We start from the raw sequence: 72,089 nt of genomic DNA, 5'->3' as shown, positions 1-72,089 counted from the left end.
GTGTAGCGCCAATTTCTCCATTGAGTTAATATTAGCCGATTATCTCTTGAACTTTTATAAATAGTCAATTTTCCTTTGGTGTTAGATCTTGAAATTTTCATCTAATTTTTCAAGGGAAAACTTGATATAAGTCCAATTTTTTTAGCCAATAGTAAGAATAGCCAAATTTTTTAAAATAAGTTAAATTTAATTATTTAATTATCAATAATTATCTATTCAATGATAAGATTTATTATAAAAATCAAATTTCTTCTTAATTATCTCTTTGATTATTTCTTTTTATTTTTATTTTTTGTTATTTCTTGTTCTTCCTCCTACTTTAAACCCCATTTATAGATTTTATTTTTAATTTTTATAATCAACCTATATCACAGGTTAATTATTTTTATGTATCTATATGACAAATTCTTTTTTATAATCAACGTGTCACAGATTCATGTGTCTTGCTTGTAGGTATGTTATGTTTTTTTCCTACCTTTTAGTTAGATTTCCTATCTCACTTATAGGTATAATATATATATATATATTCATGTATTTGTTACTTGAGTTAAGGTACAATGTTTTGTAGATAATTTATGTTAGTATATTAGTTTTTTTTTTTTTGTAAGATATTAATTAGATTTTTTGGAGTTGAAAAATGCATAATATTAGAAGATTTTAATTGATTTTTAATATTTAAAAAAAATATAAAATGAGTATAAAAGAAATAAAAACATGTAATTAGATAATTGGACTCACTCCTAAAAATCATCTATGTTTTTGGATCTAGATCTAAAAGCCCCATTTTTCAATTAGTCACACGGATAACCTATGCCAACTATATAAGAGCAAAAACGTATTCTTGTTTTGTTAAATTGGGTGCAAAGCCAATACTTTGTAACTCCTAATTAAACTTCCATGAATAATTCAAACATAAAGTGTACGGAGTCAACTAGTGGAAGAAGAAGAAGAAGAAGAAGAAGAAGAAGAAGAAAATAATAATATGTTGTCCACATGAAGGATAAAATTACTTTATTACCCTCAAGCATTTGCCATATGACCAAAATAGATAGAAAATTACATGAAAATTCCAATAATTAACATCCTAGGGTAGGGAAAAATTGGCTAGAATTAAAGTTGGGGTTTTTTGAAATAGGTCCAAAATAACTAAAAATTTGACATATTTCAAAAGTCAAAAGTCACTAAAAATTGGACCTATTTCAAAAGGTAGTCTATAAAATTGGACCTATTTCAAATTGGACCTATAAAAGTGGGAGATTTTTGTTTTTGGTTTTTTATTTTTTTATTTTAAATATTGAAGGTATTTTAACATCATCTGACCTGAAGGTGAGGTTTCAATAAAAAAAAGTAAAATTTGAACATGTGAAAGTATATTATTGTCCATCATTTTTTTTTTGTGTGATAGAAGATTAAGTAGTATTTTCACCTTCTTTTGATTGACAAAGAGGCTTTTATTAATTAATAGAGATTAATAGAGATAAGTATTGTAGTCAATCTTAGAAAATTATTATTATTCATTATTATGCTACGTTATGGACGGATACTTGTTTTAGCGAAGAATTCTGAAATACATCTAATAGCTGCTATTAGAATCGGATTTATATCTCATTTTATCTTGTTTAATTTATTAGCTCGAGGGCCTCATTATTAGGATTTAGAGTGAATGCATATGAATTTCATTCATTGTTTGTTGCGTGTTTCCCAGGATAACAAAAATAAAGAAGATTTTTGATGTGCGTCAGGATCAGGGGACTCACCTTAGAATGTGGAACAGTATATTTGTGATCTCCTGTGCATTTGCTGTCTCTCTGGATCCTTTGTTCTTTTATGTTGTGAATTTCAAAGAGGATGAAAAGTGCCTTCATACGGACGAAACGTTGGAAATTGTTGCTCTTGTTTTGCGATCACTCACGGATGTCATTTTCCTCGTGCATTTGATATGTGAAATTTCAGCCCTCAAAATGAATATCTCGAAAAATGAACAGTCCGAGGCAGTGAAACAAACTGGGGGAAATTCCGGTAAGAAATGGAAAGCCAGAGGGTTGATTCAATATGCCAGAGAGTTGATTCAATATGCCATTGCCAGGAAAATAATTCAGAATATGTTATCCATCATAATTGACGTTTTAGTTCTTATTCCCCTCCCACAAGTAAGAGAAATTAACTAAACTCTAATTTTTTTTTTTTTTGGTAGCTAGCTGAAATTGATGGTTCTATGTCCTAACCCTTGTTTATCTTTTAATTTTCTTCAGCTGATAATACTAATGTTTTACCCAAGGGAAGGCTCAGGATTTGTGGAACACAAAACGTTTGTGAATGTGTTTCTTCTGGGTCAATATGTTCCGAGGGTTCTTCGAATTCACCTGTCGGCCAAGGCATTCAAAAGGATGAATGGGAGATGGGCTAAGGGTCTTTTCAACTTGTTTCTCTATATTCTTGCCGGACACGTAAGTTTCAACTCAATTGTCATTATATTTTATTACTTTGTTAATTACTAATGTTGGATTATGGACCAATGCCGTTGTTTTCGAAAATGATAGTGTAGAAACATGACTCTTTAACTTAATCATGTAGAACGTTTATAATATACAGGGTTTGAGAAGACTCATATGTGGTAGGATTTCTAAATTAATTACAATTGATATTACGTTGCCTTAATTAAGGAGAAGATTCTAGACTAATTAATTCTATCCTAACACCACCTCCATGCCATTTAGTAATACGGTTTAGTGGTATTCCTTCTTACTTGTAAGTGAGAGGTCATAGGTTCGATTCTTTCCAAAGACGAATTTGAACCACATTGTGAGGCTTAGCCCACTCTCCCACTTCTCTTTGTGTAAATATTATCGTTTGTTCAAAGAAAAAACACAACCACCACCACCACCACCACCACTCACCACCCCCTGCAATTGGACAATCCTGATTGGACGAGTATGAAACAAAGTACACCATGATGCGGTTGATGAAGAGCTTTAGTAAGAAGATCAGCAGAAGAGGTGTAACAAACGGGATGACCATAAAGAGCCACATTTCTACGACCAAAATGATAAAAAGGTCAATGCAGCTAGTACGAGCATGGTGAATTGAATTAGTAACAAGATAGGTGGCACTGAGGTTGTCACAATGAAGTAGAATTGGAAAGGATAGCCAAACACCAAACTCGCGAAGAAGAAAATAAAGCCACGTAGTATAATTAGCACATTGATGAGCAAGGGACCTATATTTAAGTTTAAAGATAGATTGAGACATTGTCGGTTGCTTTTTATAGCACCAAAAGATGAGATTGGTGCCAAGATAAATGCGGTAGCCCGTGGTGGAGTGGCGAGTTTCTAGACAACTCGCTCAATTTATGTTAGAACAAGCAAATCAGAAGCAAGTTAAGGAGTCAAAGTGATGTCAAATCCATATTACCTTTGATATAGCAGAGAATCAGTTTGTCTGCAATCATATGAGAAATGCGAGGGGAACTCGTGAATTGAGCAACATGATTGACAACAAAAGATATATCAAGACAAGTTCAAGTAAGATACTCTAAGGAGGCAACTAATTCGCGATTAAGGTCGTTTGTGAAAATTTGAAGGTCTTGTGCGAAAATTTAAATGGGCCCTCCTTAATCTTTTAAGAAAATACTAAACTATGTTTGAAAAAAATACTAATTTTTTGTTTTAGACATTAATCTTTTTTAACCTTTCAAACATACCTATGTTTAATCTTGTCTGTGTTTTCGTTTGATTTATTCAATTCGATAGCTAAAAATAAAACTGGTGTGTAAGAAGCTAAAAATGACTTATTGAATAAGAAACCATGTTTTATTGCGAAGTTAAGCATTATTTCTTCATTCATGGCCTAACGCCATTCAGGATGCTTAGAAGCTTGAGAAAATCAAATGGGTTTACTAGAATCAATAGACGCTAAAAGAGCATGAGAAAGAGGATACCGAACAGTGATATCAATTCGAGTTTTTTGTGTTTGGAGATGCCGTCACGTAGCCGAGTGACCATGGGACGAGTGGACTGAACAACGGAGGTAGTCAGCGCAAAGCAGGCGACGGAAGGGGGCAGCAAGAGACGCTGAGACATTGTTGGTGCTGGTGGCAGACACGGCAGCATAAGAGAAAACACGCGTCTGTGTCGTGGGGCCTTAATGTTATGGACGTGGGTTGCTGAGGCGGATGAAATGTGGATTGAGCGCTGGGCTTGGCATTGAAGTGAGCGCATCGGAAACCGGCCCGGGGCGAGCTGGTGCGAAAGCTAGAGTATTGATGATGACGGCTAGCGCGCTGGGCTGTTTGGGAAAGTTGGGGGCTGAACAGTGGCGGTGGGACTGGGAATTAGGAGAGGGGTCAGACACTGGTAGGTCAGTAGGTAGAAATGGGCCAGGCGTGACACATGGACTGGACCGCACAAGAGAAGTAGTGGGAGGTTGCAAGACTGGATCTGGCAGAAGTTGTGAAGAGAGGTAGGAAGAAGATTAATGAGGTGGACGGTTGTGAAGGCATACTTAGCCCATAATTCACAAGGGAGCCCTGCAGTGTAGAGTAAGGCTCGTATTAAGGTGGCTATATGGCAATGCTTTCATTTGGCAAGCCATTTTTTTGTGAGTGGGGGCAAAAGTAGCGTTATCCAATACCCAACTCATGACAAAAAGTAGAAAAACATTGATTAACATACTTCGTACCTTTATCACTTTGGAGAACTTGAATAGTAGCTTGAAAGATATTACGAACCATAGCCACAAAGATTTTAAAGATATGAAAATTTTCCAATTTTCGTTTCAGATAGATCCAGGAGTAGCAAAAAAATCATCGTTGAATAAAATATAATGAAAAAAACTATAACATAAGCAACAAGAGACATCACACATTAGAATGAACGATATAAAATAAAGAGAAAGCACGATTATTAGTATTAGAATAAATAGAAAATTGCCTTGATTTGCTAAGAGCGCATCCCATACAAAAAATTTATTGATTTGATATCAAAACCTAAGCGAGACATGACAGGCGACGAAGGACGACCAAGTCATAGATTTGAAATAGTGTTGGAAGAATTCAGGCAAGAAGGAAGTTCAGACATGACAGGTTGAAGACGCCATTAAGGAAAGGAGAAGAATCAAGACAAAAACCCTAGAAACTATGGGAGTGAGACTGCAATAAGGGAGTAAAGGCTGCTGTGATTTGTTTTTTATTTTTATTTTTTATTGTTGGTGTGAGAAAGTCCTACAAGAAGAGAACGACCGTAAGTTTTTTTTTTATTGCCTGCAAAAAAGATGATATGGTTAGATCGCTAGACTCTGGTGGAGGAATGATACTAGGTAGAAATATAACTTCTTGATTAATTATGTATAATGTTTACAATAAATATAGGCTTTGAGAAAACCCATATGTGGTAGAAGTTCTAAATCAATTAATTACAATTGATATTACATTCGTTAATTACGAGAAAATCTAGATTAATTAATTATATGCTAACAGGTAGACTAATATCTAGAGTTTTTGTGTTTGCACGTTATGGGTTTAGGTACTCGGAGCTTTTTGGTACTTTTTTTCTATTCAACGAGCGGTATCATGTTGGTATGAGGCTTGTAAACAATGTATTGGTAATTGCGAGGACACTTTGTACTGCGATAGTGCCCAAACTACCAGACCTCTAAACCAGACTTGCTTGGTTACTGTGAATTCTACTGCAATAAATATGACCGAATATCTAAAGTATCGTTGCCCGTTGGATACTCCAGATGGTGCTTCACCTCCATTTAACTTTGGAATATTTCTCGATTCCCTTAAAAATGAAAACCCAGATCAAGAGTTCGGAAAGCAGTTTGTATACTCTTTCTGGTGGGGCTTGCGAAATCTAAGGTACATTATATATCCATTGGCAACCAACAATTTTCAGAAAAATATGTAACGAATAAAATTTTTGGGATTATCTAATTCGGCAACATTGTCTAATATTTTGCAGTAATTTTGGGACAAATCTGGTCACAAGTACGTATGTGTTGGAAAACTTGTTTGCGATTCTCATTTCAGTCACTGGCTTGCTACTGTTTGTATATCTCATTGGAAACGTGGAGGTTGGTATATTAAGTCTCTCTGTACATTAACTTTCGACAATTTTTCTGTGTTTGGGAGTTGGGACTGCGGAGATCATTCTTCGAGTATATTAAGTAATTGTTTGATTTGTGGCGAGACAGGCTTTTATACTGATGGGAGCTACAAAAACAGTGGACATGAGACGACAAAGTAAAAAAAAACAGGAAGCTGAAAAAGCACTTAAGAAAGTATGTTCCTCAACCTCTATCTCTCATCATTAATTTATGGAATACATTGTTTTAAAACAAAATGATGTTAACATTCGATGTTTGAATTACAATAATGATAAGATTGCACTATAATCTTAAAGTTTATAGTCCATAGTTATACAATAATGCTAAGTTAGTTAACAACACAGAATCACATTGTTATTACTAAAACTAGGTTAATGTTACATTCATTACAAAATTATTGTTCAAATTAAAGAGTACAGTAGATTAACCTGTGTATGTATACTACAGATACCAATGCTTAAAGACATGGATGAAAAAGTGTGGAAGAAGATGTGCGAATATCTAAAGCCAGCGACGTACATTGAGAACAGCTTCGTTTTTCGAACGGGAGATCCACTCGATTGCATGCTGTTCGTTATCAAAGGGACATTGTGGACCTACGCGTCGAGTGATAGTCATGCTGGGCAAGGAATCTCATCAATGGCCATCAAGCTCCTCAGGGAAGGTGACTTTTACGGGGAAGAGCTTCTCGATTGGGCATCAGACTGTTTGACCGAAGTTCCAGTCTCCAGCAAACATGTCAAAAGTCGGACAAAAGTAGAAGCATTTGTGCTCATGGCCGAGGACTTGGCAACTGTAGTCTCTCTACTCAGACCACATAATCGTAACAATCCTGAAGAGGTGGAGAAGGTGACACTTTCTGCTGTTCTTCGTTTCCATACCAAGGCGCAACGACGTCCGCCTCCGTCCCTGGCTTAAATAGGGGATGACAATAGTAAGACCTTGCCATCTGCAGCAAGTAATTAGTATCTTCAGAAACGTCGAAGTATAGACGCTTTATGGCCAAGAGTTCCATACACAACCTGGCTGCATAGATTTTGTATAAGCTCTGGCCTCAAAATAATATTATTACTGTTTGATAATTAGCCGTACGTTTCAATAATTAAGCAGTGGTAGCCACAATACCATTTCTCTCAGAGATATGTTTATGTTGGTCATGGTCTGAAACATTTGCAGTTATGAGGTTTAAGTTATTAGGCATGGAAAGCTCTAAACCTTATATATCGTGCTTGATGTTATATATGGTAATTCACTATTTCAAGGCAGTTTTTGAGTTTTTAATGGCCTAGGGCGATAAACAAATGGGGTTATTTCCTACACATTATTTTCACAAGAAAATAAAATGTACAAATTTTTATCCCTTCTCTGTGCTGAAAACATATTAATTTGGCCAGAATAAATATATAAGAATCTTCTTCTAGTATTTCTAGTGTCAAAATCATGAGGCACATATTTTTAAAATCAAGCTTTTACAAATACCTTTCCATTTAACATTTCATGTGTCATAGTTGACTTAAAATAATTTTTTAACAACTTTAGTCGAATCACTTATTTTTCTTAGTTTTTTTAGAGGAACTTATTTGAAAGGACATTGAGAAGGAGAGAATGGAAAGAAAAAGGGGAAATGTTGTTTGCACAATACTTTTGGTAAAGAGATATAATGAACTTTTTTTTCATTCTGTCAATATATTGTTCATTTGAGCTCCTCTACCATACTTGAGTTGTATTTTTAACGCTAATATTAAATATATATACCATTTTTTGTTCATATATGTATAACCAATATATATAAAAAATTGGGGCCCCTTTGATGCGGGCCTAACCAGTCGACCTTCCCGCCCTTTACTCAGGAATGGCCCTGTCACTGTTCAAGAGGTGGGTGTTTTTTTTTTTTTTTTGTCAAATTCAAGAGGTGAGGTTTGACTTAGCTCCTAAATATTTGAAATTAATAGATGTAGTTCTTGAGTTTGTTCACTATCAATTATTTTAATAATTCTGTTAAAAATTTTCATTTGGTAATTTCGTTAAAAAATCCATTAAATAAGGATAAATGACAAAAATACCCTCAATTTTTGTCAAAACATTTTTACCCATTATTTATTAAATTGAGGGTATTTTTATCATTTTGGTCATTAATGAACAAAACTTTCACAAATGACATAATGATTGATGGTGGATAAAATCATGGATCACTTATATTGATTTCAAATCTCAAGAACCAAAGTGAGAAACTATGCAAATCTCAATAACCATTTTAATTAAAAAACCTAAAAAGTTTAAGAGGCCTCAAGTGGATCAACTTCTTGCAAATAACCCACTGTGGAACAAAATATCTGTAATTTCATGTGTCACTTGACCCTTTGTTCTTTTACATTCCATTCATCGATCAGGACAAGAAGTGCCTTGGAATGGACAAAAAGGTGAAGACTGTAGCTCTTCTTTTGCGACTCCTCACGGATCACATTTTCGTAGTGCATATTATTCATCAAATTCGCTCGTCAGGCCATTAAATCTATCAACTCAAGAGAAATGGCAGTAGCCGGGAAATTGTCGTGGCTCTCGATCTTTGAAGTTTGATCAATTTTTGGATGTTATTAAAACTCTAGAAAAATGGTTATGCACTCTTTCAAGTTATTTTTCTCTCTTATATTTTAATGTTTAAAGTGCAGAGTAACTTTTTTTAAGCGGTAATAACAACTTCCTAATGTCTTTTGTAAAATATATGAGTAGCTATAGGTTTAACTAGCTCTGTTTGTTTTGCCCAGGTGCTTGTAGTAGGTGTTTTCTTCAAGATGATGGGCCCAGGATATTTGGAAAATAGAAGGGCTCTAAATTTTGTTCTTGTTGCCCAATATCTTCCATGGATTTACCGAGTTCACCTATCCTCTTTGACAACCTTCCACAAACTGGAATATGGGCCAAAGGAGCATTCAATTTTTTCCTTTACATCCTTGCAAGTCATGTAAGTTTCTTTTTCATTGTCAATTTATTTGAGTCTTTTAAATTTCGTTGCTTCGTCTACTCCTAAACCTAACTTACTCCTACCTAGCACCCTACTCACCCTTAGCATTCGACTAACTCGAGTGGTAATTCACTTTAGTCTTTAGTTTGAATTAAACATTTGTAATATACAGTGAAAGAAGACAGTAGCAGTGAAGGAATAAATGGCTTTGTGAATCATGAACTCAACTCAGTTAACCATGAGTGAGTGTACGTGTTGGATAATGTATATATAGCTTTACGTCAATCACTCAGTTACAAGATAGACTTATCTCAAATAACAAATTTACAAAATTAAATACATGTGATAATAGTGAAAATAAGATTAAACCAAAGAGTATCTGTTGAAGAGTTGTAGAAGAATGCAGACTGTTCCTCAGCACATTCGAACTGTTTGGCAGCAGAGTTGGGCGGGATGGTTTTCAAAAGTCTGGCTTATCAAGATTTCCTTTTCTTTTACATTTCATGGCCAAATACACGGTGCCATGTGCCATGGATCTTAAAGTGGGGATACGTAGTCAGTAACGGATCGGATCATATTACATGTTAATTTTAACGGATCAAGTTCGCGTCGGTTCATATTACTCGTTCATTTTAACGAGTTTGACATGACACAACCTATAAAGATATCGTGTATGTCACAAAAATGACACGAACAAAGTAAACACAACACGATCGCAAGGTCTAATGCAGACGCCTAGGCAGTTCTAGCATCCTTTCTTAATTAAAACATAAAAAAATAAAAAATAAAATAAAAATAAGAATAGTGTTATAAAAATAAAAATAAAGTATATAAATAGCACCACCCCAAAATAACTGAATTTCCGATATCTCCTTTGGTTTAATATTGTGGCTGCAAGCGTGAGAAATGCCTTACACTTCGACGCTATGTGTACTGGTTGTCCTAGGGGTTCTATTATTTAAGCTTTTTTTTTTTCTCAGGAAAAAAAAAAAAGCTCTTGGTTTGAAGGAATTTCCATGTCTGCGTTGGATGGTGATTCAACTCTTCAGCTGCCGACAGGATAGTGAGAAGAGGGAGGGAAAAGAACCGGAGGATAACCATGGCACTGAATTCAAAGTGATGCAGACAGTCGTGGGCAGTGGTGAAGGGGTGATAAAATTCAAACTAAATTACGTGGCATAATTGAAAGCCAACAGATGAATTTCAGTGGCTAGGATTAAAAGCCTTGTATAGTGTTACAGGGGAAAAAAACATGCAGAGGATCCAAATTCAGAAAATAATTAGCCTTGTGAGTTCGACACATGCGTGCCACATGTGTCGTTTTTATGGTCGAAAAGGGGAATTTATTAAAAAGGGTAAAATCCAGCCGAGAACAACAAAGAAGGCCAAAAAGCACCAGCCCCAGGAAGGGACTACAAACAAAGCAAGAAAAAAGACCAAACTCTGATCAAAGAGGGTGAGTCCGAAAAGGGATTTTAACAGGACATAATCGAAGGAAGGGGATCCTCTCAGGATTTCTTTCCTCCTAATCTACTAAATCGAAGAATTCGTGCCGTTGAAATTTGATTAAACGGCTACAAACACGGCTCACTTTAAAAGTTATATTAACTTCAGCTGTTTTATTAAATTTCAACAGCACTGATTCGCTGATTTGGTGAATTAGGAAGAAAGGATCCGGAGATGATCCCTTTCCATGATCAAATACATTTGTTTCATTTTCCATGTTGGTGGGTCATCCTGAATCCCTCAATAATTAATCAATAATGCTTTCACAGTGCATCTATACTATTTGGTTCCAGGACGTGATAATACTGAAAGTTGACAGTTGAACAATGTTTCACAACAAATTCCCTGATGATATCAAGAACGACATCAGGAATAGCATAGAGAAAGCATTGAAAAAAAACCCAGATGCTGAAGTCCACAACCGATTCCTTACTCTTTCTTGGCAAAGCAAAAGATCTATAAAACGCTTTCTTTTCATGGATACACTTAGAAAAGTATGTTCTTCAAAACTCGATCTCTCTCCATCTATTAATGCCATCCATTTTCACTGCAATGTTTTTCTGATGATATATGTCTGCGCGCGCGCTCATGCGTTATTGTGTAGGTAAATATGCTTAAGGACAGGGATGAAAAAGTGTTGACGTTGATATGGGACTATCTGAAGCCAGTGACGTGCAGTGAGAATAGCTTCGTTTTTCGAATAGGAGATCCACTCGATTGCATGCTATTCAGTATCAAAGGGACAATGTGGACCTACGCGTCATTGAGAGCAACTCCAGCCCATGCCCAATGGACTGGCACCAAGTGAAGAAAATGGACTGGCACCACATTTTTCTGCTCCAGCCCGTGCAATTGACTGGCACCCAGCCCGTGCCAGTCAACAGCCCAGCCCAAAATGGACAGACCCATTCCCCGGTCTGTTTCTTGGCGCGTGCAACACACGCGGGTTGCGGGGCGAGTAGCCGACAGGCGTTGCAGGCGGCGGGGCCCGCGTGCAGGCCAACTTGCAGTCGTCCGGGAATGTGCTACGTGGCCACCTTAGAGCCGTTGGATTTCCAACGGCTAGTTTTTGTAGGCCGTTGGATTTCCAACGGTAAAAAAAATTTAAATTTAAATTTTAAATTGGACCGTCCGATCACAGATCAACGGTCCACGTTTATTTCACCAAAAATTAAAAAAAAAAAAAAAAAGGCCCAACGGTCAGAAATTTGACCGTTGGCCACGTGGCAGCGTGTTGGCTGTTGGATTTGATTATTTTTCAAATCCAACGGTCCAGATTAATTACAACATTAAAATTTATTAAAAATTTATTAAAAAATGTCAAAATTTTTTTAAAAAATACAGAAAAATTTTAAAAAATTAATTTTTTTTTCTATAAATACCTAACCCTCATCTTCCACCTTACACCACATTTCAATATTTTCTACACTTTCTACACTTTCTACATTTGAATATTTTGTACACTTTGAGAGAAAAAAATGACTTCATGGAAGCTCAGTGAAGATGTTACGTTGTGTGAATGTTGGGTTCGCACTACTCATGACCCGATTACGGGTAATGAGATGGATAAGCGAGAAATGTGGAGTAAAATTACGAAATCGTTCAACGATGTACATGGAAAAGATGCCAGATCTAGTCAAGATCTTCAAGGTCGTTGGAAAAAACTCAACGCATCCTTTACTTGTTGGAAAAACGCCCTCTCTCATGCTTCTGGTAATTTGCGTAGTGGGACAAGTTTAGCGGATGAGGTAACAATATTTTTATTTATTTATATGCATTCCACCCGATTTGATTATTTTAATTTATTTAATTTCTTATGTAATTTTTATGTAATATGCATTCCAAATACTTATGTAATTTTTATGTACTTTTTATATAATTTTTATGCATTCCACAATTCTTATTTAATTTCTTATGTAATTTTTATGTAATATGCATTCCAAATACTTATGTAATTTTTATGTAATTTTTATATAATTTTTATGCATTCCACAATTCTTATGTAATTTTTATGTAATTTTTATAGACACTACAAGCACAAGCATTCTACAATGCAAAGAACCATAACAAATCATTCAACAAATGGGAATGTTGGCAAATTGTCAAAGATTGCCCTAAATACCAAATTGTGGCAACTGGTCCAGAAGTTGTCATGCACGGTATGGGTCTACACAGTTCGCCAGAAGCAGACACAGCCGAACAAGAAGCCAACACATTTGAAGACACGGAAGGGATACCTGAACAAGTGCCAGATACCCAACCGACTCGTCAGTCCCTCAGGCCTCAAGGTAAAAAGGCATCAAAGAAAAAAGGTAGTTCTTCCAAAAATGACTACACTAAATATATGGAGGAACTTACTCGTCAAGGTGAAATGAACATGGCATGGGAAAAGGCTAGAGATGAGGAAAAAGCTGCTGCTGTGGCAGCAATTATTGCAGCTACTAAGGCTCGTGATGCGGCGTCTGAGAGACAAAGAGAAATAGTTAATCGAGAGAACGAGATGATTAGAGAAGCACTTCATCGAGAGAATGAGATGCTTAGAGAAGAAAGGATGGCTCAAACAGATCGTGACACTATGAACAAGTCTCTAGTAGGACTGTCTCCGAATTCAAAATATTTTTGGACATCAGAAAAAAGAGATGTCGTGCGAAGGAGGCGTGCAAGAGATGCCGAAACAAGTCAAGGGGGTTCCAGCTACAAAAATCCTAGCAACCAAGATCCTAGCACCACATATCCTAACTCCACAGACTTTGTATAATTTCGCATTTATTTGTACTACTTTACTTAATTTCTTATGTAATTTCTTATTTATTTTTAGAACTTTATTTAATTTCTTATGTAATTTCTTATTTATTTTTAGAACTTTATTTAATTTCTTATATAATTTCTTATTTATTTTTAGAACTTTATTTAATTTCTTATTTATTTTTAGAACTTTAAAACACCATTTAAACTTAAAACACCAAATAAAATTACATAAAACACCATTTAAACTTAAAATTACATAACCTCACCATTTAAACTTAAAACACCAAATAAAATTACATAACCTCACCATTTAAACTTAAAAAAAAAAGCAAACACACTAAATAAGATCACTTAAAAAACAATACACTTTATTCTTCAACCACAAGCCTTATTTTAATTATCTTCGCCTTCGTGCAATCTCCACTGATGGTCAATCAAGTCATTCTGGCGGGCTATGTGCCAGTATGGCTCTTGCAATGAAGTGTATCGTTGAACGATCAATTCATTGTAACGTCCATCCCGTTCCAACGGCTCGTGTTGCACGGGATCTTCGGTCCGGTCATGAGCATAGTAGATTTGTGTTCTTGAGTTGTTCATCGGATCCGGCTCGTATTCATCGACGGCATCATAATCATAGTCGTCTTCAACAATCATGTTGTGAAGAATAATACACGTCATCATGATGGATCGAAGAGCCTCGACATCAAACATTCTAGCTGCACTCCTGACAATGGCCCAACGAGCTTGCAGGATGCCAAAACAATGCTCGACATCCTTCCTACACCCTTCTTGACACTTTGCGAAGTGTTTATCTTTTTCACTCTGCGGGTGTGGCACTGTTTTGACAAATGTTGACCACCTTGGGTAAATACCATCTGCAAGGTAGTATGGTCCCTCGTATTTAGTACCATTAACCCAATATGTGCATCTCGGCCCACGCCCTTGTAGCAGTTCGTCAAACACTGGAGATTGGGCAAGGACATTTAGGTCATTCTGAGCTTCTGGAACACCAAAAAAAGCATGCCAAATCCATGTATCAAAAGAAGCCACCGCTTCCAAAATAATGCTTTTGGCTCATTTTCTGTCGCCATAAGCTCCTTGCCACGCACTTGGACAGTTTTTCCATGTCCAGTGCATGCAGTCGATGCTTCCAATCATGCCAGGGAAGCCTCGCATCTCACCCTTCCTCAGAAGCCTTCGCATGTCCCTTGGCGTGGGTTGCCGAAGGTACTCATTGGTGTAGAGGGCTTCAATTGCAGAGCAAAACCGCATCAGGGACTCCAGAACTTTTGTTTTTCCCATCCTTGCGATCTCATCCACTTGATCTGCAGATGCTCAATATGCAAGCATTCGCAAGGCAGCCGTAATTTTTTGCTCAGGAAGAAGACCTAGCACATGAAAAGCATCCTCTTTTTGCACAAAATATGGATCATGGTTGCAAACATCACTCATGATTTTAGCGAACAAACTTCGTTGCATTCTAAAACGACGTCTAAAAACATGATCAGGGTAAACGCTGTTGGGAATAAAATAATCTTCCAAGAGATCTTTACCTCGTCTTTCCCTTCTTCTATCGATGTTTGCCGCACGTCCGGATTTGGCTATCTAACCCATAGCTTGCATGATACGGCGGGAATGTGAGGCCCTCCGCCTTCTATGGTGATCATCATCATCCTCCTCCATTGCGAAGACCTCATCTCCACCTCCATCTTGGTCAAGATTGACCAATTCTTCCTGTTGTGCCAACAACCTTTTCTGCTGCTCTTGCAACTGTTTATACGCTCTCCTTGAAGAAGACATTGTAAGAACTCAATATTTGAAAACGATAAAGAAGAATTCTGAGCTAAAAAAAAGGATTGAGTTTAGTGTGAGGATGGATGTAGGGATGTAGGGTTTATATGGAAAAAAAAAAAGAAGATGAGGTTCTGGACAATGCCACGTGGCACTACGTGATTGGTTGAAAATCTTAGCGGAAATCTATTCAAAAAATAGTACGTTCGGATAATGACACGTGGCGTGACGAGATTGGTTAAAAATCTTATCGAAATCTTGCCTAAATTATTGTAAACAGGAAGTGACACGTGGGTTGTCGGGATTGGTTGAAAATCTTAGCGGAAATCTATTCAAAAAATAGTACGTTCGGATAATGACACGTGGCGTGACAAGATTGGTTAAAAATCCTATCCGAAATTAAAACTATTTTTTTTTTATTATTTTATAAAAAAATTATTTAATATTTTAAATGGACTGGGTGCCAGCGCATTTTGTAGGGGTGGAGATCGTTTGTGCCAGCGCATTTTTAGACTAGGTGCCAGCACATTTTTTTTTGGGGTGGAGATGCTTTGGCCTATTACTGTTCATTGAGTCTGTTACTGTTCAATTAAGTGGATAAATGGGCTGGGTGCTGGCACAAAGTGGATAGGGGTGGAGTTGCTCTGAGTGATGGTCATGCTGGGCAAGGAATCTCATCAACGTCCATCGAGCCCCTCGGGAAAGGTAACTTTTACGGGGAAGAACTTCTCGATTGGGCATCAAACTGTTTCACCGAAGTTTCAGTCTTCGGCTGTTAGAAAAATTGAGTAGAAATTTCATTGTTTTACATTAATCATTTTCAAAAGGTTTCCTTATTTTATAAGATTTTGTCCCTTATATAGTGATTGTAGTGATGGATCATGAAGAATAAAATTGGGCTAAATCTTAGGATTGGATTTTGAGGTGTATTAATTAATTGATAATTAATTTCAAACGATGGGCCTTGGGCTTTGGGCTATGAAAATTAAATTCTTTAATTAATTAAATTAATTTTTATATGAACAAACTCATATTTTCATATGAAGTTTGAGAGCTTATGAAAATATCTGAGAAACATATGGAGCAACACACCCTTTGTGTTGAACAGACGCCTCCCAAAAACATGTTTGTTGTGAACAAACATACACTCATTATAAATACATGCATCTGAATATCATTCAATTCACTGAAAATCATCAATCCTATATACCAAGCATACTAAGAGTACCACAAAGAAATTCGCCATAAGTCTAGTTTTCCGGTGCTGGAATTCTAATTTAGATCGTTGAATCCTGGTGAAGCAGAAGTTCGTAGAACTACAAGCACTGAGTATAGACGAAATTTTTGTTTGAAGTACATTGCGGTACGCAAGCCTCGATCTTCTGTTTATCTACTTAATATTATTTCATTTTGTTTATTCTTTGTAATATATTTATTCGCATTTATTATTAACATATATAAGTTTATCACAGATTGTTTATATATACCCAAGCAAACACGTTAAAACTCGGACAAAAGTAAAAGCATTCGTGCTCGTCCCAGGACTTGGAAACTGTAGTCTCCAGATGCAAACCATATTGGGAATGTAACAATCCTGAAGAGGTAGCACTTGCTACCATCCGTCGTTTCCGTACCAAGGCACAGCGACGCCTGCCCCTCTCCCCGGCTGGAATAGCGGATGTCAATGGTGAGAGCTTGCCATCGACAGCAGGCAATTAGTATATTCAGAAACGTCAAAGTCGAGACGCTCAAATTACGGCCAAGAGTTCAATACACAATTCTAGCTGAGTACATATTGTATAGCTCTGGCCGCGAATCAATATTGTTGATATTTAGCCAGGGTAGCGTTTCTATGTTTATTTATTCGATCATGTGCAATCTAAACCTTATATATATAGAGTGCTTGATGTTAGATATGTTCTGGGAAGCAAACAATAACAAGACATTAGCACAAGTGGTTTAAGTAATTCAGTCAACTGCAAGTGTTTTAGTGATGGATTTTAAATAAAAATAACATCTCATACAAGCTCAACAATCCAATAATATTGGGCATTTTTCGGATCCACATCTCGTTGGAATTGTTTCGACATGTTAATAAATCTAAGAGTTGTTGCTTCTGTGGTTATGACTAGTGAAATTAACTTATACCATTGCTTCTGCCATTTTGTTCTTACCTTATACAACCAAGTACCAACATCAACTCTATCCCACAAAGTCAGGGATAGATTAGAAGCTGAATATATGATTTGATTATAATTGATAGGAGTTGGCTTTTTACATAATATTTACTTGATTGTAATCCCTGATTATAGGAGCATAGTTGTATATGTATTCCAACCCAATGAATGAAATCCTCATTCCTGGCAAGTATCTTGTTCAGTCATTCTTTACGTCAATCAGTTAGAAGATAGAGTTATCTCAAATAACAAATTTACAAAATTGAATACATGTGATAATAGTGGAAAAATAAGATTAATCCAAAGTGTTTATCAGTTGAAGAGTTGTAGAAGAATGCAAACCGTTCCTCAGCATATTCCAAAAATGTTTGGCAGTAGAGTTGGGCGGGAATGATTTCGAAAGTCTCTGGCTTATCAAGATTCCCTCTTCTTTTACATTTCATGGCGAAATACAAGGTGCCATGGATCTTAAAGTGGGGATATGAAGTCAGTAACAGGTGGCTCATATTACCTGTTAATTTTAACGGGTTAAGTTTCGGTTGGATTATATTACCTGTTCATTTTAACGAGTTTGACATGTCACGATCCGTTAAGATATCGAGTATATTATGAACACAACAAGCACAATACGATCGCCAGGTCTAAGGCAGACAACTAGGTAGGCCTAGATGCCTTTTCTTCATTTTTAAACACTTAGAGATTAATTGTGATGATAGTGCAGAGGTTTTATGTTCGATTCTCGCCAAATGTGAAATTGAACTACATTATTGTGAGGCTAAGCCCACCCCTGCTTCCTTAGTATAGATAATATCGTTTTTTTTTTCCAAAAAAATAAAAAGAAAAAAGAAAGGAAGGAAAGACCAAGAAGCCACCTTTCGATTATTCTTTTAAGAATACCTAGTCAAGCAGAGCAACTTGCAAGAAAAATTTGAGTCTAATTCGGAAAGAAAACAACGCACAAGATTAAATAGAGTAGTGAAAAATTACAAAAATATGTGATTATCATTTAGCTCAAGAATCTTGTCCGTTAGCTCAAGAAACTTGTTGTTCAAGTGATTAAAAATATTTATCTTATCCCCAAACTCGAGACTCCGTGTTCGAATTCTCTTCCCCAATTCTTCCATCATTTGGTGTGTGGAAATCTAGTCACCTAGCAAGGTTTGGGCCATTAAGTCATTTTGTACATATAGGCCCATTTAACGGGCCCTAGAGTCACAGATTGTTACCTTTTTTTACAAAGGGACAACGACAGCCCCAACCCAGAAAAGAAAAAAGAACACACGCAGAGCTGGATGAGATGAAGCGGGAAGACGAAAGCAAACAGTGCTCGTCGTCCTCCAGTCGAAGCAGAGGCTCAAAAATCAACAAAAATGGCGGTCGTTCTTGGAAACGTAGGTTCTAGTCCTCGTTCGATCATGCAGCGGACTTACTATGTCTGCCGCCGTGTGTGCCGCTCATCGAGGGAACCACGAAACCAACGCCAACACTGAAATCCCCGACATTGACGCGAGGTCTGACTTTTAATTGTTATGAACGGAATATTAATCAAACTAATTTTCCTGCAACTTTCATTTTCACACCAACAATAAATTAGTTGTTTGCGTGTTCTGATTAGTGATTAATTACCATATGTTAACGACTTGGACTTGGATCAATTATTATATGTTCACGACTTGGACTTGGATTAATTATCATATGTTAACGAGTTGGATTATCATATGCTCGTATATGTTCTTGGTGGAGATATGTGAATCCAAACAGGTGTAGAGAGTGTCTTCATCAAATGCCAGTTCAATCCGATTCCCGACTCGGTCATGTTTAATTTGTAAGATTTGCATAATTTGGTTTAGTAAGACAACAAACATATTACACAAAGACTTGGGACTTGGTAGAGAAGAAAATTAACAACCTTGGTCAATGCTACTACCTACCATTATGATAAAGGAACTTAAACAGCTCGTAGCTCGTCTAAACGAAACACTAATTCTATATTAACAAGTAGAACTTTGATTTGTATTCGAAAAGGGATTTTCTGGATTATAACATCATCATTCGCATGAAACATCTAGCTATTTGCTTCGGTTTTTGCCACTCGAATGCACTCTCTCTACTTGATCTACCTTGTAAACTGAAAGCCTCCTAAAATTAGCCATTCAGGTATCTCTCTCTCTCTCTCTCTCTCTAGTTGGCTTGCTACTGTTTATATTCACATTGGAAATGTGCAGGTTGGTATATTGAATCTCTCTATACATTAACTTTCAACAATTTTTCCATGTTTGGGAGTTGGGACTGCGGAGACTGTTCTGATTATATTACGTAATTGTTTGATTTGTGGCGAGTCAGACTTTTATGCATATGGAAGCTACAAAAATAGAAGAGATGAGACAAAGAGCTATAACAATAGAGGAAGTTTTAAGAGACAAGGGGATGAGAAAAAAAAAAGTTGCAAAATGAGATGATAAGGCAGAAGATTCGGATGAAGAAGCTAGATGTATGCAAGTGGATACATGAAAATAATTTCCCAGATGATATCCAGAACGAAATCATGAATAGCCTAGTGCAAGCATTGAAAAAAGACAAAGATGATGTCCACAATCCATTCCTTATTCTTCCCTGGCATACCAGAAGATCTGTAAAACGCTATCTTTTGATGGATACACTTACAACGGTATGTTCTTCAAAACTCAATCTCTCACCTTCTATTAATTGCATCCATTTTCACTGCAATATTGTTCTGATGATATATGTTTCTACGTGCACGCACATGTGTTATTATTATAGATGAATATGCTTAAAGACGGATGAAAAGGTGTTGACGTTCATATGCGACTATCTAAAGCCAGTGATATACAGTGAGAACAATTTCGTTTTGTCGAAGGGATGATCCACTCGATTGCATGCTGTTCATTATCAAAGGGGCAATGTGAAACTATGCGTCGTCAAGTGATAGTCATGGTGGGCAAAGAATCTCATCAATGGCCATCAAGCCCCTTGGGAAAGGTCACTTTTACAAGGAAGAACTTGTCGATTGGGCAAACTGTTTCACCGAATTTCTAGTCTCCAGCAAACATGTCAAAACGGACAAAAGTAGAAGCATTTGTGCTCATGTCCCAGGACTTGGAAACTGTAGTCTCCAGATGCAAAACATATTGAGAATTGTGCAATGTAACAGTCCTGAAGAGGTGGCACTTGCTACCATCCGTCGTGTGTATACCAATGCGCTCGCCTTGTCCCCGGCTAGAATAGCGGATGTCAATGGTGAGAGCTTGCCATTGACAGTAGGCAATTAGTATCTTGAGAGAGGTCAAAGTGGAGACGCTCAAATTATGGCCAAGAGTTCCATACACAACTCTAGCTGGGTACATTTTGTGTAGCTCTGGCCTGGAAACAATATTGTTGATATTTAGCCAGGGTAGGGTTTCTCTGTTTTTGTATTGATCATGTGTAATCTAAACCTTATATACATAGTGCTTGATGTTAGATATGTTTTGAAAATCAAACAAGAAGAAGACATTAGCACAAGTGGTTTAAGTAATTAAGTCAACTACAAGTGTTCAAAATCAAGCCTTTACAACATTACTTTCTCAATGCACAAGATTGCCAATCCATTTAACCTTTCATGTGTAATAGTCGACCAAAAGTAATTTTTAAACAACTGAGACAACTAGTGGCAAACCACGGTTTTTTCCGAGGGCCGATAAGACTCACACACGCATTTCTCACAAGTCTGGCTTTCACACAAGCAGTGGGTTTCGAACCCGATACTTCCAGTTTGTAGTTTTAAGTTGGGAATTTATTTGAAGGGAGGATGAAAAGGAGAGAATGGAAAGGAAGAAAAAGAGGGGAATGTTGTTTGCACAGCAACGGCCGTATTACTGTTCAAGAGGTGAGGTTTGACTAACTCGAATTGTAATTCACTTTAGTCTTTAGTTTGACTTAAACATTTTGCAGTGAGAGAATAAATGGCTTTGTGCATGATCAAATCAACTCAGTTAAGCATGAGTGAGTGTACGTGTTGTATGTATCAAGCTTTACATCAATCAATCAGTTACAAGATACACTTATCTCAAATGACAAATTTACAAAATTAAATATATGTGATAATAGTGGAAAATAAGATTAATCCAAAGAGTTTATCTGTTGAAGAGTTGCACAAGAATGCAAACTGTTCCTCAGCATATTCCAACCGTTTGGCAGCAGAGTTGGGCGGGAATGATTTTCTTAAGTCTCTGGCATATCAAGATTCCCTCCTCTTTTACATGAAATGGCCAAATACAAGGTGCCATGGATCTTAAAGTGAGAATATGAAGTCAATAACGGGTCGTGTTATATTATCTGTTAATTTTAACGGGTAGAATTCGGCTTGGGTTATATTTTTTGTTCATTTTAACGAGTTTGACACGACATGATCCTTTAAGTTATCTGATATGTTACGAAAACAACACGAACAAGATAAACACAACACGATTACCATGTCTAAATCAAGTCTAGGTGCTCTTTACTTTTTTAAAAATACTTAAAGATTAATCATAACGATGACCAAACACTTAAGCAAGGTTTAAACTGCTCTAAACAGGAACTTTTAGAGCACGAGTGCAACAAATTTTGAGACTCATTGTTTGATTGCCCAATTGAGGGAAAAGCCAAGCAATTTTCTCCACGAGGGACAAAAACATCAAATTAACATCAGACAAAATATTGGCTTATACCATTATACGCTCGTTTGGATCAAACGAGCAATTTTCTACGTTATATATAGCAATATAATAAGAATATTCTTGGGTACTGATTGTTCAGTGCCCAACATTTACTGACCTACTAATATACCAATAAAATGAAGACACATGTCCATTTTCAAGTCCCTTACCATACAACAAACATACCTTGTTTAGTCATTCTGCAAACGAAACATTTTTCTTCAAATAATGTTATTCATACCATATTTTTATATAATTTTAGATGATATCTGATGTGAACAGTTATATTATTTGAAAAATTTGCAAAACTCAAGAAAAAAAAGGAGAAAGACTTATCGTATATTACAATCATTATTTAATTAATTAATTTTTCTTAATTATTAGTTTATTAAATAATAAATTAAATTTAAAAATCTGATTATTTCAAATGATGTGACTTTCCATATCAAATGCTACTTAAGATGCTACGAAAATGTGGTACAAAAATATGGTAAGAATATCATTACTCCTCTTGTTCTTCTCCATAGTGGTTACAATAGGTGCGTGAGGAGGAACCTCAAGGAAGAGCATGGATCTCCTTTTTATAAAAATAAATGGTATGAGTTCAGTTAGATGGGCGATAGCTTTTTTGAAACAATTTGCAATGCTTTTTGCTGGAGCGAATTCTGGGGAGGGAGAAGGAGAAGAAGGATGTCTGGTTTGCAGGAATAGGAGTGTTTGGTTGTGTGATTCGAGACTTGAAATTGGACAGGTGTCTTTGTTTTATTGGAGGTCAATAAATTTTGGGTACTGAACATTTAGTACCCAAGTATTATCCATATAATCTTTACTAATTTATAAAATACTCATTGTCAATCAAAATCTTATGAAATTATCAATTTAACCTTCTAATTAAAACATAACATGAATAAGAAATATGGGGCAGAAATGTAATTTCACACAACTAAATTTTGTTGTTTTTTTAAAGCCTCACCTACATGTAATCCTAACATATTTCTAATAAAAAATAAAAAAAAAATTTCTCACTCCCACATCCTCTATCACTCTCTTCTTCTCTCATTCTATTTCAAAAACTAAAATACAAAATTTTCTTACACACTTTATGTGTGCCCATATGCTAGTAACTATTTAAGTCAAGTCATCAATTGTTTCCAAAAAAATAAAAGTTGAGTCGTTAACCAATACTTTATCCACCAAATCAAGTCGTCAATGATGAAATTAATCAAAACATAAAAATGAAAACATAAGGGTAATGATATCTACATATCCTTATTGATTTTCTTTAATTCATTTGATCCGATAATTGAGAATTATAAAAATTTGCGAGAAATAAGAACATCTTCAACCGAAGACTGGCCAAAGAACTCGTTCTGGCCCTCCAAGATATTAGACCATCTCCAACCAAAGGGTCCAAAGGGCCAAAAGCTAGCCAAAAAATCGTCTCCAACCAAGGGCTAATCCAAAGGGTTCGTGGAATCTGAGAGGGCCCCACAGAATCTGAAAGGGCTGGAGGGCTGGCTGCATGCCCGAGGCTGGCCAAAAAAATCAACGGCTAGCTGACGTCAGCTAACCGTTGCATTTGATTTTTTTTTTTTTTTTACAGTTTTATTATTATTTTTTATTTACAAAATGTTTCCTATAACTTCTATTCCACAAAATTTGTTTCATATTTTTTTTAAATTATATTTTTTTTCTTATAATTTCCTAAGCCATTATACAACATTAAATTAAATTAAGTAAAATGAAACAACATTAAACAATATGAAACAATATTAAATAACATTAACCAACATACAAATTATACAATATAAAAAAACATTTAACAACATGAAACTTAAACAATATTTTTAAGAACATTTAACAACATAAAACTTAAACGCCTACTCCATGCTTCTTTTGGCCCAAAGATGTGCAACAATATCCTGTTGTAGGTACCAATGGCTAGCTGACGTCATGCTGATGTCAAATCCAACGACTAGCTGACGTCAGCATGATGTCAGCTACCAATGGCTAGCTGACATCACTTAGTCGTTGGAGTTGAATTTAAGTTGTAGTTTTTAAATAATAAATTATGTTTGGCCCTTTGGCCATCGGTTGGAGAAGGTTTTTTGTGACAGAGCTAAAACGAGCCCTATGACCCTTTGACCCTCAGTTGCAGACGGGACGGAATGGGACGGGACAGGACGAGACGGAATAGTGGTTCCATGTGATATTTGGTATGTGCAGGATAGAACGAGAGAGTTGTTTCGTTTTGCGTTTGGTAAGCACATGACGGAATGGATCCAAAACATTAAAATGACTAACTTACCCCTGTTCCGTTTGTTGTTTGGTACAATGTTTAGGATGGGACGAAACTTTTTTTTTTTTTCTTTTTCTTCTTCTTGCTGCTGCTTATTTAGGATATATTTTGTACACTATACTTGGATGAGTTCATATTTCGTATCGTGTACAACAGAAAACAAGCTACATGTATTTGTACTTTGTTATTCATATAATTAATTTAGTGGGATAATACGTCAATTAATTTTATGTGATTTAAAAAATAATAATTGGGTGAGAGCATGCCATTGGCTTGGCACATGGTAGTGTAGCCACAATATGTATATGGTTATGTATATGTGATGAATTACATATGAAGAGGTTGGCATGGTAGAACAACCGTTGATGCAATGGCTATGTTGAAATCGTTGACACAATCTGCTTTCATCTCTTCGTCATCACATTGAAATGCAAATTGTGTCAAACAATATGTATATTATAAGTTGAGCTGTGAGACAATTGAATGTCTATGGCATTGGTTGTCATGCAAGGATGAAAACTATATAAGTTTAATGATATTATCTTGCTAAAGCAATAAACATGAAATATTCAGAACTTAAACATGAAATCCCAAATTAAACATTCGTCCTGACTTCAGAAAAATAAAATAAAATAAAATAAAAGATAATGTCTTACTAAACCCCAGAAGTTGATGTAGTTCATATCATACTAAACCCCCTAATGCTCAAATGCCATCCATATAGATTTCAATGAAATCTGCCTCATGAGAGTCATCCAGGGTACACCAAATACTCATCATATCAGTATCTTTCACTAATTTCATTGAAATTCTCAGCACCTGATCATATGGGAGACCCATGGCCTAAAGCTGAAAAGGTAACCTGGCTTTCGTTTCTCTCAAAGTAAAACTTTCACCTAAATTCTTCATTTCAGTAACTGCTTTATCCCAACCTTCACGGATAACAACTAAAATATTTGCATCAGCATCATTTTTATTCCTCATCCTCTTCCTAATAGGTTAAGATGCACTGGATGTACCAATAGAAGGAGATGAGGTAGGTGAAGTCGGAGGCATCTCGAATGTCTCATCGCCATCCTCAATTTCCAATCCCATGTTTTCGATTGCATCTGCTGCTGATTCAACCATACTACCTGTGGCTCGATATCTCCCAAACACCGTACACAAGCGTGGATACAATGGAAATGGCTTATTTGGTTTGTAAGATGCATTAGGATATTTCTACAATAAGAACTCAAAGAAATCAAAGTTATGACTTTTAAAGCAACTAATTGAAAAAGAATACGAAACAAAATGTACCTTCACCCACAGCTGAAGTACATTGTCACTATCCACAACAACACATTTTTTTTGGTCATCCCAACCAAATCCAGAGGTATTCATCATGTCATATGTAGAGGAATACTTTTCTTTTAGATGTTTCAGCTTATTTTGTATATGCTTTGGCTTTATATTAATGCCCGGAATCATCTCCCTCATCTTGGTGGCAACCATTACAAATATACCAGCCTTAAAACTGCCGGTCTCACACCTAACACCATCAACTACCATCTCCTCGAGGATGGTAAGCAGTACATCCTCGTCTTGATCATTCCAATTATGTGAGGTGGCCATATAATCTATCAAAGAAGCCATAATATTACATATGTAAAACAAAGAAACATATTATTAGTGGAGCAAACATGATGCAATTAAGTTAATATTTGCCTACAGCTTTTTACAAAGCTAAATTATTTCATAGTGGAAAAGGTAATCCAGTGAACAATATATATGTTTTTTTTCACTGTTGTTTTGGGCAGTATTGCAACTCTTTGGTTTTCATATGCAGCATCAGTATTAGCTAGTAAGACAACTTACGGCAAGTAAGAAGGGACTAAAACGAAGAAATGAAAAGGCCATTGTAACCAGTGTTTTTTTTGTCTTTTATATTCATATGCTTGATTCTACAATATGAAGAAATGAAAAGGCCCTTGAATAAGTTTGCTGCAAGTTATTTTGCTAAATGTTTATTCTCTGTCTTTTACTTTATTGTTAGTATTTTCTTCTTACTGATAATTTGAGTTATAAAAAACAAACATCTTAATAGTCTTCAAACAATAAAAAACAATCATCTCAATAAAATGTTATCAAACAATAAAAGACAATTACAACAACTACCATGTCAACCAATTTTCAAGCCCTCCTTCCTCTCCACTCATCATATATTTCTCTTGCATAATCATCCCTCCATTGAGTCCATGTCTGACTTGACTCAACGGTTTCAATGTAGGCTAATACTTCTGGTAAATATTCCCCTATAGGCAATTCATCAAATGCAAGCCTTGCATTTTCCTCAGGATCAACCACTATATACATTCTGATAAAATTATGAAGTAAACTACATGTGGTGATCATTCGTCCCTGAATGTTGATTGGACAGTAGGAAGGACTTCGCAAGATAGCCCAACGCCTTTTGAGGAGGCCAAAACATCTCTTAATGACATTCATAGCACGTGAGTGTTTCGTATTAAAATATTCTTCATGATTCCTAGGTGCACGTGAATTGTCTTCCCACTCTTGCAAATGGTATCTAGTGCCTTTATACGGTGCCAGAAAACCCTTACCATTCGAATATCCGGAATCAACCAAATAGTATGTACCTATATTAGTTGATAATAAATTTTAGTTGTTGGCAAACAAAGGTAAGGAAGAATACTAGGTACTTGTCTATCTTACCGGTTGGGACCTTGAGGCCATTAGCTCTAGTAACAGCATCACCAAGAACTCTCGAATCAGTAGCTGATCCCTTCCAATCGGATAACACATATACGAATTTGAGGTCATGTGTGCATACACCTAACACATTAGTTGCTATATGACCCTTCCTTGTTCTATATCTTGGTCTATTGACCTCAGGCACAGTGACCTCTATGTATGTTCCATTTAGCGCTCCTAAGCAACCCTAGACAAAAGAAAAACTTATATTAATTACCAACTACAAATAATTTTGTTATTAATGATTTTACTATGATGCTTACCTTAAAGCATTTCCATCTCGATTCCATGCAATCCTCTAGGATAGCGGTTGGTTTTGCAAACAACACGTCTTGCAAATTGAGCAACGCACACAATACTCTATGGATATACCGACTAATAGTTTCACCAGACCTAATGAATCTAACTTGCATTGACCTGTTTTTATTGTGGTGGGCTAATATGTTAACAGGAGTAGCTACGAGCCCTATGGCTTTTTGGCCATTGGTTGGAGACGGAGGCAAATATGACCATGTACTGTTCATTAAAATATTAATTTCTTGGAGGGTTGGAGATGACCTTAATGTTTTAATGAACAGTACATGGTCATATTTGCCTCCATCTCCAATCGAGGGCCAAAGAGCCGTATGGCTCGTTTTAGCCTTGTGACAAAAAACCGTCTCCAACCGAGGGCTAAAGGGCCAAACATAATTTATTATTTAAATTTAAAAACTACAACAATTTAAATTTAAAAGGGGTGAAAATTATGTGAAAAATAATGTAGGAATAACTTAGGTATTTATAGGAAAAAAAAAGGGAATTAAAAAATATATATATATATATATATAAATTTGGCCCAACAAATTAAAATAAAAAAGAGGACAATATTGTCGGATATATCCGACAGAAAATGTATTAATAATGAAAAATCCATCCCGGCCTGGGGCTGGCTGGATTGGGCCAGCCGATTGGCCCTTTTTTGTCCCGTGGGGCCTATGAGCCATTTGGCCTAACTCTCAGTTAGAGACGATTTTTGGCCCTCTAACCCATTGGACTCTTCGGTTGGAGATGACCTAAAAATAAGTATGTAAATAGCACCACCCAAAAAATTATTGAAATTCCGAGATCCCCTTTGGTTTAATATTATGTCTGCGATTGTGAAAAATGCCTTGCACTTTGACGTTATGTGTACTGGTTGTCCTAAAGGTTCTGTTATTTAAGCTTTCATTTTCTAAAAAAAACAAAAAACCTTCTTGGTATGAAGGAATTATCCATGGCTCCGTTGGATAATGATTTAACGGAGTTAGGTCCTCTTCCGTGGACAGGTTAGTGAGAAGAGGGAGGGAAAATAACAGGAAGGAAACCATGGCACTAAATTCTAAGTGGACAATCATGGGCAGTGGTGAAGGGGTGATAAAAATTTAACCAAGTAAATTTGGAATTATTAATATTATGTGGCAGATTGAGGGCCATCAGATGAATTTCAAAGGCTATGATTAAACGCCTTGTATAATGTTGTGTTTTTTTTTGGGGGGGGGGGGGGGGGGGGGGGGGGGGGATATTGTGATTAAAAGCCTTGTATAGTGTTTTTTTTTTAATTTTATTTATTTATTTTTTTAACAAACGATAGTAACTATACCAAGAGCAGTTTCAGCGTTGATAACTCTCATGGCCTATAGGCAACTCAATCCTCTTAGTGAAGAGTAATTGTGTAAGTGCATCTCTACCTCTAAAGTAAATAACCCAGACAATATTAAAATATTATTTTTTTTGTTATAAATAATATAAAAAGATAATTTTATTTATAATTTCGGATCATAAAAAAAAATTAGTTGAAAGTATTTGAAAATATTGAAATATGATGTAAGGTGTAAGAACATAGTTAGATATTTATTGGATTTATTGCCTCGGTATTTTTTGTATTTTTAATTAATTTTGAATAATTTTTTTTTTGTATTTTTAATTATTTTTTGTTTTAACCTTTTAATAGTGGTTGACGTCATCATGACGTTAGCATTGCGTCATTTGGCAGAGTTGCTCTTCGAGGTGGGGAGTCGGGAGTGGCCTAAGCCTCACAATGGATTAGCAATAATGTGTTCAAATTCTCCTTTGATGAGAATCTAACCTAAGACCTCTCACTTACAAGTGAAAATAATTAGCATTAGACTGTAACACTAAGTGGCAAGCTTTGTATAGTTTTGAAGAAAAAAAACATGCGAAAAGAATCCAAATTCATAAATAATTAGGTTAGTGGGTCCCACACATGTGTCACACACCGATATTAGTTGGGTGCATTTTTACTCATCACTTTCAAGTCGTTGTAATGCTTACTACCTACTTATTATCATTGGACGAGTTTAAATTTTAATATTTATGTCTATCTTTTACACATACTCGAGATTTAAATTAATCCACCAATAATAAAAAAGGGTAGTGTACATAACCATCATTTAAGGATGGACCAAAAATATTCCTATGACCTAGCTAGTAGATACTCCAACTCTTTTTTTTTTGGTCCGAAGGGAGAATGTATTAAAAAGGGCAAAACCCTGTCGAGAACAACAAAGGAGGCACAACCCAGGAAAAGGCTATAAACCAAGCAAGGAAACAGACCAAACTGTTAAAAACGTTGTTGGTCCGACAGAGATTTATAACAAGACATAAAGCGCAACTTCTGTCCAAATCCTACACATCCCACTAACCCAGAAAAGCACGAAAAGATATCTAGCTATTCCAACGTGATCAACACCTTTGCTTCATTTTCCACGTTAGAGGGTTACACTGAGCCCCTCAAATAATTCACGTTTTTCACGTTGGCGGGTTAACTTGAACCTCTTAATAATTAACAAATAGAACCTCGATCCTTTTCAGACTCAAAAAAATTGAGCATAAGGATCAAATGATCAGGGCTATTGAAATTGATCAAACGGTTAAAATTATTAAAACTTTTAGAGGGTCCCCTGTTTGTAGCTGTTGGATCAAATTTCAAAGGCACATATCATTTGTTCCTTAGATTTAGTTTTTTTGGATCCGGAGAGGATTTGAGTTCTAACAAATAAACCTTCATGCTTTCATAGTGCATCTACACTATTTGGCTCCAAGAAGTGATAAAAATTAGAAAATATATTCTAAAATTTCTTTGAATATAGAATAACGAGATTCAATAATTATGTGTTACTATTGTAAGGATTCGAATTTTCTCCCCTTCAGTCTTGTACCCTCCTTTTATTCTGAGCCATTCAAAGTATATTCAAGTTAATTTAAAATTCAAGATTATGCCAAAACTTATCATGAAAAAGAAACCACTAAGTAGAAAAGGGAAAATTAAAAAATTGGGCCACTAATTGGGTTTGAGGCCCACATGGAAGAACATAAGAAAAGTTTCTTGTTTCGACTTGCAAGTCTGTTTCCCAGAGCGATACCTACCAGTCCACTCCATTGATTGTTGTCCAAGTTTCTATATGTTTGTTTGTTGATATAGTTCGAATCAGTCTTACTCTTCTATGATCTTTATTTTAAGGACAACCAATGCATATTATCTACAATATTATATTAGTTTAAATCTAAAGATTTAAAATATTTAACAACTTAATAAACCAAATCTAAGATAAAATCTATGAACTATTAGAAAACTCATTTCTTTGTTTGGGTTTATTAAATTGTCAAATATTTTAAGCATTTGAATCTAAACTAATATAATCTTTTAATTAACATACATTTGGTTCTCATGGGTCCTCAAAATGAGTACCTTAGGAAAGCATGACTCTAGTTGGAATATAGAAATCTCGTCCGTTTAGTGACAGGGCACATACTTCATCATCTGCCTGCCTGAAACTACCTACCATCTGCCATCCCAATCTACATTCATCTACCATATATCTGGAATTTGCTTGCCCGCCTGTCTGTTGTAGAGGAGCCTACTTGTTCGCCTAGCAAAGTCTACCTACCTATTTGCATGTCCACCTAAAGAAACTTATACTTGCATCCACTTGTTGGCAATCTCATATCGTGTACCGGGTTGGAAAATAAATTGGTTACGAACTTGTTATTCACAAGATTCAAACTCAAGACATTTTACTACTGAAGAGAAATACTACTACTTTACTATGGTCTAACTTTTTGACACCAATTAAATGATGCGAGTTTAGTCTCATCATTTACAAGTGAAACCGTTGTCAACTACTTTATAAAGCTACTCTTAATCATGACAATTTTTTTTTTTTTTTAATTTATGAACAATGCTTTATGGCCTAACTTATTAAAGCTACTTTTGAACAATACTTCATTAAAAATACTTTATGGCTTGAGTTCGACTTGAGTGCAAGAGGGTCATGCACCAGATATTAATTGGCCCCTTCATTTACAGTTCAGGATTGAAATAAAAGATCTAATAATTATGAAAGTTGAATCTAATGGCCAAAACACACGTAGTATTCAATGCTACGTAGTTATGAAGTCGTACTTGTGTGTGTTGTTTTTCTCCCTCTTCTCATGTTTTGCTTGCAATGTCTCTTGAGATGGGTTGGGCCTCTCATTATTCCACTGGTTACGAATTTGGGTTTCTTATTGTAAAATAAATTTGTATAATTTTTGTAAGACGTACTCCAACCCTTGGGGTAATACTTAAATTTTAGGTTTTAAACTTACCCTAATTTGCTTCAACATTTGGGGCAAATATGAGTTAAAACTCAAAACTCATTTATGGGCCAAATTTAGCCCAGGATTCACCCTGGGTTAGTGGGGTTGGTCCACTATGTGTATATATATATATATATATATATTTATAAATTCATTGAATCCAACGGTTAAAATCTAATTTGATCAAATTCAACGGTAAAATATATATATATATATATATATAACGGTCCAAATTTAAATCCAACGGCTAAAGTAATTAAAAAAAAATATTTATGTGTTTCATATACTTTCGTAATGTTCCACGAGTTTCATGGTGTCGGTTTAGTGATTTTTCAATATTATCGGAATATAAATATTTTTAGGTTAAAATATTTATAAAATTAAATTTGGATAGTCTACATAATTTTTTTTTAAACGTTACTTTAGAAAAAAAATTATCCAAATCTCGGGCTAAAAATTTAACCCAAAAGGTTTGGAGAAGAAAATTTGTTTATGGGTTAAAAATTTTAGGTTTTAATCCAAAGATTGAAGATAATCTAATAAAAGTGAGTCTCAAATGTGTTGGTGGATCTTATCCACTAAACTATTTTTTTTAATACATCGATATTTTTACACTAAGAGGATGGGGAGTATGGTTAAGCCACATAATGGGCAACCTAATTTGGTATCGAATTCGCCATTCAAGAGTTTCGAATCTAAAACCTCTCACTTTCAAGTGAAGTGTATATTATAAAATGACTTACGTCATATTAAAAACCTACGTCATATAAAAAGACAAACTTGAATTTTATTAAATAAAATGGCAATGCAGCTAGCAGCTTCAGCTTCAGCTTCCGCCACTCAACCCAAATGCTAGCTCTCTGCATGCTAGTCTCTCTCGACCTAGTAAACTGAAAACCTCGTCGTAGCTATTTATTAGGTAATCTTTATTACTCATCATCAAGGTCATTGAGTCCATATAGATTTAAGTTATTATGGATCCAGATATGGAGAACCAGGCAGTAATAGACAGGTTCGTAATCTCTCTCTCTCTCTCTCTCTCTCTCAATATTTCGAATTATCTTAGCTTGCTGTTATTTGTCACTCTCAAGGTATACCAGCGCACCATGGCGCAGCGATGGGAATGATAAAGCGTTGGAAATCCACGGAGAATCCCAAAATATGTACGAAATTTATGCTATTTGGAACGCTACACTTGATTATATATGGCTATTACAACACCTTCTATTCCTTTATTTTTAAATTTTAAAACGCCCAATACAACATAGTGGCGCCGGCAGCGAGGCTACGGAACTCATCTAATCGGATGAGAGGCAGTAGCTGGCATCGGAGTTGCATATGGTGGCCAATTTGATTCACTATTCAGACTTCAAAGATGCGAGGAGTTGACTTCAAGAAAACTTTTAACAAAGACAAACTTCTTTCTACAGACACAGACACAGTGACCCCGTTCATAACCATTCCTCCAAGGAAACGTTGCGTCACATTTAACATAGACAAACTCACTCTTATACTAATTTATGGGATTGGCTACAAATATACACAGAATCATATATAATATTACTTTGGAGTGAGGTCCCTCCTGCATTTCTTCAGGATGCCCTCCTTCAAGTTAGCTTTACTTGATTTGAAGTTCTAATGAAATCGTTTCCTTTCAGAAAAGAAATATATATACATATATGACCTAATTGTTGATTTATGCGAACTTGTGTAGCACCAATTTCTCCATTGAGTTTTAATATTAGCCGATTATCTCTTGAACTTTTATAAATAGTCAATTTTCCTTTGATGTTAGATTTTGAAAATTTTCATCTAATTTTTCAATTAGTCACGCGGATAACCTATGCCAACTATATAAGGGCAAAAACATATTCTTGTTTGGTTAAATTGGGTGCAAAGCCAATACTTTGTAACTGCTAATTAAACTTCCATGAATAATTCAAACATAAAGTGTACGGAGTCAACTAGTGGAAGAGAAGAAGAAGAAGAAAATAATATGTTGTCCACAAGAAGGATAAAATTACTTTATTACCCTCAAACATTTGCCATATGACCAAAATAGATAGAAAATTACATGAAAATTCCAATAATTAACGTCCTGGGGTAGGGGAAAATTGGCTATAATTAAAATTTAGGAGAAAATTGGAAGCTCAACACAAATTCGGGACGGAAAATTGACAAATAGCAATATGTAGATTTATCATCTAGAATATCAAAGTGAGATTTGGCCTTAAAAAAAAAAAAAAAAAAAAAAAAAGTAGTTTTTGTATTTGTTGTGTACAGTGAAAATTTCTAAAATATTTTGGTAGTAGTCTGATTTCATTTAGACTTCTTGTGGTGGTCTACAACTGTTCACATGAATTATATTTGATTATTAGATAGTAATTCTATTAAATATATACTAACATTTGCCTACAAATTTTGTGTATATGAACACATTTTTTTTAGAAAATGAGAAGGAGAGAGGGGGGGGGGAGAGAGAGAGAGAGAGAGAGAGAGAGAGAACGTGGGGGGAGTGGAAGATTTTTGTTTTTGGTTTTTTATTTTTTTATTTTAAATATTGAAGGTATTTTAACATCACCTGTAGGTGAGGTTTCAATAAAAAAAAGTAAAATTTGAACTTGTGAAATTATATTATTGTCCATCATTTTTTTTTTTGTGTGATAGAATATTAAGTAGTCTTTTCACCTCTTTTGGTTGACAAATATGGTTTTATTAAGGGAACTTTAATGAAAAGAGCTTATCAAAACTTTTAATTAACCAAAAATCATCTACTAACTTTATTTAATAAAAAAGACAAAAGTTTTACATAATAACAAAACAGAAAAACAAAAAAAAAAAAAAAAAAAAAAAAAAAAACATATACTGACGCGCAGGACAACATATCACATCACACACACACACACACACTCTCTCTTCCTCATTTAACCGTGCAACCTCTTTCTCTCTCTCCCTCATTCGTATGTTTACATTCATTTTTTTCTCTTCTTTCACCTCACCCATCCACATCAACTTTTTCTCTTTTTTTTCTATTTTTTATTTTTTCACCTTCCCCACTCTTCTCTCTTCTTTTACCTCACTCGATAAACATTTTATTTTTATTTTATTATTTGTTTATTTGATTATTCTTTCAATTGTTTTAGAACAAACCAAGTAATAATATTAAAAAATCAAAAATAAAGAAACATTTCATTATTTAGTTTTATGAACATTAATACTGTGACTATTTCTTAAACAGAATATTGACTACTTCTTAAACCAAACACTATTTTGTAAACTAAACATTGACTACTTCTTAAACTGAACAGTATTTCTTAAACTAAACACTAACTATATCTTAAACGGAACACTAATACTATCATTACTTCTTGAACTAAACACTGACTATTTCGTAAACTGAATACTGACTATTTCTTAAACTGAAGGCTAGTACTATTACTATTTCGTAAACTAAACACTGACTATTTCTTAAACCGAACACAATAGACTATATATATTAAACCAAGTAATAGTACTATCACTATTTCGTAAACTAAGCACTGACTATTTTTCAAACCAAACACTAGTATTATCACTGTTCCGTAAACTAGTACTGTCACTATTTCGTAAACTAAACACTGACTATTTTTTAAACAAAAAGCTAACTATTTTGTAAATTAAACATTGACTATTTCTTAAAATTGAACACTAGAACTATCACTATTTTTTAAATTATTTTCTCACAAATTATTGTCATATATTGATGTCAGCAATATATATATTTTTTCTCAAATTTCTCTCTCTTTTTAAATTTTTTTAGAGTTTGTTGATGTCAGTTTGAAAGGAGTTGGTTGGCTCTACCCTCACAATCTCTCTTCCTTACACACTCCCTCTCTTCCTTCCCGATGAAATATTTAAAAATTAATTTGGGTGCTGCTTTTGCACTGTTGATTTTCTGTTAAAAATTACTACTTTTTTTTTTCTTTCTTTCTGTACGTAAACAGATTTCTCTCTCTCCCTCTCTAAAAGAAAAAAGAGTCATTGAAGCTTCACTCTCACGTTTTCCTTCCCAATGAAATGTTTTAAAAATAATTTATTTCATCCATCCATTCCATCTCATCATTCATTGTACTACTCCCACTGCTTATTTTGCACTGCACGTTAGTCTTCTTATCAGTTCTATCTGCTCACAGTTACAGCAAATGCTTGATTTGATATTTGAATTGGTTGGTGCGTGCTTACGTGCGGTTGGGTTGGATTATTTTTAATTTTTTGTCCTTATCATTAAATAAAGTTTGTATATGATTTTTGGTTAACATTCAAAATTTTGAAGCCCTTTTGGTTAGTTTTCTTTTTTATTAATTAATAGAGATTAATAGAGATAAGTATTATAGGCAATCTTAGAAAATTATTATTATTCATTATTATGCTACGTTATGGACGGATACTTGTTTTAGCGAAGAAGTCTGAAATAAATCTAATAGCTGCTATTAGAATCGAATTTATATCTCATTTTATCTTGTTTAATTTGTTAGCTCGAGGGCCTCATTATTAGGATTTAGGGTGAATGCATATGAATTTTATTCGTTGTTTGTTGCGTGTTTCCCAGGATAACAAAAATAAAGATGATTTTTGATGTGCGTCAGGATCAGGGGACTTACCTTAGAATGTGGAACAGTATATTTGTGATCTCATGTGCATTTGCTGTCTCTCTGGATCCTTTGTTCTTTTATGTTGTGAATGTCAATCAGGACAAAAAGTGCCTTCACACGGACGAAACGTTGGAAATTGTTGCTCTTGTTATGCGAACACTCACGGATGTCATTTTCCTCGGGCATTTGATATGTGAAATTTTAGCCCTCAAAATGAATACCTCGAAAAATGAACAGTCCGAGGCAGTGAAACAACCGGGGGAAATTCCGGTAAGAAATGGGAAGCTAGAGAGTTGATTCAATATGCCAGGAAAATAATTCAGAATATGTTATCCATCATAATTGACGTTTTAGCTCTTATTCCCCTCCCACAAGTAAGAGAAATTAACTAAACTTTAATTTTTTTTTTTTTTTTTTTTTGGGTAGCAAGCTGAAATTGATGGTTCTATGTCCTAACCCTTGTTTATCTTTTAATTTTCTGCAGCTGATAATAATAATGTTTTACCCAAGGGAAGGCTCAGGATTTGTGGAACACAATATGTTTGTGAATGTGTTTCTTCTCGGTCAATATGTTCCGAGGGTTCTTCGAATTCACCTGTCAGCCAAGGCATTCAAAAGGATGAATGGGAGATGGGCTAATGGTCTATTCAACTTGTTTCTCTACATTCTTGCCGGTCATGTAAGTTTTAACTTAATTGTCATTATATTTTAATACTTTGTTAATTACTAATGTTGGTTTATGGACCGATGTAGTTGTTTTCGAAAATGATTGTCTAGAAATATGACTCTTTAAATTAATCATGTAGAACGTTTATAATATATAGGGTTTGAGAAACTCATATGTGGTAGGATTTCTAAATTAATTACAATTGATATTACGTTGCCTTAATTAAGGAGAAGATTCTAGATTAATTAATTCTATCCTAACACCACCACCATGCCATTTAGTACTACGGTCTAGTGGTATTCCTCTTCACTTGTAAGTGAGAGGTCTTAGGTTCGACGCCAAAGGCGAATTTGAACCACATTGTGAGGCTTTGCCCACTCTTTCACTCCTCTTCATGTAGATATTATCATTTGTTGAAAGAAAAAACACAACCACCACCACCACTCACCATCCCTTGCAATTTGGACAATCCTGATTGGACGAGTTTGAAACAATGTACACCATGGTGCAGTTGATGAAGAGCTTTAGTAAGAAGATTAGCAGAAGATATGTAACAAATGGGATGACCATAAAGAGCCACATTTCTACGACCAAAATGATAATAAAGATAAAGTTCAATGCTGCTAGTACGAGCATGGTGAACTGAATTAGTAACAAGATAGGTGGCACTGAGGTTGTCACAATGAAGTAGAATTGGAAAGGATAGCCGAACACCAAACTCGCGAAGAAGAAAATAAAGCCACGTAGTCTTAGCACATTGATGAGCAAGGGACCTATATTCAAGTTTAACGATAGATCGAGACATTGTCGATTGCTTTTTAGAGCACCAAGAGATGAGATTGGTGCCAAGATAAATGAGGTAGCCCGTGGTGGAGTGGTGAGTTTCTAGACAACTCGCTCAATTTATGTGAGAATAAGCAGATTATAAGCAAGTTAAGGAGTCAAAGTGATGTCAAATCCATAGTACCTTTGATATAGCAGAGAATCAGTTTGTCTGCAATCATATGAGTAACGCGAGGGGAACTTGTGAATTGAGCAACAGTATTGACAACAAAAGATATATCAAGGCAAAACCCGGAAAACGGTCTTAGTAGTCCGACGCTTTCTGGGGTCTTTCACTAAGATCCCCTAACGAGCTTTTTAGTCCATGCGAGTCCCACTTAATCTCATTAAAATTAATCCCTTATGTTAACAAATACTGAACTACACTAACTTTTAATCTAATCCAATCCAAGAAAAATTAATGAGGGTAAACAAACAAAGAACGTGGGTTGCTGAGGCGCATGAAATGTGTATTGAGCGCTGGGCTTGGCTTTGAAGTGAGCGCATTGGAAACCGGCACGGGGCGAGCTGGTGCGAAAGCTAGCGTATTGATGATGACGGCTGGCGCGCTGGGCTGTTTGGGACAGTGGGGGCCTGAACTCGGTGGGACCGGGGCAATTAGGAGAGGGGTCACACACTGGTAGTTCAGTAGGTAGAAGTGGGCCAGACGTGACACATGGACTGCACCGCACAAAAGAAGTAGTCTGGATCTGGCAGAAGTGGGGCCCTCGGTGGAGGTTTGTACCTGCAAATTAGGTGTGGAGAGAGGTAGGAAGAAGATTAATGAGGTGGACGGTTGTGATGGCATATTTAGCCCATAATTCACGAGGGAGCCTTGCGGTGTAGAGTAAGGCTTGTATCAAGGTGGCTATATGGCAATGATTACATTCGACAAGCCATTTTTTTGGGAGTACGGGGGCAAAAGTAGCGTTATCCAATACCCAACTCATGATAAAAACTAGAAAAACATTGATTAACATACTTCTCACCTTTATCACTTTGGAGAACTTGAATAGTAGCATGAAAGATATTACAAACCATAGCCACAAAGATTTTAAAGTGATCAAAGATTTCCAATTTTCGTTTCAGATAGATCCAGGAGTAGGAAAAAAACCATCATTGAATAAAATATAATAATATAAGCAACAAGAGATATCACATATTAGAGTAAATGATATAAAATAAAGAGAAAACACGATTATTAGTAATAGAATAAATAGAAAATTGCCTTGATTTGCTAAGAGCGCATCCCATACAAAAAATTTGTCGATTTTGATATCAGAACCTAAGCGAGATATGACGGGCGACGAAGGATGACCAAGTCATTGGTGCTAAGTGGATGATGAAATAGCGGTAAAGGCATGGTGGACATCGGAGACGGTAAACGACAGGGACAGAGGACAAACCCATCCTTACCCCTTGAAAATGCAAGAAATCAGTACCTAAGTCATAGATTTGATATAAATTAGAAGCAAAAACAAAAAAAGACAAGATTTGCTTGAGTAAAGAGAGCAAAGACAGAAGATTTTTTCGAAGTTCAGGAATAAAAAAATACATTACGAAGATGAAATTTAATAGAACCAATTGAGTGAGATGAACGATATCAATAAAGATAACATTGTATGTTTCACCATTACCCAAATAAACATTAATCGGGCTATTGTAAAATTGAGGAGCATGAAAGATGGAAGATTGTCCGATCATTTAATGAGTTCCGGTATCGGATTAGGGTTGTGATTTTCACACACCCTTAACTACTTTTCCCATACCCTTTCCTATTTTTTAATACTTAATTGGTATCTTACTATTTAATCTTCCATATATACCCTTCCTACTTTTTTATGGTAATTAATGAAAGATTAAATATGAAGGGGTATATATGGAAGATTAAATAGTAAGATACCAATTAAGTATTAAAAAATATGAAGAGATGTAGAAAAAGTAGTTAAGGTTGTGTGAAAATCACAACCCATTGGATTAATAATTTGGATCAGGCAGGGAAGCAAAGTGAGCGCTGACGAAGGAAGGAGCTGAGTCGGGTCTATAAAACGGTGCGGGCAGGAGACTTGGGTATGCTGTGAGGTGCTGGAAGAATTGAGGCAAGGAAGTTCAGGCATGACAGGTTGAAGACGCCATTAAAGAAAAGAGAAGAATCAAGACAAAAACCCTAAAAACTATAGGAGTGAGACTGCAATAAGGGAGTAAAGGCTGCTGTGATTTGTTCTTTATTTTTATTTTTTATTGTTGGTGTGAGAAAGTCCTACAAGAAGAGAACGACCATAAGTTTTTTTTTTTGTTGTCTGCATAAAAGATGATATGGTTAGACCGCTAGACTCTGGTGGAGGAATGATACTAGGTAGAAATATAACTTCCTGATTTTTTTTTTGGTAAAAATATATAACTTCTTGATTAATTACGTATAATGTCTACAATAAATATAGGCTTTGAGAAAACCATATGTGGTAGAAATTCTAAATTAATTAATTACAATTGATATTACATTCGTTAATTACGAGAAAATTTTAGATTAACTATTTACATGCTAACAGGTAGACTAATATCTAGGATTTTGTGTTTGCATGTTATGGGTTTAGGTACTCGGAGCTTTTTGGTATTTTTTTCTCTATTCAACGAGTGGCATCATGTTGGCACGAGGCTTGTGTAAACTGTATTGGTAAATGTGAGGACACTTTGTACTGTGATAGTGATACTATCGGACCTCTAAACCAAAATTGCTCGTTGGTTACTGTGAATACTACTGCAATAAATATGACCACATATCTAAATGGTCGTTGCCCGTTGGATACTCCAGATGGTGCTTCAGCTCCATTTAACTTTGGAATGTTTCTCGATTCCCTTAAAAATAAAAACCCAGATCAAGAGTTCGGAAAGAAGTTTTTATACTCTTTCTGGTGGGGCTTGCGAAATCTAAGGTACATTATATATCCATTGGCAATCAACAATTTTCAGAAAAATATGTAACGAAATTTTTTTTTGGGATTATCTAATTCGGCAACATTGTCTAATATTTTGCAGTAATTTTGGGACAAATCTGGTCACAAGTACGTATGTGTGGGAAAACTTGTTTGCGATTCTCATTTCAGTCATTGGCTTGCTATTGTTTATATATCTCATTGGAAACGTGGAGGTTGGTATATTAAGTCTCTCTGTACATTAACTTTCGACAATTTTTCTGTGTTTGGGAGTGGGACTGCGGAGATCATTCTTCGAGTATATTAAGTAATTGTTTGATTTGTGGCGAGACAGGCTTTTATGCAGATGGGAGCTACAAAAACGGAGGACATGAGAGGAAAACGTGAAAAAATAAAGGAAGCTAAAAAAACACTTAAGAAAGTATGTTCCTCAACCTCTATCTCTCACCATTAATTTAGGGAATACATTGTTTTAAAACAAAATGACATTAACATTCGATGTTTGAATTACAATAATGAGAAGATTGCACTATAATCTTAAAGTTTATAGTCCATAGTTATACAATAATGCTAAGTTAGGTTAACAACACAGAATCACATTGTTATTACTAAAACTAGGTTAATGTTACATTCATTACAAAATTATTGTTCAAATTAAAGAGTACAGTAGATTAACCTATGTATGTAAACTACAGATACCAATGCTTAAAGACATGGATGAAAAAGTGTTGAAGATCATGTGCGACTATCTAAAGCCAGCGACGTACGTTGAGAACAGCTTCGTTTTTCGAACAGGAGATCCACTCGATTGCATGCTGTTGATTATCGAAGGGACAATGTGGACCTACACGTCGAGTGATAGTCATGCTGGGCAAGGAATCTCATCAATGGCCATCAAGCCCCTCGGGAAAGGTGACTTTTACGGGGAAGAGCTTCTCGATTGGGCATCAGACTTCACCAAAGTTCCAGTCTCCAGCGAACATGTCAAATGTCATACAAAAGTAGAAGCATTTGTGCTCATGGCCAAGGACTTAGTCTCCCCACTCAGATCACATCGGGATTTGCTCATTCGTTGCAATCCTGAAGAGTCGAAGAAGATGACACTTTCTGCTTTTCTTCGTTCCAATACCAAGGCGCAATGACTTCCGCCTCCGTCCCTGGCTAAAATAGGGGATGACAATAGTGTTGAATTGTAATCTTGTCTTGTAAAATTGTGTGGACATTACGAAAAGCTAGAAAGATCTAGAAATAAGGTGAGTTGGCAAACCTTGCCTATAAATAGGTGAGGTGCTAAGCTATGTGATGTAACCAAGAGAACAAGTAGTAAGAAGTGAGAGTGTCAAGTAAGAAGTAAGAAGAAGCAACAAAGCTTCTAAGAGTGTTTGAGTGTTTCCTCTTGTACTAAGTTTGTGTGAGAATAAAAATTTTGTATAATACTTTGAGTGTTCTTTCTTTCTCTTGCCAATCAATTCCGCTGGATTACATTCTCCTTTGTGAGATAAACATCTCCAAAGTAATGAAGTCTTTTTAAGCCCCAACAAAGTGGTACAGAGCTATGGCTAGCAACGTTATGGCAGCCTTCCAAGTTCCAGTACTCGGCAACAACAACTTCGATAATTGGAGTATCAAAATGAAGGCCCTTTTGGGAGCACATGATGTCTGGGAAGTCATGGAGAAAGGCTACAGTGAGCCAGAAGATGAAGCTACTTTAACCCAAGACTAGAATGAGAGTTTGAAAGATTCAAGAAAGAAAGACAAGAAGGCTCTTTACCTCATATACCAAGCATTAGATGACAATGGCTTTGAGAAGGTCTCAAGTGCAACCTCCGCCAAGCAAGCATGGGAGAAGCTTCAAACCTCTTACAAAGGAGCCGAACAAGTGAAAAAGGTTCATCTTCAAGTGTTAAGAGGTGAATTCGAATCTCTACAAATGAAAGGGTCTGAATCAATCTCCGATTATTTCTCAAGAGTCTTAGCCGTTTTCAATCAATTAAAAAGAAACGGAGAAAAGTTAGAAGATGTTAGAATGATGGAGAAGATACTACGCTCGTTGGACCCCAAATTCAAGCACATTGTCGTGATAATTGAAGAAATTAGTATAAAGCAATTAATGGGTTCGCTACAAGAATATGAAGAGAAGCATAAGAAGAGGCAAGGGAATGACGCGCAGCTCCTTAAGATGCATATCCAGCCAAAGAAGAAAGAAGAAAGCTTCAACAACGAGAGAAGCCAGTACGAAAGAAGTCGTGGCCAAGGTCGTAGACGTGGACATGGACGTGGACGTGGACGTGGACGTGGTTGGAACTTCAACAACCATGGTAACTACGAAAGAGGAGAAAGCTCAACAAAAGGTCGTGGAAGAGGACGCTTAAACTTGAGTCTTAAGGTATGAAAAATCTCAAATTCAATGCTACAATTGTCAAAAGTTTAGGCATTATGCTTAGGAATGTAAAGCTCTAAGCAACAGACCTGATGAGAAGGTCAATTATGTGAAAGAAGAGAAAGAAGAGAATGGCATTGTTCTACTAGCATGCAAGAACAATGATGGAGACCAAGACTATACATGGTACCTTGACACTGGCGCCAGCAACCACATGTGCGGAAGAAAAAACATGTTTGTTAAGTTCAATGAATTAGTGAGTAACAACGTTTCTTTTGGAGACGAATCCAAAATACCCGTAAAAGGAAAATGTAACATCCTTATTCCCCTGAAAAATGGCGGTCATCAAATAATTTCAAATGTTTACTACGTGCCCAATATGAAAAGCAACATTATGAGTTTGGGTCAACTTTTAGAAAAAGGTTATGATATTCACATGAAAAATTATAGCCTTTTTCTTAGAGATGACAAAGGAAGATTAATTGTCAAGATAAAAATGTTAAAGAATGGGATGTTTCCCATGAACATTCAAGCAAAATGTCTCAAGATATGTTACAAAAACATATCCTGGCTTCGGCATCTTTGTTTTGGGCACCTTAACTTTGGGGGACTGGAGTTATTATCCAACAAGGAGATGGTGAGAGGCTTACCATGCATCAGTCATCCTGATCAAGTTTGCGAAGGATGTTTACTTGGGAAACTGACACGTGCCTATCCTGGTATTCAGGGAATGTCAATCCCAGGATGGGTGACTTACTGGGAAGTTCTCGTGTGAGTTCCCAGAAACAAAACTGTGAGGGCGTGGTCGGGGCCCAAATTGGACAATATTGTGCTACAATGGAGTCAAGCCCGGGTTGTGGTGGGGGCCCGGGTTAGGATGTGACAGAAACAGTTTAGGAAAAGCTTTCCAAATGAGTCGACCACAAGAGCCCAAAAGCCACTCGAGCTCATTCAAACCGATGTGTACGGTCCAACAGAACCAAGCTCTTTGGGTAAAAATAATTATTTCCTTCTCTTCATTGATGAATTTTCAAGGAAAACCTAGGTATATTTCTTAAAGCAAAAATCAGAGGCCTTTGGAGCATTCAAGAAGTTCAAGGCCGCTATAGAAAAATAGAGTGGTTGCAAGATCAAAGCCATGAGATCTGATCGAGGAGGAGAATTCACTTCGAAGGAATTTCAAGAATTCTGTGAAGCCAATAGAATTCGTCGACCTTTGACAGTTCCAAGATCCCCTCAACAAAATGGTGTGGCGGAAAGAAAAAATCAAACTATCCTCGACATGGTTGAATGAAAGCATAGGCATTTTATTGAAACCACAGTCACATTGTTACAAACAGGCAAAATACCCTGTCAGTTTTGGTCTTTTGCATGTCAAACAGCCACATATCTTATTAATAGGATGCCTACTCCCATATTGTCTAATAAGTCTCCCTTTGAGGTCTTATATGGTGATGTCCTAGTTATTCATCACTTAAGAAGATTTGGTTGTGCCTGTTATCCTTTATTAAGACCATATACTTCCACTAAACTTTAAGCAAAGACTACATAATGTGTTTTCTTGGGCTATGCATAGGGTACATTTGTTATGCAATTTCTCAAAATAAATTCTTTGTGTCTAGACATGTGGTATTTAGTGAACATAAATTTCCTTATACAGATTTATTGGCATAAACTCAACACAAATCTTTTCCTTCTGATAAGCTTGATGGTCTTTCTCCTTCTCCTGTGGTTACATCGTAAAACATGATCACCTTACTTTATCTAGTCATTAACTCAAGTGCAGTCCCTCCATCATTATCCCCATTTCATACTTCAAATCATTATAAGTCACCACCAAGTTCTCCACCTGTTGTAGTGTCTCCACCTATATCCCAAAATCCATCACTCTCACTTGAGTCACAAAGTTCCTCTAAGTCCATTACTGGTGCAGTTTCAGACACATCTCATATCCTTGTGGCACTTGATCATAGTACTGATACTTTGCAAGTGGTTCTCTCCATACCACCATTAAACTTACATCCTATGCAAACTAGGAGTAAAAATGGCATCATTAAGAAAAAGGCTTTCCTATCTACACTTGTTGCCGCCAAAGATATTGATTTGTCTCTGTGTGAACCATCATCATACAAATCTACTCTTAAGAGTTCAATGTGGTTTCAAGCAATGAAGGAGGAAATCAATGCTTTGCATAATCAAGGAACATGGAGTTTAATATCTTTACTTGCAAATAAGAACTTGGTGGGGGTGTAAATGGATTTTCAAAATCAAAAGGCATTCAGATGGGTCTATTGTAAGGCATAAAGCCCGATTGGTTGCCTAAGGCTTTAGTCAAGAACCTGGTCTTGATTACAATGAGACTTTTAGCCCGGTTGTTAAACCCACCACAATGAGAATTGTTTTAGCACTAGCAGCTTATTTCAATTGGCTCCTCCGGCAACTCGATGTCAAGAATGCATTCCTCCATGGAATTTTGCAAGTAGAAGTGTACATGGCTCAGCCACCTGGCTTTGAGGATCCCCAGAATCCATCTTTGGTGTGTAAAGTGCATAAATCTCTCTATGGATTGAAGCAGGCCCTAAGGGCATATAATGATAGGTTTACTTCTTTTTTGCCTCAGTTGGGATTCCATACCACTTACTCTGATTCCTCCTTATTTGTGAAAACTGTTAGTGCAAATGTTGTGATATTATTGCTCTATGTTGATGATATTATCATCACAGGAAGGGAAACTAATGAGATACAACAAGTGATCCGTGACTTGACTTCTGAATTTGATATCAAGGACTTATGTCCTCTTCACTTCTTTCTGGGAATTCAAATTTCAAGATTGCTAATGGTTTGTTTCTATCACAACAGAAATATGTGCAGAATTTACTTGTCAAAGCAGAAATGATTGAGTCAAAGCCCTGTGATACACCTTGTCTCCCATATAAAAGATTACTTACGAATGATGGTGAGCCTTACTCTAATCCTACATTGTATAGAAGTGTAGTGGAAGCACTCCAATACTTCACATTCACTAGGCCCGATATTGCTTTCTATGTGCATCAAATTTGTCAGTTCATGCAAAATCCAATGGTTTCTCATTTCACCGCTGTCAAAAGGATTTTGAGGTATTTGAAAGGTACTATGGATTTTGGCATCTCCTACTCCAAAGGAGATTTCACCTTACATGCTTTTAGTGATGCTGATTGGGCGGGTGATCTCAATGATCGAAGATCTACAACAGGTTTGGCTGTGTTCTTAGGCAATAATCCTATCTCATGGTCCTCTAAGAAGCAACAAACAATTTCCCGTTCATCAACTGAGGCCAAGTATCGTGCTTTATCTTCCGCTGTAGCTGAGCTTGACTGGATCCAACAAATTCTCACTATCCTGCATGTTCCAATACCTGCAACTCCTGTGCTCATTTGTGATAATCTCTCTGCTATAGCACTGTCCTTCAACCCTGTCCAACATCAACGGACAAAACACATTGAAATTGATGTGCAATTAGTTTGGGAGAGAATTGCCAAAAACAAGCTTATGGTGCAGTTTGTGTCATCCAAAGAGCAATTTGCTGACATACTAACCAAAGGGCTCAATGCTCCATTATTTTGTATTCATTGTACCAATCTCATGTTAGGATCATCCAAACATGAGATTGCGGGGGGATGATAGAGATATATTGTAAGGCTAGGATATTGCCACTTGTATGAAGATTAGAAAGTTAGTTAGGCAGTTAGTTTGTTAAGGAGGTTGAGGTGTGTATAAATACTCACATATGTACTTGCTTAATGACTAAGAAAATACACAAAAGTTTTACAGATTTCTACTTATCTCTCTAGAACTCTCGACTCTCTCTCTCTCTCTCTCTCTCTCTCTCTATATTTTTGTTGGTTAACACATATTACTAAATAAGGTAAATTACACAAAACTACACTATCTGCATGAAACATGCAGCTATTTGCTGCAGAGAATGCTACCAAACTTCGGTTTCTGCCACTCGAATGCCCTCTCTCTCTCTACTTGATCCACCTTATAAACTGAAAGCCTCCTAAACTTAGCCATTCAGGTACCATTGCTGTGAGCTTCCATGTAGCTAAACTCTCTCTCTCTCTCTCTCTCTCTCTCTCTCTCTCTCTCTCACAATTTCTTTTACTGTCAGGCTAGCAGGGAAAACTGAATTACTGATCATCACGGAGTGTCATAAACTCGATTGAGTGGTTATGGCCAACAGAGATGTGGAGAACCAGGCAGAGGGGTTAGTACTTCTTTACATTTAGACTGCAATAATTTTTTTTTCAAATATAACTTTGTATCAAACACTGGGACTCATAGCTGTACTGGCTTTGGCTGGTCAAAATACTTTATCGATCGTATGGGTGTAACTTGTCATTATGATCCATGCACAACCTTCACTCATATGTTGCGTTGGGGCAATTTAAGTGTTAATTAGTGAGATTCTCTCATCTCCGTCATGTCCACAAATCTCTAGACTAAAAAGTTTAATAAGTTGTAGGGAAATGAATCAATACAAGGAAATATTATTTCACATGTTATCATCCTAAGTCTAGGTTATCTCTCCCGTAAACCCCAGCCAATCCTCCTGTAAATGTCTCGATGAATATCTCCTTCATGCCAAGCAAATTGCAGATGCTCTTGCTGCCATCAATAAACCAGTGGATCCGGTGTACTTAGTCACACCCATACTCCATGGACTTGGCCCCGAATATCTTATGCTTCGCACTGTCATTATCCAGACCACACGTCTCCCCACCTTAAATGATCTTCGCGCTCATATTCTTGATTTCAAAGCTCAAGACCCTCATCTCACTAATTCCTCTACTTCATTTCATACGGCTCTTTTTACCAATCACCGACCACCAACCCCATCTCAACCCTATTCTAATCAATCCTCCAATTCATCTGGTGGAGGCCATAATAATCGGTTTAACAACAATCGAAGCAATTCTCACAGTGGCAGTAACCATTACAACGATAACTATTTTCGGAGCAAGTCATTTGTGTTTTAATATCACCTTACGCTTTCAAATGGCGAGCATTTAGTTTTCTGCATTTCGTCTGTCTGCTTATTTTTTCTCATGAACTCTCATATGCATATCCTTGTACATGACACAACCCTTATGTCAAGGCCGTCTCTGAGATTTTGGAGGCCCTGTACAAAATTTATAAAAGGGCCGACCCCTCCTTAATATAATTCCAAAACAAACTTTAGGACTTACTGATTGTAGATTTACAAATATCATTCAATAACAAGTAAAAAGACTTACAAGCATAGCTTTCACTAAATAATCAAAAGCACTTCAAACTTAAACAATCAAATATGGGAAAAAAAAAAAAAAAAAAGAAGCTTAAAAAACACTAACTGCAAAGTTTCACTTGAATATATAACATTATTATGTAATAAATTGGAGGAAAAAAAAAAATCGTTTTTTAGGGTTTTGTTATATCGGCACTTCAAATATCTCATTATGCACTTCAAATTTATAAATTTAGAAAAATATTTACACTTATAAGGAGTGCACAATTAGATTTTATGCTTATAAAAGCAATTTTTTTTAATACATATAGTAGCATTATCATATATATATTTAGATGGCAAAATTTTTTGAGGGCCCTTCAAATTTGAGGTCCTGTGCGATTGCTCCTTTTGCTCCCCTCAACATCCCCTCTGCCTTATGTATGCTTCACAGTAAAGAAAGCTCATAACAACATCCTACCGGATCTTTTTATGTTTCTTCATGATTCTGATGGATGCAATTTGTTCTTTTTGTGTCGTTTCAAGATATGTTGCAGGACATCGCAAATCAGCGATTACAATGGCATTATATGCCCTACTAGAGGGAATGTGTGACGAAAAGGGGAAATTACTTCCCATGTGGAGTACGATATTTGTAGTGTCATGTGTGTTTGCCGTCTTACTAGATCCTCTGTTCTTGTACATTTTAAGCATTGATCAAGATAACTAGTGCTTTCAAATAGACAAAAGGCTGAGAACTACTGTTCTTGTGTTGCGATCACTCACTGATATCATTTTCGTTGTGCCTTCTATAGTTAAAGTTTACATCAGTGTTAATTTTTTAATGCAAAAAAAGGTTGAGGGCTAATGTGGCTGCAAATACCAGAATTTTTTTTTTTTGGAGAACCAAATACCAGAAATTTGGGTAGGAAATTCAGTGTTCAATTTCTCCATCATAAATGATTTTCTAGCTCTTCTTCCCGTCCCACAAGTAAGGGAAACTCAACTCTAATCTTTTTTGTGCAGCTATTCTCAACCAGCTAGATGTAATTAGGGAAATTCTAACTCCTTTTTATTTCTCTTCTCTAGCTGCTAATAGTATTTACTTTTTACCATATAAGAGGTGTTGGATACGTGGAACATAAAAAGGTTATGAATATCTTCATTCTTGGTCAATATCTACCAAGGATATATCAAATTCACCAGTTGTCCAAACAACTTCAACATACTGTTGGAATTTGGGTTAAAGTTCTATTCAATTTCGTTCTCTATGTGCTTGCCATTCACCTAAGTTGCTTCGCTTGTCATTTCATTATAATGTTTTGTATGGAATATTAATAAAAAAGATTTCAAAACTTTGAATCTTAACCAAAAAAAAAAAATTCTAATAATTTTATTTATTAAAAATGGCTTGAACCTTAATGAAAAAGACTAATGTTAATATAATATAAAAAACCTGGAAGAACTGTTATTAGTTAAAGACAAATAAAACAATGAAAGCATTCTTCAGGCATATTAGTTAATAGACATCATATAAAAAGATTTAAGGAGTTTAGAATACCTTTAGTTTTATAAGCTCAGCATCTGTCGTGCATTTTCCTTCCTTTAATAACGCGAAACCCATTCTTTGCGGGAAGTTTTAACAAATAGTCCACGGTACGGTTCACTTTAACGAAAAACCACATTTTTACACTAAAAAATCAATCCTAATACTATTCACTTTACCCTTTATTTTGTCTTTATCGTTAAAACTCAAAATTTTCATACCTTTTTCATTAGTTTTACTTATTATCTATTTGTTCAATTATTTGTACTATCTCAAACTCATATGTATTAGTGAATCCTACTTCTATTAAAAAAATTGTACAATTAAAGTGCAAATAGACAGTACATAAGACAGCACTACCCACTTTTTCAGGATCAGCAGCCAATTTAGATTTAAGAATCTGGAATGCTTCTTTCTTTTGTTTGTAAATTTAAAGAAAAATACAATTTCGCAAGTTATTTATAAAGGGAGTCTTCTTGAGATAGTCCTCCAAATTTATTTTTTTACAATATGCTAGAAAGCAATAACTAAAAGTGAAACAAACTTTAAAATTCATGCTAATTTTCAAATATCATTACATAATAAGTAAAGAAAGCTTTGGAAAAAAAAACCATCACTAACAATCAATTCAATCTTAAGAAACTAAAACCTTCAAAAAGTACATTGAAGTTTCACTTAGAGATAATTCTTCATGTTTTTTGCTGCAAAATCATCAATTAAATTGTAGTGGTAAGGGCCACTAAAATATTGTTAAACTGCTACAAAAAAAAAATAATAAATGATATAAACCAAATATCTTAATTGATGTACCGATTTATGGTAGAATGTTTTATTTCCTCTATTTTTGCAACACTCAAAAATGATAAACCAAATATCTTGTTCGTAATTTGCTCTCTCAAAATATAAGTATGATATCATAACAGATTGATCAACGCAATAGATATAACTAGCACTGATGCCCGATGTTGCGGGTCATCAACAGTGATATCATTTTTTCAGTAGGACATGACATTTTAATTACATAATAGAAAATGATAAAAGACAGAAATTGTAAAAAGGAACAACACAACTCACCACAAAACGAAATTGCTAGGGTTTCCTCCAAACAACAGAAATCAGAAACACAAACTTACATACAGCTGTTTCAGAACATAACTGACTCGAATTCGACTTCTTGGACAATAATCTCAAACCGCTCTGCCGCTAAAGCGACAAAAATTCGCCAAAAAGCCAGTCCCAACTTCGGGATCGCCGATGATAACAGAGACCAAGACCGTGAAATTTTTTCCCCGACGACTGCAAAATCAGGATAAAACGATGTAACCTAATTTTTTACCCCAAAAAAACAGAGGATCGAACTCGGAATCAAACACGGAGAAAGCGAGACGAAAACAGAGCGAAGCAAAAGCTTGCGAGAGACAAAATCAAACATAAATGGGTAAAGTGAAGAAAAACAGGCAGCAATATGGCAAATCAAAGAAAAAACCAGGGGCATTTCCGTCCGTACACTGGTGATGAACAGTGTTATAGGGAAAACTGAGTTTTAGCATTTATGACTGGTAAATTTTATCCGCACATAGTTGCGGGAGTAAAAATATAACCATCGACCATATTTTTAACATATAAATAACCACAGACTAAGATAAACATTAAGTAGAAAATGGAGCAAATATTTTTACAAAGCTGTCTAAGTTTATGTAACTTCCAGAAAAGACATTGTATAATTACTTGAACATAGAATATCCGATAAGAGCTCATTTTCCATCGTGTTAGCAGTAGTACTTTACATGAATGAATCGGACAGACAATGACAAACTATGATATCAATAAATGAAAAAAAAAAATTCAACAGTCATAATTTATATATAGGAATAATAAAAAGCCATTTGCATTAGCTCTGGATCAAGTTCAACTCAAGGCTACAAAAATTTTAAACCCGAGATTCAGATGGCATTATTCAACCCCAAAAAATCAAATAGTACATTTAACCGACTTAACACGATGGAAGGCACAAATCAAATCTAGGAAATCATACTCAACCTGCATTGCAGAAACGAACACTGTAGCTTATATACATTCTCAATGTCCTCAACAAGTCCTCTCTCCAATGGCCCTGCAATCCACAAAAGGTTTCTGAAATTAGGTTGCTTCTTACCATAGTTATTTTATTCTTCTTATTGGATGTTTCACCAAAGCATTTGATTGACAAAGGCTATTTCACAAAATGAAACAACAGGATCAACCTGCAAACTTAAGGGGTGGAAAAATTACTTTAAAAAGAAAAAACGTGAAGAGAGGATGAGGATTGGGAGCAAACAATTACCTTGACTTCTACTTCCAAATAAAGCTCTCTTAGGTCCTTCATTATTCGGACATAGCCTATAACACATTAATTTATGTTTAAAAAAAAAACCTAAAAATTAAGCACCAATTCTTTCACTTCAAATTCCATCAAAATCAAACCTCTGAAACAAAAAGTTATTGGGCTTTCTCTTGTGAGGAGGAGTTCAAAACTCACAGTTCCGCAAGATGGGCATCTGCCGTAGATTCGATTTGTCTCGGATTTCACATTCGTTTTCTGCCCTTTGCAAAAATCACAGAGCAGCCACCCTCTCCCATTGCAATCCTCGCAGAGAATCGCCACGTCGGCCTTGGAAAAAACTCGAATCAAAGCAAAAACATGTAAAAGAGCGGTGCCATACCTGTGGAGCTCGAGCATGGAAAGGCTCTGGTTCCTTGCAAAACAACAGAAAAAACGTGTACAAATCTAGCTTCACAGAGATACACAATTCTAGGGTTGGATGAACGCAGGTTTTTTTTTTTTTTATCATTTCAGGAGAGATGAAGCAAATGAAAGCAAATGGAAGCCACTGGAAGCAAATAGAAATCCTGACAAATGGAAGCAATTGGAAGCCACTGGAAGCAAATAGAAATCCTGACAAATGGAAGCATGGGAGAAAAAGTAAGGTTTCAGAACTTCTGAAGCCTCCTTCCAGGCAGAAGTGGCCAATCCTGCAATTCACCGTACAATCTCACCAAACTGAAAAACGATGAAGAGAATGAGGGACAAAACCGGATAGGAACCGTTAATGAACAGTAGCTTTTTATATCAGTTGCTTTAACACGTTGAAAAGCCGGGAAAGAACCAGTTGATGACTACTTTATTTACAACATAACCAACAACGAAAAGTCGGGAAAGAAGAGCAATGATACATAAATTTTTATTGTTTGTTGCGCCAACTCGCTTTTTTTTTAATATTTTTTCTCTGGCCACCCGCATTTTTATCACATTTTTTAATATTTTGTTTTTGTCTTTTATAAGTTTTTATTGTTTGTTGTTCCACAAACTATGTAACCGGTATAAATTGTTATTCTTTATTGTGCCATTTCACCTGGTTTGTGACGCCACAAAGGAAAAAAATTATAAAAATAATTGTTCTAGGGAAAAAATGATTAAAAAATGTGTGTGAGTTTTGAAAAGCAAAGAACCGCATATGATGCAGAGCGGCACCAGAAAGAAGAAAGGGCAAAATGGTCAACTCATTGCATAATTCCAGAAAATGGCAAAAAATTGCTCAGCAAGCGAGGGACAAAACCGGTGGAGCATTATTAATAAACAATATCCATCCACCATTAACAGGGTTCCACCGGTTTTAGTATATAAAAGCTAGATAGTAATGTCCGCACGTTGCAACGGGATTACAAATTGACTTTCTAGCAATATATAAACTTGAGGTAGTATCAGTGTAACATTGACCGATCTAACAAAATTACCATAACAAAGAAAAGAATTTTATTTGCTGTAGAAAAATTATTGTTTTGATACCTTACAAAGGTAATTTGTTCAAAAAGTTGAAGGCAAGCGGTTTTTAATCTTGAAATTCCACAGCATCCTTTGAAAAATAGTGTCCATCATTGGATGAAACTATTGTACCCCTAGAGGAGAGAAAAAAGGATAAGTTACAATCGAAATAGAGGCTTGATCGATGATGATTTCTATGATTTCAGGGGTGTGGAGGTAGTTAGAATCCGCGAGGCACCAAAAACCGACAGCGAGAGAGGGCGAGTTCGAGAACAATAGAAGAGAGGTCTGTGAGAAACCAGCGGAAACAAAGTTAAAAATCCAGAAGATGCAACCCAAATAGAGGGTGGGTCGATGATGAATGATGAACGCGTGGATCGAATGGGCAAAATAGCCATTCGACTGTACAAATGTGGAAACAGCTAGGAAAACAGAGGAAAAAGCCAGGGGCAAAATCTTCCGCCCACTGGTCATCCACAGTGACCACCCCAGTTGAGTTTCAGTATATACTAGTAATTGTGCTAGCGCATTGCCACGGGTTTTAAAAGTGTATTCATGAAATTTGCAGAAAGTTCTACAAACATGTATGTGTAGTCATCGTATTTACAGGAAGGAATAAAAATAGAGAAATAACATATGGTACAGCTTTGTATTGGTAATGGAGCAATTGTAAGAAACAATGTATTAGTAATCCAAAGGTTAAATTTGTGTTGTGGGGTGTAAAAAAATGTTGATTCAAATGTGAGTTTGTGAAGGCTGTTAAGTGTGTAAATTGACAGTTATCACGGATGAAGGTGTTTAGGTATTTAATATTTAACTAAGGGTAGAAATAATATTGTTCTTGTTAATAAGTTAAACAGCTGACAAATAATTTTATCAAAGCAAATAAAAGATGGTGCTAGAATGGTGTATCTTGAAATGAATGATGATTGGAGGCAATGCTTTACACAAAAACTGGCTATGCTGTAAAATAACAGTAAGCAGGAATAAATTTGTATGTATGAAATTGTTTTCAGAACTGGAAAGTTAGGAATCAAACACTGCACGAAAGTAATAAGAAATATAAATCTAGGCTAACAATATGCTTTAGCATTTTTCTTTAGGAACCTCATATATCAGAAGTAATATTTAGCAAATAGTAATTGTATAGTTTCAATCTTATCACTAATGTAATCATGTTGGTTTCTAATCGAAAATCTTATACCGATGCATCTTTGGAAAAAAAAAAATTTGATCTATAACTAAAGCATTGTTTAATCAAATTGAATAATAATATTGTTAATAGAAGGAGACGGTATACAAAAATGGATCAGATATGTTTAGTTCACTGTTTCTGTATAGTACAAAGGTATAAGTTGCTTAGTTATTTCAACTTGCATAATTCGGACAAACGATCATCATTTCCATTATTCCTTCTCAGAATCAACTGTTACGAATTTGTAGGTAAAGACTTTCTTGTATTGGCTTAGTCATAATACATGGCTAATGACTGTGCTGATCACTGAGGGGTTTAAAATGGATGACTAAAAGCATAAACAAAAATGTTCCTACCAAAGATGTACTTGTCTCACATGCTTTAGCTAAATGAAAGAAGACTTTAAAAACAGAGGAATTGTTAAATGTGAACAGGGTAGATCTGTAATGGGAACGTCTTGACTAATACTTTTAGATATTGACGTAAACCCGATCAGTAATCAGGAAAGGGATTAGTCATGTATTCTAGACCAAGTCAAAAGAAGACAGTCATTATCTACATTGAAAACCATGTGATGAAAGGATTTAAAATTTCTGAAACCTTTTGAGACTTACATTGTGGTCTGCAGTTTTTTGATCCCCAATGGAGGTTACCACGAAGGAACATCACAGAGCAGGTCCTATGGAAGCTCCTAGACAATTGGTAAAAGATCATTGCGTACAAATCTGAAAATTGAACAATTCGATCAAATAAAAAAATACAGATAGATATGTTCGTTATACAGAACCTGTGAAAATGGTGCAAGTTTCTATAATAGAACCAATGGGAGGTCAACAGTTCATCAAATACGAAAATCAAATACTGATATTGTAGTTTAATGGAAAACCTGAAAAACACAAATAGATGCTAGAACAACATTGTGACAGAGCGAATGCAGAAATGGATATATTATTTGAGATGTTTTATTTTAAATAAATGAAAAACTAATGAAAAGAAAAGTCGATTAACCAAAAAAACCCAACAATAAACAAAGCTGTTAAAACATTAGGAATAATGGAATTAAAACACGCATTAATCGATTAGTTCCCTGCTTTATTTAAATAGGAAATGGAAATCCATATACAATTACGAAGGATTGAAAGCAGGGAATACATACCCAAACCAACAGTAGCCTTCGAACTCCTGTTAAATCTCAGATTTATCAACGGAGTAAACCAAACGCAAAATCCGCTCTTAGCCGACAAAGCCTTGACAAACCCCCACAACTCAGCATAAAATCAAACTGTTAGGGTTTCGTTCAAATCAATGCAAATTCGAAATACCAACTCTCATATAAGGGTTGCAGAACTTACTTGAGTTAAATAAATTTTTTTTTACGATTATCTGAACAAAGATTGCACCCAGACCACACCAAAAATTGGTCGGAAAGCCGATGACAATTGGGGAGAAACGATTTACAGAGATGCAGAACTTGTCTCAAAACACAATTTTTCCTTAATGCATTACATATTCCTTTATTGATAAATTATTTGCTTACGAATTTGTTACTTTTGTAGATACTTAGAGCTTTTTAGCGTTTCTTTCCTATTCAACAAGACAACATGCTGGCGAAAAGCATGTGCCAAAAATAGTCCAGATCCTATTGGATGTATGAATACTTTCTAAAATACTTCAAGAAATATAACATTTTTAAACTGGCATTGCCCGTTAGATACTTCACATGGTGCCTTACCACCATTAATTTGGGAATATTTCTCGATTCCCTTAAAAGTCACTCATAGCATATAAAGTTCGGAAAGAAGTTCTTTTACTCTTTCTGGTGGGGCTTGCGAAATCTAAGGTTCCTAGTATATCCATTGACAATCAACAATTTTTAGAAAATATGCAACGAAATTTTTTTTGGGGGTCATCTAATTCTGCAACATTGTATAATATTTTGCAGTAATTTTGGGACGAATCTGACAACAAGTACGTATGTGTGGGAAAACTTGTTTGCGATTCTCATTTCTGTCGTTGGTTTGTTACTGTTTCTACATCTCATTGGAAACGTGCAGGTTGGTATGATGAATCTCTCTGTACTTTAATTAACAACAGTCTTCGAGTATGTTAAGTAATTGTTTGATTTGTAGAGAGAGACTTTTACGCAGATGCAAACTACAAAAACAGAGGAGAGGAGACAAAAAGCAGTGGAAGACGAGGAGACGAGACGGAAGAATCGGTTGAAGATGCTAGACGTAGTCAAGTGGATATATGAAAATAATTTCCCTGATGATATAAAGAACGAAATCACGAATAACATCGAGGAAACGTTGAACAAAGACAAAGATACTGATGTCCACAAGCCATTCCTTATTCTTCCCTGGCAAACCCAAAAATCGATAAAACGCTTTCTTTTCATGAAGACACTTAGAACAGTATGTTCTTCAAAACTTGACCTCTCTCCGTCTATTAATTGCATCCATTTTCACTGCAACGTTGTTCGGATGATATATGTCTGTGCGTTCGCGCGCATGTGTATAGGTAGATAAGCTTAAGGACATGAATGAAAGAGTGTTGACATTAATGTGCGACTGTCTGAGGCCAGTGACGTACAGTGAGAACAGCTTCATTTTTTGAGTGGGAGATCCACTAGATTGCATTGTGTTCATTATCGATGGGACAATGTGGACCTACAGGTCGAGTGATAGTCAAGTTGGGCAAGGAATCTCATCAATGGCCATCGAGCGCCTCGAGAAAGGTCACTTTTACGGGAAAGAGCTTTTTGATCGGCCATCAAACTATTTCACGGAACTTCCAGTCTCCAGCAAACATGTCAAAAGTCTGACAGAAGTAGAAGCATTTGTGCTATTGGCCAAGGACTTGGAAACTCTAAGCACTAGTTTGGTACTTGAAGTAATTATAAAAACATGGGTATAAAAAAAAGTTGGGAGCTTGTGTTTGGTAAACATTCAATTTCAGCTTTTTTTCACAATTTTAGGTAAAAAAAAAGCCAAAAACACAAAATTACAAAACTCAGCTTTGAAAAACCATCTTTTTTTTCCTTGCCCAACTTCTACGCAAACTGATTTTGCAAGAGGGAGAATAGCAATCGCTGAAGCTATCTCTCTTGTTCCCCCATATCTCGAAACCCCTAGCATCAACCACACTCATTCTGACCAGGGGTTTCTGCCTTCTTCTCTCGATTTCGATCTCGCACCGTCTGATCTCGATCATACGGTCCTCGACGAGCTTCAGAAACTTCATTTGAAAGATGAGGGGGAGGATGTTGGAGAGCCTGATGAGGTGCAGAAGCTAGATTCAACAGCGAAGGTATAGGAGGATGAAGCTGGTGAGTGGCAGAAGGTGGATTTGAAGACGGAGGATGGAGCTGGTAAGCTGTAGAATGCATTTGCCATGTCGGCTAGATGAAGAAGAATGAGGAAATTAAAATAAAAAAGATGAAGAAGGAGTAGAGAAAATAAAAAGAAATAAAGACAGAAAATTGGGGGGAGGGGGGAGTGGGGGAGACTTCTACATAGATTATTAATAAATGAAGAAGGATGAAAGAAAGATAGAAGACTTATAGAGAGACTATTAATAAATAAAATAATTATTATTTTACATTTAACATCATACTCATTTTATACTCATTTTGGTCATTTCACACAGTCACAGCTGTTTTACATAAAAGTTTACCAAACACTATCATACTGCTTTTTTTCCAAAAGCACTTTTACAAAAAAGTTTACCAAACACTCTGTTGCTTTATTTCACAACTGCTTATTCTCACAACACAGTAGAAATAGTTTTTTTTTTTCAAAACACAGCAATACCAAACCAGCCCTTAGTCTCCAGATTCCCAATACAGTGGGCGAAGAAGGGTTCTCAAGATGAGGAGGACATTGCAGCTTCTATGTTAGCAAAAGCATTCTGTCAAGGAAGGAGATGGCGGTACTTAGGGGGTATTTGTTGCATCGGACTATCTCGGACTGGACTAGCTTCAATGACTAAGCTGGACTGGCTTAAATTAGACTAAGCTGGACTAACTTAGTGAAGCGTTTGGTGCAGGACTAAGAAACTGGATAATAACAAATTCTAATATTATATTATTTAATATATAAATTATTAATATTTTATTATGATCTTATCTTTTTCTCCATCTTTTCCTACCATTTTTGTCCCACTCTCTCCCTCTTCTCTCAGTTCTTTGTCCCACCCTTTCCCTCTCTTTTTTCCTCCCAGACCTCTCAATTCCTGTCTCTCTCATTCCCGGTCAAACTTCTTATCGATTCCAGTCTCTATTTCTCTGTCCTCCCTCCCTCTCTAGCTATACATTGTTCGAATGGAACCTCACGGCTCCATTTTTCCGACGAGTTGCAGGTTTCCCGACGTGTTTTCCAGCCAACCCTCGTTGAATTGGATAAAGTTAGCACCGCCAAAAAATTCTTCACCATCCCTGGACCGAGATCTTAGCTTTGCATGCTCGAATCTGTCATGGATTCGAAGAAGCCCAAACAGGCCGAGACTTCCAGGCCATTTTATATGAAAGTTGGTTGTGAAATGGATCTGAAAGAGAGTTGGAAAGTTAATGATTGATCTAGGTAACCGGAGATGATGAGGAGTCTGTCGGGAGTGTTCGTTGAGCATGACGAGGACAAGAAAGAAAGGATATTCTTAGCTAGTCCCATGGTTATTGGAGGGGTCTCACTTAGACCTCTTAGTGAAGGGTTTTGTCCATGCGAGTCCCCTTTAGTCTTAGTAATGCTAGTCCCAGCATGGAACAAACACGGTATTGGACTAACAGCTAGTCCAGTCCAGTCCAACTTAGTGAGGGCAAACAAACGCCCCCTTAATGTATTAGATATGTTTTTGATGAAATTGGGTTCCAACATAAAACCAACTAGCAAAATATGGGGAGTAGCACAAGATCACATAAGCACATAACAAACCTTGTCCCTCACCGATGTGAAACAACTCTCAACACGCCCCTGCACGTGTGGCGCATAGCAAACCTCGTCACCCAGTTGTTGTCCACGTGTAGGCTTGAAAATCCGCCACACGTGCGGGGGCGTGTTGAGAGTTGTCCCACATTGGTGAGGGACCAAGTTTGTTATGTGCTTATATGGTTTTGGGTTACTTCCTATATTGTCAATTAATTTTATGGTGGAACCTCAATTTCATCAGTTTTAAGAATCAACAGACATTAGCACGAGTTGTTTAAGTAATCAAGTCACTGCAAGTTTTTTATTGATGGTTTTTTAACTTAGACTCCCAATTTCAGACGATGAAATAGTCTATAGAGCCCAACCTCATCTTATGTGCGACTCCAAAGGATTTCAAGTTTTCTGTTTTGAATCTTTGATTGGCCGAATTTACAATTGATAGTGAAGCGATAGTGAGGTTTGACTTGATCTTTAATTAAATAATATGGTAGTTCACTATTGTTACTACCAATAATAAGTAAAAACTATTCAAATGCTCACATGTGGGAAAAGCCAAGCAATTTTCTCTGCTAGGAACAAAAACATTAAAATAACATTAGAAAAGTGTAATGCTACACAGACTACATTGATCACATATTTGTATCACATCTTTAATAGAGAAAGCATCTACCAACACATGTATTTCTCATCTCTAGTAGAAAGATAATACAAATTTTCTACTTTATAGGCAACCAATTTTCTACGTAAAGTCAAGTCGTCAACGTATACTTGTCTACCAAGTCAAGTCGTCAATGATAAAATTAATCAAAGCATAAAAAATAATTGAAATTCCGAGATCCCCTTTGGTTTAATATTGTTGTGCCTGAGAGTGTGAGGAATGGCTGAGTACACTGGTTGTCCGAGAGGTTCTATTATTTAAGCTTTCTTTTTCTCTTAAAAAAAAAAAAAGAAAAAAAAGGCCCTTGGTTCGCGTTGGATAATGATCAACGGAGTTGGGTCCTCTTCCGCGGGCAGGTTAGCGACAAGAGGAGGGAAAAGGACAGGAGGGCAACCATGGCAGTGAATTCTAAGTGATGCAGACAGTTGTGGGCAGTTGTGAAGGGGTCACAAAATTAAAATCAAATCAAATTGGTATCACAAAATGTGGCGGCCTTTTACCAAAATTGTGGTGATGAGTGTTGTCCTTGCATCAATGCGTGAGTTTGAATCTTATCAACTTTCTAATCTAACATCTAATCTAATAAATTTATAATTTGACAAAAAAATTAATATCGCTAAATTAGGTGGCATAATTGAGAGCCATCGGATGAATTTCAGTGGCTAGGATTAAAAGCCTTGTCTAATGTTGTAGGGGAAAAAACCATGCAGAGGATCCAATTCAGAAAATAATTAGTCCTGTGAGTTCCACATGTGCATGTGTCATTTTATTGGGTCGAAAAGGGGAATATATAAAAAAAGGGCAAAACCCAGCAGAGAACTACAAAGGAGGATTCCCAGCAGAGAACTACAAAGGAGGATAAAAAGCACCAGCAACAGGAAGGCTACAAACAAAGCGAAAGAAAAAGACCAAACATTGATCAAAGACGCCCTTTATTTTGAGCCATTCACAGCATTTTAAGGTTACTTCAAAGTTCATGACCATAAAAAAAAATACCCGCTAATAAGAAGATAGGACCCACAAAGTGGCTAATGATGAGGGGAGGTGGAGAGCTGGGAGTTAATCATTAACTAAAAAGTGTACCATGTTTGAATCTAACTCGGGTTCGCGTGATGGACGAGCTGGATCAAAAGAAGTTTTTTTTTTTGTTTAAACAAAAAAAGAAGAGTTTGCCAATTTTTGTTTTATCACCAAATACTAGGTTCAACCATGTTACCACCGTCTACTTTCTCACTAGTGTTACTACCTTCATTATTGTTCTTCTTAGCAGAGTCTTGAACTTGAACAACTTTAACTGCTACATAGACAGCTTGTCGGGCCTAATAGATGGTGCTAACTCTTCTCAAAGAAACCGTACTTGACACTCACGCATCATACACATTTTGTGTGTGTTTGACCTCAACTGATTCCCCTCTTTGCAACTATAGAGACAAAAGAACCATAAAAGCTGTCATTTACCGTAATTATGTTTATGCATTCTAGTACGAGTTTGATCTCAATCAATTCTCATTACCTTAACAACTAACTATTTAAGTATGTAGCAATTTCGACGAATTTGTCGTGTTTCTTCATTTTCAATATTTTCAGTTTTATTATCCATTTATTTGTTCGTTTATTATGTGTGCTATGATATTCATCTAAACTTTAAATGAAAAAAAAAAATCCCGAACTGCTCAAATGCACTGTATTTTTTTATCATTTGCAAAATTACCTCCTGTAGTTTGCCAAAAAATCAAAAAAAAAAAAAAAAAAAAAAAATTAACTCCTGTGACCGGAAAGGGTGATGAAATTTGACAAAGTTTGATGCTTTTTAGGATTGGCATGTCACTATCTTTGATCTAAGTTTCCTTTTTTATTTTTTTATTCAGGATCACCCATCTGGATGTGGAATAAAAAAAAAATGATTATAACAGACTATGTATTGCAAGTAACGAAAAGTAATTATGACTATTTACCTTAATTAGCGTTCGATCCCCCAATCCTCGTCCCCTAATATTGAAAACCAAGTACTATCTCAGCAATTAAAAAGATGGTCTCCAGGATCCCATTATCGGCGGCGAATGAGGCGGTGGACATATTAGCACCTCTGCATGCTCCGAGGATATGAGGATTGAAAGCCAAGACCGACCACCATCTTTGTTGGCTTTTGAAGTGCTTGGACGGGACGAGGAGCACTGCGTGCTTTCGTGTGCTAATTTGATCGATTGTGATTAAACTATATATGTATATTTTTTTTATATTTAATTCTTTTTCATATAATACTAAGACAATTCTACTAAGTGTGTTGAAGACTTACCATTTACGAGATTCGGATTAAAGATCTCTTACAAGTGAAGAGGTATCACTGCCCCTAATACTGAAGATAAATGCTAAGGAGACTCTTAAAAGTGGGACTCTCTATAAACTCTCTGTCATCTCATGTTTTCACACAATGTTTTATATGGACTATCAGCCACCTTATTTTGCTTACACAATGTTTTATATTGTTGACACAGAAATTAACGTTAAACTGTGAGAATAGGACAGTGAGACCATGAAATATCTCTCTTTGAGAAAATCACCTTAACATTTCTTAATCTAAATGGCTGTATATATTCAACATGGGTGCATGAGGTTGATGCACCTCATATTATGTAATTGGCCCCTCCATTTAGAGTTTAGGATTGAAAAAAAGATTTAATAGTTGTGAAAGTTGAATTTAAAGGCTAAAGCCGAAACCGTGTCTCTTGTTTTTTTTCCCCTTCTCATGTTTCTTTTTTTTTTTTTTTTTCTTTTTTTTTTTTTTTTTTTTTTAAACCTCTTTCATTTATGAGATTTAGATTGGATAAATCAAAAGAGATTCAAAAGATAAAAACAAACATATGAGTACAACCAATAAAGAAAAATTGATATGATTCAACCTGAAACTCATTTGAATGTAACAGATGACAACGGGGCTCGAGAATTGATGTTTATTCAAATCATAGGGGCTAATAATCAACGATATGCTCATATTGGTGACATTTTTATTGATGTAATCAAGGAAGCAGTACAAGAAAAAAGAATGTGCGAAAATCAATTTTCCTAATTTATTTTTTAAATATAGGATTGTGGGACAATGATTTTTTGGTCCCACACATTTCACCTCAGGTGGCAGGAAATACTAGAATGCCCATGGCCCATAAAGCTCAGGTGATCGAACTAGTCAAGCTTCCTAGTTAGAATAAGAATAAAGTTATTCCAACGGACTGACTAGTCGGAGCGCGTAGTCAAACAACCATTCTGCTACATGTATTACTTGTCTAGCAAGTAAGGAAACTCTAATTCAAGTTAAATTAGCACATCTTATGGATTAGGCCAGTAATCTTAATCCTATGAGGATTAGATATCTTATCCTAGATTGTTTTCAAGATAGTTCCCGATCTAATTGGGATTACTCTATAGTGATCTCTATAAACACTCTATAAACATCCTAACTAGGGATGGGCAAATACCCATCGTTTATGGGTAACCGCAGTTACCCACCCATTTAAATTTCACGGTTACGGTTATGGGTAACCGTTTAGATAAATAAACGGTTATGGGTATAACCGTTTACTCGCGAAATTTAAATGGGCAGTTATGGGTATTAACCGCGGTTATAAACGGGTAACCGTTTACCCGTTTATTTTATATATGTAAACTTAACATAAAACCATGTTTCCTATTGGACAAAACTTAGATCAATGCTATTGACTATAGTGCATGGTTTTTGTATAATATAGTTTTCCTTAACCACTTTAAATTTTATGGTCCATTATATATGTTATGTTAATACTTTACATTCCGAGTTAAATAACCCAAGAATATTGCCTTTTAACAGATTTTGTAACCCAAGAATACTTATTAAATTTTATATTACATTCATTGATAACAGTTAAAAATGTCATTCGTAAACTATTATTTGAATTATTAGAATGGTATAAGGACTTAAAAAAATTAAAATATGGAAATGTATGATGAATGTATAACGGTGTTTAATTGTCAGAAAAAAAAATTATGACAAATTTTTCTTTTTTAATTTTCAAGTTGTTAAAAAAACACATAGATGGGTGAAAAATGAGTTAATGGTAAAAAAGAAAGGATAAATGGGTAAAACCGGTACTAAACGGTTATGGTTAAATGGGTACGCGGTTATGGGTATGGTTAACCGTTTATAAATGGTTATGGGTTTGGGTATAACCGTTTAAGCAATTACCAATGGATAAACGGTTATGCGGGTATGAGAATAAACGGTTATGAATAAATAATCGCGGTTACCCGCCGGCCATAACCGTTGCCGATCCCTAATCCTAACTTGAGTATTTATTAAGGATCTCTCTTGTTCTCTTCGGGACCTCTCTTTGACTCTCTGATCAATACATATTCTCTCTCCGATACAGATATTCCCATAGTCACAGTCGTCTATGTGTAGAAATGGAGAAGCATCTCCTCCATGCCCCGCCATAGGCTATATGTCAAGGAGTGTTCATGATGTAGCATGCATCACACTGCTCCTTTCTTATTAACTATACCAATGATTTGATTCTCCATCCATAGAGACATGTAGGTAGTCCGGTTTGGATTCAATCACACACCTAATTAACCTCATTCACCTCTTTCCAGCGTTTATAGACAATTCCTACAAATTTAGCCTCTGCTCATGAATGTGTGAAGATTTGGTTCCAACAATTTGTGATTTCATTGAGCGTGAACTCATATTTAACCGGTCCACGACCTCTACCATGAGAAACGATAAGATATCCCGACGGAGCTTTGATTGACGTTCTAAGGAACGAAGCGAGGGCTCTCTCTTCCTAAGCAGCGTTCTGCTATGAATTAGAACTAAGTGCAGAACAATATTACAAATTGTGTGAGGGCCAATTTGCTCTGAACTAAAACAACACAACTGCTTCGACGAGCATAGCAGAGTCCCAGCACCCGAAGAAATTCAATGGGGACATATCACCCCTAAAGAAAGCACAAAGTTTAACTCCAGAACTCCGTTGAAAATCTGAGGTTCAAGACGACCTCAGATCCATGGAAGAACGCAAGCACACAAGGCATACAGAGAATGAAGCCGGACTTGGCCTATTCCGAAATAAGTTAGCATGAACGGTTAGGTTCACAAAAGCTTGCAAGCATGGATTATAATCCCTAAACCAAAGGCAAAGGCAGGTTTGGCTCTGTGCGGACCAATACCTCATCACAAATTCAACTCGTAAACCTCTCATCTGAAGTCTACAATTAGCTTTTCATGCGACTCAGTCCGAGTCCATCAACGCTCTGACTGAGGCAGTGCTCGTAAAATACTTGGGTCAATTTAATCGTGCCTTAAACTCATTTTGCGGACTAAAAAGGATCCTCATCGTAATATCAACTTTCCGAATGAATTTCAACATAAGGCCAGTTGGAGATAAAAGCTAAGACGTTGAAGATCATTGTGTCAAATTTACAAAATTTCAAACATCCAATCCTTCCAGTTTTTCTAACAAAGACAGTCGAAACTGCATTCTCGTCATAATTGCATAGCAGTGGGAAAAGATCAGAAGTAAAAGCTACAATGTTATTATTTTTTCAGAATTTTCCAAAAAACAGAATAGTATCAAATCTGGCATGCAAAGCAGCTGAACAGTCGTGGGTACTAATGGCGAGAGTTTGTCAACAACACCAATCCATTAGCATCTGCAGCAACGTCCTCAATTATGGCCAAGGACTCCGGGCAACTCTAGCTCAGTATCTATCTTTGGCCTCAAAACCATACTAGTTGATAATAGCCAGACTAACATTTCTATTAGGGATTGTTGATGTATGTTTATATTGTTGGAGAACAATCAGTCATATATTGTTTGATGCAAAATAAGGATCAACTTAGAAAAGAGATCACTCAGGGTTGGTTTGGTATTGCTATGCTTTGAAAAAAAGCTGATGTGAGAATAAGCAGTTGTGCTATGAGAATAAACGGCTGTGAAATAAAGCAGCAAAGTGTTTGGTAAACTTTTTTGTAAAAGTGCTTCTGGAAAGAAAAAAAGTAGTATGATAGTGTTTGGTAAACTTTTATGTAAAACAGCTGTGACTGTGTGAAATGACCAAAAAGGGTATTAATTTTATTTTCTTAACAAATAAAAGTGAATTACTAAATATATTTTATTTTTAGAAGAAAAATATTTATAAACTTTATCTTAAATATTAATTAGTATGACAAACTACTTCAATTGAAATATTTTAAACTAAATAGCTAGGATTCATTAGTAGAATATTGTTAATGTACTTGAAAGTAGTCTAATTAGATGCATTCATCAAACTTGTTGCTATTCTATTTCTTAATGCCTCTATCTCATGTGATCCTTCAACTTGTTGCAAACATCTACTTTAAATTTCAATAGACAACTCATTTTTACCTCAACAACATAGATAGGTCTTTTGGCTAAAATGAAGAGCAAGCATAAAGCATCTGAAGCTGAGGGTTGGGCCCAGATGAATACGTTTTCTCAAATGCAAGATGATCTAATAAACAGAGCCTTTTGCCGGTGTGGGGTCTGGGAAGTGCCACATGAACAGTCTTACCATTTTGTGGAAAGGATACTTCCCATTTGGAACCCAGATTACAAGGGCAAATACCAAGTCCTAGATTCAATACCGAGTCCCAGATTACTATCTTTCTATGCTTACTTCTCGACCTACCACATCAACTCCACATAGACATCAGACTCGAAAAACTCAGTCAATGTTTTGATGTGACTCACAGGTTTTCAACTCTCAAACTCTTTTCCATTTACTCTTTTACTTCTTCATAGGTCATCACAATAGCATAATACCAAAGTGTAGCTCAATGCTGGCCAGTCTTGACTTTTTAGGCAACAATAAGGTTGACAAGCCCAAGCTATGAAATACAAGAGAGAAGGACATAATTTGTTGCAAACAAACTCCTAATCACTAGGCAAACACATCTGCCAAACAAAATCCTAGTAACTGATGTCAGACCAAGTCCAAAATTAAACCAAATTATCCACACTTAGTCAAAGAAGAAGCAAAAAATAAAACTTTAATCATGCCACGAACACATCCACACTCCACATATAAAAACCATATGCACAAAACAAAATTCTGAGCTGAAGTGCATTACCATCACATCAAATTGCTCGGGCTACGAAACAATTTGCATACAGCAATTGTCCACAATGATTTCATTGTAATTAATACTTGGGGTACTTTGTAGCAACCTCTCTGCAGGACTCCAAGAACAACCCATCAGCTAGCTTCATAATGTTGGCTTTGTGCACAACAGTCACCTTCTTCCTGTTGTTCAAATAGGCATACTCGAAAGCGTACTTGGCAGTTCGCTTCGAGCAGAACTTGGTGATCACCTAACACATTCACAATCAATTCCCAATTTTCACAAAACTGCAGAGCTAAAGATTGAATTTTGGGTTTTTGATTACCTTGAGGCTGTCAACGACGCTAGGGACGACCTCGTGCTTGAGCCCGGCGTATTCGCCCTCGGTGTTCTCTCGACAATGTCCATGTTCTCGTGGCGGGTGGGGAGGCTGGGTAGGTTGAAGCAGTTTACTAGCGAAGCGTATAAGTCGAGCTCTTTTCTCAGCTGCACGTTGAGCAAGCTCACGCCGCCGCCCACCGGAGTCTTCAGCCCGCCCTTCAAGCACACCTTGTTTTTCCGGATCGACTCGATCACCTCCGGCGGGACTCGCTTCATGTCGTCGTGGACATGAATTTTTTCCAAGAGAATTTTTCCCAGATCGACTCCTTTTTTCCACAAACCATATCACCTTCCCCAATTAATTTTTTCCCCACCCTCCATCCCCAATTATTTTTCCCGACACCCATACCCTCATCCCTTTGCTCTTCCCACCCCTCTTTCCCTCTCAATCTCCCATCCCCAAATTGAAAAATCCAAACAAATAAATAACAAATTTTTACAAGAGAAGCTTACCAAAGGAACCTGGAGGAACCTGGAGAATGAGAGAACTAGAGAAACCTGGAGAACGAGAGAGTGGTTTTCCTGGTTCGGGTATGCGAGAGCGTTGAAGGCAAGAGCTGAAGGAGGGCAATTTTGGATTATTGAAAATTTCATTAAACGCACACTGTTCACCCGTGTTTTTGAAAATAAGCTGTTTTTGGAAGCTGCTATTTGCAGCTTCTGGTCAGCTTCAGGTTTTGGGCTTTTTTTCATCCCCAACTTTGAAATAAAGCTGTTTTTCAAAGTTTACCAAACACCAAAAATCTTCCTAACTTCTTTTCATATCAGCTTTTTTTTTAATCAACACCAAAAATCTTCCTAACTTTTTTTCATATCAGCTTTTTTTTTAATCACTTCAATCTCAGACTGCACCTTAGTCGAGTCTTAAGCTGGGTAGACTTGGAAGAGTGATCTTCGCCTAGAACCCCGCAAAATAAGACTCGGGTCACCCTTGACACCACTGTGGTGCCGGCCGAAGGGTTCTACTAATTTAGAAGAATTTTGGTAGAAGTTAGCCTAAAAAATCGTTAATAATTACCATCTTTGGGTAATAATGCCTCTTTCATAGAGAAAATGTGGAGAACCTCTCGTGTTTGTCCGATATGGGATTCAATGCTCGTTTACTGAAAATGAATGTGTTGGCGACACCTGGCAGGGTGCCAAAATAGGTGTGAAAGAGGATATTCGTCAGATCATTTCGTTCATTGTAAATCGTGCGATCAGTTTTTGTTAGGTACTGTTTGTATTCAATTTTATATAAAAAAAATTATAATGATTTCTGACTGCACGATATATAATAAACGGATGTAATTTGAGAATCCGGTGAGGATCCTCACTCGTGGAAGTTCCATATTGGTAGATCAGGAGCCAATCGTAAGTTGACATGTGGACGAGTCTTTTTCGGGTCAAAGTGTAGATCAGGGTTTAACTTGGTTGCTGGGTGAAACGTCCGGGTGCTGGGTCAACACACGGCCAATCTATTGTGCAGCACTTGGGAGACGTTGCCTTGGTGGAGTCGAACTGGGTCCATGTTCAAGAGTTGGGTAGATAATAGTTGACAGAGGAAGGGCTTGACTTGATCGAACTTTGCCAGCATGTAAGCATGCTGCATGGCAGAGATGGGTTATTTGCAATCACCCAACCTTGCCAAGATGTGAAATATGGAAGGGGTGAGTCTTCTTGACAATCGCTCAACCTTGTCATCACTTGGGTAGGGAGTTGTACGGATTTATATTTTGATACTCAGCCATCCATGACATAAACATATATAATTTTAGAATAATAAGTAATAGATCACGAAGTCTATGTTATACATACTTAGAAAGTTATATTGCTTGAAAAAATGATATAATAAATAGAGGCACAAGGCCTAAGGGAATGAGGCATGTTGTGTATTAACGTCTTTGAATCATGACGAACTAGTTTGCCTATTAAACCTATTTTATGAGATCTCCAATCAGTTAAGTTAGGTTTCCGTTGAGCCGATTCATTCATTGTGTCAAAGTAAGCAACACTTCATATGGCATTCCTTTTTTTTTTTTTTTTCCTTTGAATGAATAGCCATATATGCCACTTAAATATGAATAATCTGCTCATTGTTCAATACAAAACTGAAACAGTACTCTATTTTATTTGGGCAGTAGCTCTTCAGTAAGAGTTTTTACTTTTTATTAACAACTTCATGAATACACATGGGTTTTCTCAACAAAACCTATCAAATCACCCTCAGTGGCCAACCAAATATCAATCTTCTTTTTCCCAAGAAAGAAATATTACATCAGGTCCACGAAGTGGCACACTATGGCCCTTCTAGATTTGCAGAGGATGCAAATTGTTGTGTGGTACACATAGCCTTTGAATGAAATGGTAAGATTTGGAGCAGCTGAAGAAGTATATGCAGGGTTCTTCCATAGAGAGAGGATCTAGAAGTCTTCTCACGTTAATCAGTTCATATCCGCACAAATAGTGCTACCAGCCTATCAAACAATACTTAATTTTTAATGTATTTTCGTTCCATTTTATGTGAAATTGACCAAAATATCTATGGTACGGTGAAAATTATTTTTGACCCCTGTGCTCTGAGACAAGTTGTTTAACAAACTTTTTACTCAAGAACAATCTTTTCACAGTACCACTGTATAATTACTCCTTGTATACAACGACACAGCCGATTCTCAAGGTTTTGGTCGGACTACTTGTTTATTTCTTATTCATGTTCCTCTCCCATTGACTTTGTGGACCATTTACATTAGTATTCGAATAAGAATGCAATATTAGAGCAGTGGCGGATCCAAAATTTTAAACTCGGGGGGTCCCAATTATAAAGATAAAAAAATTTATAGACAAAAATAACATCAAAAATTTAAATATAATACATTTCATTCAAAAATCATATGCAAAACAATATTACAAATTATAAAATCATAATTCCAGCGTCCATTACGAGGTTTCATAAGTTACTAGGGAGCACCTAAGTTATTGATTATCTAATATGAACCACTAAATTTAAAACACCGGTCAATTAAAACTCTCCTCAAACTCCCACTATCTTTCTAACCAAACACACCATTTTTCTCTGTTACTAGTTTCCAAACATTCACCTTCTCTCTCACTAAGAACAAAACTGCCATACCTCCACCAATCACCTCCCTCCCCATTTTCCCGAAGCCATGGTAGCTTCACCCCCAAATTTCACCAACCCATGACAGATCATATTCTTACTAACATTATGAAGGAAATTTCACCCATAAGAAAAATTATCAAGATGGTTGAAATAATTTGGGGAAATTTGGGCTTATGTACTGCCCCCGCCAAACGACAGAGAAAGGTTGGAGGACAAGTGGGTGGCACCAACGGATGAGACCATGGCAGAAGCAAGGAGGAGACAGGCAGGAAGGGTTCCTATTTTCTTTCTTCTTCGTGCGCGGTCATCTTCTCTGAGAAGAAGACAGCCACTGCAACTTGCAACCTACAACCTGCACAGACCTCATGCTCGAGTACAAGGGATCCCCATAAAATTTATAACTAGAATTTAGGATCGCCGACGAGTCCTGGGACCTTCCAAGTCCCTATGTGGATCCGTCCTTGTATTAAAGCTAAAAAAACTAATTAGATCGGTATCATAACATAATTAATGTACCAACCTGGTGTATCCCAAGCTTACAACATATTATGCCTAAAAAATATATAATGAGTATTTAGTATTTGGTAAATTGGTATGTGCCAAAGAAAAAAAAAGTGCTCGTTGATTAATTGGAATTTGATCAACAGTTATAGGGATATAATTGGATATATCAAATGATATATGGGGCAAATGATCCTCTACTATAGTGGTGGAGATAAGTGTTGTCATAGCATCACAGCGTGAGTTCAAATTTCGTCGGTTCTCTAATTTAACATCTAAAATAACACACCTATCGTTGGACCAAAAAAATAATATATGGGTAAGGGTTATAGGGATCATAGATGGGTTGATAACCTAATATGTTTTTGCTACAGTGTAATATATTCTCTTTTAAGAAAGGAGAGCTGATAGATGGATGTGTGTGCGCACGCTATGTGTGCCTCCTTCTAGGAAATTTGAATAATATTACAACTTGAGCTAGAGGTTCATTCGTTTTGTATATCTTTCAATTATTGATTCCTCTCTATTCTTTT

The 72,089-nt window shown here is 36.1% G+C and overlaps 1 protein-coding gene, 2 long non-coding RNA genes and 2 pseudogenes across 6 annotated transcripts in view; 3 read left to right on the top strand and 2 right to left on the bottom strand.

The window, feature by feature from the left end:
* LOC137733238 (cyclic nucleotide-gated ion channel 1) overlaps window positions 1-7,370 on the top strand; it is an 8,255-nt gene extending 885 nt beyond the window's left edge. For 2 of the 3 annotated variants that reach the window (XM_088697044.1, XM_068472386.2), the window contains 6 exons: window positions 1,706-2,150; window positions 2,253-2,447; window positions 5,520-5,857; window positions 5,961-6,072; window positions 6,193-6,279; window positions 6,553-7,370. In XM_088697044.1, the coding sequence (XP_088553170.1) occupies window positions 1,706-2,150; window positions 2,253-2,447; window positions 5,520-5,857; window positions 5,961-6,072; window positions 6,193-6,279; window positions 6,553-7,023 (1,648 nt within the window). In that variant the 3' untranslated portion in view covers window positions 7,024-7,370. The remainder of the gene's footprint in view (window positions 1-1,705; window positions 2,151-2,252; window positions 2,448-5,519; window positions 5,858-5,960; window positions 6,073-6,192; window positions 6,280-6,552) is intronic. The other variant, XM_088697045.1, reaches the window with a different exon arrangement.
* Window positions 7,371-18,528: 11,158 nt separating this feature from the next.
* On the top strand, window positions 18,529-20,811 carry LOC137734564 (uncharacterized). The gene is made up of 2 exons (XR_015964256.1): window positions 18,529-19,957; window positions 20,071-20,811. It is a non-coding gene; the product is annotated as an uncharacterized LOC137734564 (long non-coding RNA).
* A 15,241-nt stretch (window positions 20,812-36,052) lies between these two features.
* Window positions 36,053-42,145, top strand: LOC137734563 (cyclic nucleotide-gated ion channel 1-like; annotated as a pseudogene). Its single transcript, XR_015964255.1, has 6 exons — window positions 36,053-36,661; window positions 36,772-36,966; window positions 40,371-40,709; window positions 40,813-40,924; window positions 41,044-41,130; window positions 41,405-42,145. The product of XR_015964255.1 is annotated as a cyclic nucleotide-gated ion channel 1-like (transcript).
* A 5,421-nt stretch (window positions 42,146-47,566) lies between these two features.
* Window positions 47,567-51,916, bottom strand: LOC148696039 (uncharacterized). The gene is made up of 2 exons (XR_015964251.1): window positions 49,896-51,916; window positions 47,567-48,250 (listed from the first exon to the last, which is right to left on the bottom strand). It is a non-coding gene; the product is annotated as an uncharacterized LOC148696039 (long non-coding RNA).
* A 15,734-nt stretch (window positions 51,917-67,650) lies between these two features.
* Window positions 67,651-68,168, bottom strand: LOC137734561 (isocitrate dehydrogenase [NAD] regulatory subunit 1, mitochondrial pseudogene; annotated as a pseudogene).
* Window positions 68,169-72,089: the final 3,921 nt, after the last annotated feature.

Source organism: Pyrus communis, chromosome 7 (assembly GCF_041283825.1).
Source record: "Pyrus communis isolate YQ-2024b chromosome 7, ASM4128382v1, whole genome shotgun sequence".
NCBI lineage: Eukaryota > Viridiplantae > Streptophyta > Magnoliopsida > Rosales > Rosaceae > Pyrus > Pyrus communis.
The sequence above is the reverse complement of the archived record's forward strand: the minus strand, read 5'-3'. Positions and strand labels throughout refer to the sequence as shown.